We start from the raw sequence: 72,089 nt of genomic DNA, 5'->3' as shown, positions 1-72,089 counted from the left end.
TGGAGGGGAGCTATGGGTGTAAAAAGGAGAAACTTTTGTAATACTCTGAACAATAAATATTTATTTTAAAAAATAGGTTTGTTTGCCAAAGATTTGTTAAAATTATATAAAATTGAATTCTTAAAGCTTTTTGGTAGTTTTTATAAGAACAGTTTTTATTTGTTGGTACATGGAAAGCATTTAAAGGTTAATTTCTTTTAAATTATCTGGAAATGTTAGGAATATTCAACTTATATAATCACTTATTTATCGTGTTCTTCTCCCAGATGTAATCTGCTGAGCTTCTAGTGAATTTTTTTTTTATTTCAGTTGTACTTTTTAACTACAAAATTTCCATTTGGCTGTTCTTTATAAGTGCTGTCCCTTTATTGATTTTCTTTATTTGATGAGGCATTTTCATCATGTCTTCCTTTACTTTTATAATCATACTTTCCTTTAGTTCTTTGAACAAATTTGTAATGACTGCTTTGATAGCTTTGTCTCTTAAATCGAACATCCGATCTGTTATAGAACAGAGAGTCCCTCCACCCCGTACTAGCAAAACCAAGAATGGCAGTGGAGAAAGATTGGCCTTTTACTATGAATGGCACTACCCGAGAGAACTGGAAGCTAATGCTCAAAAGCCCAAACCCTCCAGCAGCCTGTAGGTTACAGATTACATAGGACAAAATCACAAGACACTTTGGGTTAGGGCTTTCGGGGTAGTGTTGGAGGTGATTGGTTGGAAATGAAATGAAAGTAATGAGTCACTTCTACAGGTCTTGAGGACAGCTCTGAGGTCAGAATATAGGGATTGGTAGCTAACATAAAATTATCAGATTTACCCTAGGATTGTTGCTAGATTAGTTAACATTTGAAAATTAAAGAACTCAATAAAATCTCACACGGTGGGTCACCTTCTATCTCCAGAATACTATTGTTATGTGTTGACAGGGGCTTTATGTTTATTAAGCTAAAGTGAGAGAAGCTGCTTTCTCTAGTAGAGTAAATGCCCCCTGAAACCAAGAAATTACCTCCGTGGCAGATTCAGTGGTCCATTGTAATTTATCTGAACTCACGTCTGGTTTCCTCCTTCCTACTTTTTCCCAAGGTGCAGCAATGGTACCAGGCCCAAGAATATCTGGGCAAAATCTAGGTATTGATGACAATAGCAGTCGATGTTTTTTATTTATATTTCTCTAGAGTTCAGAAGCCTTGAAATCTTGTGTCTCTGCCTGTCCTTTTCTCATAAGCACCAACTTTGAAGATGAACTGTAACATGGTTGATGAATCAGGATAATTATGAAAGCTCCTATAAGACATATCCATTGCCTGATTTTTCTTCTCATAGTATTTTTCATAGCTTCAATTGTAGGCTTACCATTTTATCTTCCCTTTTCCAAGTATATTTTGTTCATCAATACATGGCATGCCATTTATACATGGTAAAATGACTTGGTTCTCAAACATTCAATTTCTAATCATCAAGTTCACCTTCACTTGTCTTCAAAGCCATGAATAATATTGTAGATACCAATTTTGTTTGTGAATAACAGAATTCTTAAAACAATAGCAAAAGACCATCAGAAGGAGAACATATAAATGTATTGTTCAATATTAACACATAAGCTAATATTTAATCACTAGAGGCCCAGTCCACAAATTCGTGCACCAGTGGGGTCCCTTGGCCTGGCCTGCAGGATCGGGTCAAAACCAGCTCTCCAACATTCCCCCAAGAGGTCCCAGATTGCGAGAGGGCACAGGCCAGGCCGAGGGAACCCACCAACGCACTATTGGGGCTGGGAGGGACACGGGAGGTTGGCCAGCCGGGGAAGGATCATGGGAGGGCTCCAGGGCATGTCTGGCCCATCTCACTCAGCCCAGATCAGCCAGACCCCAGCAGCAAGCTAACCTACTGGTCAAAGGGTCTACCCCCTGGTGGTCAGTGCACATCATAGTGACTGGTCGACAGGTCAACTGTCTGCCCCCTGGTGGTCAGTGCACATCATAGCAGCGGTTAAGCACCTTCAGCATATCATTAGCATATTATGCTTTGATTGGTTGAAGGGACAACCAGACACTTAGCATATTAGCTTTTATTATATAGAATGAAAAAGATTCAATGACAGCTCAAACCTGAACTGGCAAATATCACAAATCTAAAATCTCAAATACAATGTTGAATGTAAAGACAAGTTGCAGAAAAATACACATAGTGTGATTCCATTTATATAAAGAAATGTCTATAATTTTGGTTTGAAAAAGAAAAGGTGTACATATAAGCAGAAAATCAGGATAAGAGGTATGTCTTAAGGGAAATGGAGAGTCTGAAATTAAAAAATGTGTACACAGGAATTACAAGTACGCACATTCATATTCATCTTAGTTGTAAACCACACATAAATATTACATGTGCTATTTTCTATATTTGATTTATTTTGTAATAATAGTAAAATAGTATATGGTATATGATACCTTTGGATAGAAATGTAATGGTTTGGTAATATCAAAAGCTAATGGGAATTTTGGTTAATTGTGAGCATTTATGTACTTTTGGTATGAAAGTAGATTTATTTTGGAGCATAATTTGAAATTTTAGTAAAGGTGAAAATGTTGTGACGTCTCTGAGTCTTTTTTCCTATGCTTATAGAACTATTCACATAAATTATTTCAGACACTATTGTGTTACTTCCTAAATAAGTTGTCAGGGAAACAGATATTCTCAATATATTGAAAGTCATAGTTAGGCCTTTATCAGTGATCTGACTTTGTCTATAACTGGGATAAATTACTGTTAAGTTGACTTTTAATCAAGAATCTGCATGTTCTTTTTTCTCCTCCTTTTCTTTGACCAAATTCTCTATTTCCTGCTTTAGTTTTATGCCCTATGTAAGCAAGATCTTGTTATTTATGTGACAAAACTAATCCTTCAATGAATGGTAACATTTTATTAGAGTAAAATACAATATCATCAAAGGTGCAAATAGCTTCCTGACAACCATTTGGAAAAACTTCATATATATGTATACACACACATAGATTCAGACATACACACACACACATGTGTATAAATTAGAGTAGAGGTATTCTATTTTCATCTTTGAACTTTTGTTTGGAAATTTTAGAAGCATATCAGTGTTTCATAGATGTTTCCCTTATTAAAGATCTTATTAAATGGTATATTATATGTCAAAGTCAATTGGTATTATAAGCAGACATGAATTTATAATAAAATATAAATCTCAAAGATAGTTGTTAGGCCAGAAGACACAACCATTTCCCAAGACAATGAACACCTACTTATTCCAGTGTTAGGGATTTTTGCTTCTGGAAATTAACATCACCCCTACTACCAAAATCATGTGATAAAAAAGGTGAAGATATTTCAACCAGTATGATTCTTATTTTAGCACATTGCTGAAATGTGAACTACTGAATAAAATGTAAAAAGACAAGCAAAGTAATTAGGTTTTGGAAAGAAATATAATATATTAAATTAATCAGTTGTTTTTCATAGAATGGAATAGAGTATACAAACATTGAATTACTATGAACAAAGTAGTGCCTAAGTAAACATTTGGAAAATCAAAATTTAGAGAAGAATGGAGACAGTTGTCCTGCTAATTAATGAAAAACAAATTGTTTCTCTTAAAGACCAAGAATTTATAAAGAATCTACCTACGTTAATTAAAGTCACTGGATAAATGCTCAACTGTCCAGTTCACTTTGCTTGTGTAGACAGAACCTACAAATAGGTCCTGTCATTTGGGTGAGGGGAATTGAATTTGACAGAGGACAGAGAATGGGTCACTATATAGTAAATTGCCTCTTCAAGTGCAATTATCTATTCATGACATAAATCAATGCAAGTCTACCAGTTCTATATGCCTCTTCTTTTCTTCATTGTCTTGTTGACAACCAGTATTTTCCTACTTGTACCAAAATCCCCTTATGTTTAATCCCAGCCAATGTTTTCATTGAAAACTAATGTATTTTCTCTAGTGAGAATGACTGAATAAATACACCATTTTCTTGTGCAGTATCAGCTTTATACCATGAAACTTCTTGGCAAAGTAAATAGTATAATGTAGTAAATTATGTCTACAACTGAGAATTTATATTGATATTTTTAATTACTTTAAAATTTATTGTTAATAGCCACTTGAAGAAACCTCTAGAAAAAAAAAAAAATACTTCTGCCCTAGCTGGTTTGGCTCAGTGGATAGAGTGTCGTCCTGCTGACCAAAGGGTTCCGAATTCAATTCCTGTCAAGGGCACGTACCTCGGTTGCAGGCTCCTCCCTGGCCTAGGCCCTGGTCAGGGTTCATGCAGGAGGCAACAAATCGATGTGTTTCTCTCCCATCAATATTGCTCTCTGTCTTTCCCTCTCTCTTCCACTCTCCCTAAAAATCAATAGAAAAATATCCTCAGGTGAGGATTAACAAAACAAACAAACAAAAAATACTTCTACTTCTTTAATTTCTTTCAGATTAAGATAGCTCCATTCCTCTAGCCCAAAACAAATACACAAAAATGAAGCAAGTGAATACAGCCATTTGGGTACTTGTAGGAAAGCTGTGTTTCAATATAACCATATAGGCTGAAGTAGAACTTCTTGTAGTAATTATTTTTTAATTGCAACCATTATTTCTATGTAACAAATTTTCCAAGTTTTAATCATCAGAAATAATACTTATTGTTAGGGTCTCTGAAAGAGGTACACAGGAGGTCAAAAGTGGTAAAGAATCAGAAATGTATTAGGTCATCTGGAAACCATATGGGCTAAGCCCCAAAATGGCTCAGGCACAGGGAGTCAGAGATTTTAAAGGACACTAGGCGGGCTTTTTTGGCGGGGAATTCTCAGGGCAGGTCCGGATCCTGGTCAAGTTCCTGGTCTTAGCAAATGGAATGTGGTCTACACAAAAGGGAATGTCGGTTGTCAAATAATCTAAAGGTCAGTTTCCCAGAGGAGGGGATATCGATCCGATTATTTGATCAGACCTAACACTTACATTATTTTGATTATAGATACACACATAGGACTTATTGAAAGGGTAATTTTTATATACCACCTCTTATCAGTTGGAGGGAAAATCGTATTTTAAATGATTTATCAAGGTTACTTAAACTGTACAACATTGACACAAGAATAGCATTAAGGCAAGTGGAATATAATATCAGACTATTTCAGGTTATATAGAATTGCAAGTACATAAGCTGTTCCTTGTGCTAGCTTTATAATAATAATTTATCTCAAAGCACTATGTGTTGGAGCCACCGGAAATATTATTTCCTATTGAAATTGTAGAAATTTCCAAAGAACTTTAAATATCATGATACCAGATGGTATCCATCAATGCTCTATCCACGATTACTTCTGATGCCTTTACCATTTTCATGTACTTGGACTTCAGGTGTGAATATTCTAGCTTTCTATTCCTGATTAGCACAATTTATGCAGGATCTACATTGTCTCCAAAATTCTAATATAGGATTGAGTCAAAGTTACCACCTGTAAAACTATGCTTGCTATTGAACCTTTGCTTGAGTTCCTTAGCTTTTAAGTCTCACGTTCCTGCTCTCATAGTGCCCCACACTGCTCCTGGATCACTTCCTATGCGTTGCCACATAGATTATTCTTTCAGCATTTGCTTCTGGGGGCCCCAAATTGAGACAGCTGGTTCCCAGGTAGCAGACTCTCAGAATGGAACTCTGGAGTTGGATCCCTCTCTGGCCAGATTACAATAGGGCCACATTGTCCACAGTAAGTATTGTTTACCCCTGCTGTGTTGTGGCGTTATACTATGTTACTAAGACTACTTATAGGTATATAGATGGGATTCATATTGAAGGGAATTGGCTGGCTTGTGAAAAATCACTAGCATTAGATAAATATGGGAAAATAGTAATTAAAGAGATGGAGTTTGTTGGTTTTTGACAAGTTCAATTGGTGCTCTGAATAAGGCAAACTAAGCAATCAAATCAGCTAATTACCAACTCAGGGCCATAATGAGCATGTAAAAATGCCTTCATGAAAGCATTAAGAACTTTATCTCCAGCAACAGACCTTTATCATAAAACTAGCAAACCAGAGAGAAAGCTAACTTGGAAGCTTTACCAAATCACTTCTGCCTAGTTCAGGGCTCTGTAGACCACATAAGATGCTGCTGTGTAGCTGGGCTCTCTGTCAGTGAAGGAGAGAATGCTGAAAGAGTGGAGGTCAAGAGGCAGTACTTAACCAATAGAGGCAGAACAGACATAATAACTGTAACAGACTCTGGGATCAGATGGAAATCAAGGGCTATGACCCATAAAAATCTATACCAGTGGCCAATTGATCATAACTACTCCTTGCGAAAATATGAATTGACAGCCCAAACTATCAACTGATACATTTGATTTTTTTAAAAGTGGATGATTAGAAGGTTAACAGCAGCTGTTCCAATGGAAAATCACAATCTTTCATACATTACTATGTCTGCAACATTTCTCATACCAGAGACAATCAATTGAAGAGGCTAATATCCCTGAAAGAATCATGACATGACACAGTGTTTGCAACAGTAATCTCTCTAGTTTTTCTCCAAAGGATATGTGGCCATTCATCTGGGTAATTGTACACTGGGGAGGAAGAAGCACCCAGATTTTACAAGAGATTTTTTCTTCTTTATTGATTAAGGTATTACATATGTGCCCTTTTCCCCCCATTCCCCACCCCCCCACTTCTGCTCTCACCCCCCTGGTGTCTGTGTCCATTGGTTAGGCTTTTAACATTGTGAACAGGAGGTTAACATTGATTCCAGGGACCAACATTTGCATGGAGGTATATGAAAGCCAAATAGTAAATAGAGGCATGGCAAAGCACACCTGTCAAAGGTTACAATACATCCAAGGCACTCACTTCTCAGTACCTGATTGTATATTTAAAATGGATAAACTTAGCATAGGAAAAACTTCAATTATGTCCTTGAACACCGGAGCAAAGCCTCTTGAAAGTTCCACCTGTGCCCAAGGTTGTAAATCAGAAGTAGTGCCATATAGAGTACAAAGCCAGAGATTACTGCCCTTTCAAAGCTGTAAAGGATAAAGAGTTGGATAACTCTGTCATGTCCCCATTTATTTCATAGTTTAGCTACTGAAAAAAAGTTTATGGCAGATGGTGGTTCATCATTACAAACTTAAACAACTGTTTAACTATGTCCTGTGCCAGAAGAGGACAATACAGCCTCTGCTCTGATACATCGTATGTTCTATGAATCTGTCTTTTAAAAATGCATTAGGCCCATATGGCGTGGCTCAGTGGTTGAGCATCGACCTCTAAACTAGGAGATACAGTTCGATTCCTGGTCAGGGCACATGCCCAGGTTGCAGGCTTGATTCCCCAGTGTGGGGTGTGCAGGAAGCAGCCGATCAATGATTCTCTCTCATCATTGATGCTTCTATCTCTTCCTCCCTCTCCCTTCCTCTCTGAAATCAATAAAAATATATTTTTTAAAATGCATTAGGACAAAAAATATTCACTCAGAATGGACAATACTACAAATACAAAGTCTTCCTCTATGGCTATACTTATTCTTCTCCCCTCTGCTACCATGTATTCCAAAGTCACCTAAAAATCTGGGCTGCCTACAAATGTTTTTTAGTGATATTATGTTCATTGAACCTGAGGAACAGAAAGTGGTAAGTATTGTGGATCCTTTTGTATGCTGTATAAAGTCCAAAGGGTGGAAAATAAACTCTACAAAGATTTAGGGGACTTCTACACTGAGTGGCCAGATTATTATGATCTCTGAACACATAATAATCTGGCCACTCAGTATATACATACATTATATATACATACATATATTTATATATATTAGAGGCCCGTTGCATGAATTTGTGCTTGGGTGGGGTCCAACGAGCCTGGCCAGGGAGCGGGGACATGGGCGGTTGGCTGGCCTGCCTGCTGGTCGAACTCCTGGTCGAGGGGACAATTTTCATATTAGCCTTTTATTATATAGGATATATACTGAGTGGCCAGATTATTATGCATTCAGAGATCATAATAATTTGGCCACTCAGTGTATATTGTAGAAACTTTTAGGATTCCAGTAGTGAGGAGCATGTTAGGGTATATTCTCCAAGTTGAAAGAAGAGTTTTTGTACATTGCAATTCCTACCACTACCAGTCTGTGTTTGGTAGGACAGTTTGGATTTTTACCTATTTGGGAATGGTGCTCTAAAAATTTATTAGGTAATTCTTAAGGCTGTCTGTTGTAAGTATGATCACACTTTCCCCTTTGCCATGAGACCTAACATATTCACTGTTGCCTCCAGAGATATTGTTTGTAGATAACATGCCACTTGGAAACTTCAAAAGTTTCAATAGGGAGTTGTGGTACCTAGGATTCAAGACCAAGGTCATGCTGTCTGCAACAAGTAACTATACATCATTTTTAGACTTTGAGTGGACACAGCAGTTATCCACCAGGCAATAGTAGTGTAAATCTGGAATAGAAACCATGAGGTACAGAGGAAAAAGAAAGTTATATAAATGGGTAGCCAATATTTTGGGTCATCTACATTTGTTAGATTAATAATGTTCCCTCATCTTACATCTTGTCCTAGTAGAGTTTTCTTAGGATTTCCTGATGGAGGTAAAATCAGGTCCTGGTTTGTGGACAGTTTGGCTAATATGTTTCTGTAAGCTTAAAAATGATTCCGGAAAATGAGAGTGCCGAGTGTGAAGGTCCCAGAAAGACAGGGGTAAATATAAGTCTCCCCAATGACAGACCTTTGGAGGTACGCCTGGCCATCCACTGTGGGTAAAGTGAAAAATGACTTGAGGTAAGAATATCTGGGAACTTCTAGACAGCGGCTAATGGCTTAACTGGTTGATTAAAGGTCTGGAAGGGGCAGTACTGGAAGAATGGGACAAGGCCTTGGGGAAAAGGCATGTGAATGAACCAATTGGAGTAGAACAGAGGTATGACCAAGGCTCTGGATAATGCATTACATGATCACCCACTAGAAAGCAGGCCCTAAATACCAGGGGACAGAAATATTCACCACGTAGATGTCAGACAACCTGTTTCTTCAGTTATTGAGCAGTGGGCCCATACATTGAATAGGCATAGAGCTGTGCATGGGCCCCAAAACATAATCTTCCTCTCATCAAGACTAATCTCGTCATTGCCATTGCTGAAAATCCAAATTGTGAGCTGTAACCTCCAACCCAGTATTTCAATATGAGCTTCAAAAAAATTTACCAGAAATTTCAACTTGATTACATTAGAATTCTGCAAACTTTGAAAGGGTAGCAATTCATTCTGAACAGGACAAACATGCAATTTGTGTAAGGATTTGCCTTTCCCAACTCAGTACCTTGCAATAGTACACCTATCCAAGGTAAGAGAGTATCATATTTACCCGGGATCCCATATAACATTGCCAATGTATTGTCCAAGCAATCTGCTTTTCAACAGAGGGTGACAGTGAGCATGATCATGGGATGCACTGGCCAGACCTTATAGTGAATCACTTAGCGATACCATTTTGATGAAACATAAGGCTACACTTTGACTGTCAACTTGGAGATGGAACTCAATAAGATTATAGATGTATTGGTGCCATGTGGTCATTTTTAGATACTTGTTAAAGTAAACAAGTAGGCAGGAAATGGAATAAATACTTGATCATAGGTAAAGGTGGGCATATTAGATACTTAATTTGAGTAGAAAGCAGTAAAACTAGGAACCCAGGCTATCCACTACATATCTGCATGCTGCCGGTTATAACTGAATTGTGAGCAGGCAATTCACAGACAAGTGAATGGTAACCAAGGGGCTCAGGGCTGTCAGCAGGGAGGATTACTCAGAAGAGCATCATAGACTACAATGGGTGGTAGAGGCAGTCCTTTCACCTTTGAAAGTGTAGTGATTTGCCCCGACCAGGATTGAAATATTTTATGGCAATTACAGACTTTGCAACAACTTAAGCAGAATGATGAACTGCAGTTTATCACAGTGAACGACCTTTGTAGTGTTTTTCTTTTTGGAATCGTGACTAGTAACTCTTCTGAAGAATCAGTATAGAGAATCCATTGTAAGGCATGAGTCTGCTCGAGGCTGCAGTGGATGCTAGTGTTGCTTGTCAATGCCTTCTCATACCCCTTCATCAATTTTCTGTATCCTACTCTCCAATGTGCTTTTATCTATCATCAACAACTAACCAACATTGAGTGCCTTTATGGCTGAGCTTACCGTAGTCTCCTGGAGTCTGCTTTGGGGAATCCAAATTATGAAAAATGCAAAATCAGCTGATTATAAAAACAATGTTACAAATTTTTATTAGGGGATTAAACACAAGTTAGAGTCAAATAACTTTAAGGATAGCAAGAAAGGGTAAGATAATAGCATGCCACACATGAATCAGTATTCTTCCATTACTATTTTTTCACCTTTTTATCTTCTGCACCCCTCTCTTCAACAGTGCTGACATAAATACTGATGAATTAAAAAAAGCTTCTAACTATATTGGTCAATAAAAAAAAAATTGGCTTTTCTTGATAGTTTTTTGATGTGATTAAAACAGAAATAGACAGAAAGTACCCACTTTACAAAACTGCAAATGTACCTGGTTAAATGTAATTGAAGTAAGTATTCAATTGACATATCTTCTATAAATCTTTTTTTAATCTTTATTGTTGAGAGTATTACAGATGTCCCCCACTTTCCTCCCATTGCCCCCCTCAACCCAGTTCCTGCTCTGCCCCAGGCCTTCACCACCCTATTGTCTGTGTTCGTAGGTAATGCATGTCCTATCTAATAAAAGAGTAATATGCAAATTAACCATCACTCCACTATACCCACAAGCCAATCAGAGAGAGTATGCAAATTAACCCAACCAAAACGGCTGCGGCCATGAAGAAAGCAGGAGGGAGACTTGGGTTTCCCAGGTGATGGAGGAAGCCAAGCTTTCCACACACCCTGGCCGGCCCAGGCTTAAGTCTACAAAGTTTCAATTATAGAAGGTAAATAATTCCCCTGCTGCCACGGAGCAAGCAGAAGGCTTGACTCCGCTCCAGGCTACAAAGTTTCAATTGTAGAAGATAAATAAACCCCAGATACCAGGGCCTCCGCTTGGGTCACTGGGGGGCATGGCCAGCCTGCAAACCACCACAGGCCCCTCGCCCAGGCTGCCCCATGCCCCAAGGGAACCCCCACCCTGATCTGGGACACCATTCAGGGCAAACCAGCTAGCCCCCACCCATGCACCAGGTCTCTATCCTATCTAATAAAAGAGTAATGTGCAGATTGACCATCACTCCAACACACAAGATGGCTGCCCCCATGTGGTCAAATATCCTGCCCCCATGTGGACACAAGATGGCCACCACAAGATGGCCAGCAGGGGAGGGCAGTTGGGAGGGACCAGGCCTGCAAGAGATGGCAGTTGTGGGTGATCAGGCCTGCAGGGGAGGGCAGTTGGGAGCAAACAGGCTGGCAGGGGAGCAGTTAGACATCCATCAGGATGGCATGGGAGTGGTTAGGGGGTGATCAGGGTGGTAGGCAGAAGCGGTTAGGGGCAATCAGGAAGGCAGGCAGGTGAGCAGTTGGGAGCCAGCAGTCCTGGATTGTGAGAGGGATGTCCGACTGCCCACCGAGATTGGGCCTAAGTGGGCAGTCGGACATCCCTCAAGGGGTCCCAGATTGGAGAGGGTGCAGGCTGGGCTGAGGGACACCACCACCCGCCATGCACAAATTTCGTGCACCGGGCCTCTAGTCTATATATATGCCTAAGCAAATGAACAACCGAACGACCAGTTGACCAGTCACTATGACACACACTGACCACTAGGGGGCAGACACTCAACACAGGAGCTGCCCCCTGGTGGTCAGTGTGCTCCCACTGCGGGAGCGCCACTCAGCTGACCAATGGGCACCAGATACAGGGCTCATGACTGGCAAGTGCCGCTGCAGGGGCGTGATCCTCTCCTGACTGGGACTGACTGGGCACGAACCTGTGGCAGTCACAGTGGGGCTGGGATGAACGGGAGCAGCAGGCAGGAGCAGCAGGAGGCATTGGACTGCTGGTTTTGGCCCAATCCCCACAGGTCACGCCAAGGGACCCCACTGGTGCATGAATCCATGCACCAGGCCTCTATTATGCATATAAGTTCTTTGGTTAATCTCTTCCCACCTCCCCCCCTCTCTTCTGAGATTCATCAGTCTGTTCCATGTTTCCATGCCTCTGGTTCTATTTTATTCATCAGTTTATTTTGTTCATTAGATTCCTTGTTCATTTATTTTGATTTTTAGATTCAATTGTTTATATGTATTTATTGCCATTTTACTCATATTTTTTGTCTTCATCTTCTTCCTTTTCTTAAAGACTACCCTTCAACATTTCATGTAATACTGGTTTGGTGTCATGAACTCCTTTAGCTTTTTCTTATCTGTGAAGCATTTTATCTTACCTTCAATTCTAAATGATAGCTTTGCTGGGTAAAGTAATCTTGGTTGTAGGTTCATAAGCCATGGACACAGGCAATAGTGCAGTGAAAACCTGGGGAGGGGGTGGGAGAGAGGATCAGTTAGGGAAAAAAGGGGGACATCTGTAATACTTTCGACAATATAGATAAATTAAAATAAGTAAATAGCCGAAACCGGTTTGGCTCAGTGGATAGAGCGTCGGCCTGCGGACTGAAAGGTCCCAGGTTCGATTCCGGTCAGGGGCATGTACCTTGGTTGCGGGCACATCCCCAGTGGGGGTTGTGCGAGAGGCAGCTGATCGATGTTTCTCTATCATCGATGTTTCTGACTCTCTATCCCTCTCTCTTCCTCTCTGTAAAAAATCAATAAAATATATTTAAAAAAAAATAAATAAATAAGTAAATAATACAGGAATAAACTCTGTATTTCATGTACTCACAACTGTAGACCTACTTTTGCCCCACCCTGTACATACTATTTGAATAATTCAAATTTGTACTTTACCTTTAGCATTTTTATAATCTACTTCTATTGCCAAATATTGTATTCTCTTTAGTTTTAGTTTCTCTAAATTTTATTGTTAATTACTAATCCAAGTTTTACTATATTTTTTCCAATATTTTCTAGCTTAAATACATTTTCCAAGTAAATGTAATTATGTTCTTCTTATTGGATTTTCTTTCCAATAAGAAAAATACAGTTATAGTGTTGCTGAGAGAGGCGAACTCATATGAGCCATTTCATATGACCACATGGGGCAGCCATCTTGTGTGTTGGAGTGACAGTCAATTTGCATATTACCTCTTTATTATATAGGATTAGCCACAATCTGTCTTCTTTCCCTATACACTTAGGTTGACTGTCTTAATCACAACTATACCCTGACTGAATTTCAGCAACCTTTCCTTTATTTTACTAATGATCATTATCACTATCAAATAATGTAGCCTTGAGATATCACAGAATTTATTTTTTAAATGTGTTAATAGGTTATTACCTTTAAATCTAAGAATTTTTAGCTACCCAGGAAGCAGTGAGTTTTATTACACGGAAAATATCAAATAGTTTATAATGTGGAAAAATAAGTTTAAATCTTAAAATTGGTGGCCTGGAAAAAGAAATGTAAGAACGGGAGAAGTACGGAAAAGTTGACCATATATTATATTCTTTCCAAAATGTTTATTGTAATTCTTATCCATAATTTTGGGGGCAGTTGAGGTTCATGAGAATTCAAAACAAAATTGAGACAGTTACTTTTTTAAAACCTGTAGCCTAAAACTAAATGTATGTGGAAAATTGTTCATAATTGAGTTATAGTGTTGCTGAGACAGGTGAACTCATATGAGCCATTTCAAGTAGAATTCTGTGCACATCATCATCTCAAAATTGCTCTGTTAAAAGTGTATAACAACTCCATGACTACTGCTGACAGAGGTTGTCTTTCATTACTAGTTTGTGAAGACCTTTTGACAGGATGTGATCTGTGGCTGTGACACCTCATTGATCCATTTACAGTCTACCCCTGGTTGCTCTGTAACAGCTATGAATTGGTTTCTTTCTCATGCCTTCTAATAATCAGTCTAGGGAATTTTCTGAGAAAGTTTTGGGTTTGATTTTTTTACAAATTTGGATAAACAGCTCCTGTTGTTAATTTCATTTTCATGTATTTTCCAAACAAAATTAGTAGAGGTTACAAAAATTTTGAAGAAAACATTTGCCTCAAATACAGTTTATTGCTGTTTACACATAACATTGACTTTTTCAAACCATGATTTTATGTCTCAGTTGTATCTTTGCAAAACACGAAAAGCAATATATTATTCTTAGGATGTGTTGCTTAAAAACAGTTATTAAATACTAGAGGTCCAGTGCACAAAATTCGTGCATGGAGGGTGGGGGATGGGTAGGGAGTGTCCCTCAGCCCAGCCTGCACCCTCTCCAATCTGGGACCCCTCGAGGGATGTCCCACTGCCCGGTTAGGCCCAATCCTAGTGGGCCTAAACAGGCAGTCGGACATCCTGCTCACAATCCAGGACTGCTGGATCCCAACCACTCGCCTGCCTGCCTGCCTGATTGGCCCTAACCGCTTCTGCCTGCCAGCCTGATAACCCCCTAACCACTCCCCTGCCAGCCTGATCGACGCCTAACTGCTTCCCTGCCTGCCCAATTGCCCTTAACTGCCCTCCCCTGCCAGCCTGCTCACCCCTAACTGCCCTCCCCTGCTGGCCTAGGTCTCCCACAACTGCCTTCCCCTGCAGGCCTGATCGCCCCCAACTGCCCTCCCTTGCATGCCTGGTCCCTCCCAACTGCCCTCCCCTGCTGGCCTGATCACCCACAACTGCCCTCCCCTGCTGGCCATCTTGTGGTGGCCATCTTTTTTCCACATGGGGGAGGCCATTTTTGATCACATGGGGGCAGCCATCTTGTGTGTTGGAGTGACAGTCAATTTGCATATTACCTTTTTATTATATAGGATTCGCCACAATCTGTCTTCTTTCCCTGTTCACTTAGGTTAACTGTCTTAATCACAGTCATAGCTTCAAGGATGCAAGTTCCAAAGTTTGTTTCATCCACATTGTTTTCCATGACCTTCAAATATACATATTTCAGATCCATTTCCTATGTCTCATTCCCATATTTCCAAATGCATCAAATACTATCCAAGCAAATGCCTATATATTTACTTTCCAACCACTCACAGGAAAGATGTGATGAAATCCCGATAAATATACATTTGTAATATGTTATTTTCCATGTTAGAATTATGTTTGAGCAGTTATCAAGAACATAGAACTGCAAACATTGCCTACCCCCTTAGAAAAAAGGATTTCGAGGGTAGGAAACCCTCAATCAGATTAAAGGAGGAACAGGAGGCAGCAAAAGTAGAAGAGAGCAATGAAGGCTAAAAAAAAACCTGAGTAAAGAGTGTTAGGTTTGATGGGATATGTCTCACTCGATGTAGTTCACAAAGTTTAGAATGCCTGAAGTGCTTTTTTATTTTTTTGGTTGTTACTGATATGAGAGAAAACATGTAGAATAGCACTGAATCATGGACTTCTTACAGACTTTCTAAGAAATTAAATTTTAGCCCTCAGGAAATGGGGAAAGAAGCAATTTAAGTAGGACAGTGACAGAATCAGATTTGTATTTAGTAAAAAGGCCTTGACAGAATTGTGGAGGATTGACAGGGCAGTGGACAGACTGGAGGGCGCAGACCAGCAGCCTGTCATCATAATTTGCACTAGAGATAGTATGACTATAAGACAGTCTCAGTGCAATTGGAGAGAGTCAGTTGGAGACAGGAAGACTTATGTTTGAGAAGGAGAGAGAAAAAAATAGAGAGTGATTCCTCAAAAAATTGCCTTGGGCAACTGGATGAGTGACAGTGTTATTAAATAAGATAGAAAATATATTAGGTTTAAGTGAAAAAAGTGATGATTTATAGTTTGGACAAAATGAATTCAAGATGCCTATGGGGTATCCAATGGATAATATCCAGTGGGCATAGGAAATATGGGAGTGAAGCCTAGGAAATGGGTCTGAAATATGTATATTTGAAGGTCATTAATATATTAGTGATTCTTGTAGAGACCACTAGAAATACAATGTGGGTGAAACAAACTTGGAATTTGCATCCTTGAAGCTATAACTTTAAGACTGTCATCCCAAGTGTATAGAGAAAGAAGAGAGATTGTGGACTGAAATTTAAGAAACTCAGATAGATAAAAGGAAAAGGATAAAGTAATAAAGCTCCTCCTGGATTCAGATTGTAGTCAGTATAAAACAATATACTACACTTAGAATTATTTGCTGTAAATATTATTTTATTGATTTTGAGAGGGGGGGGGGGAATAAGGATAGAGAGAAAGAAACATCAATGAAAGAGGAACATACCCCCTACTGCGGATCGAGCCTGCCACCCAAGCATATACCCTGACCAGGAATCAAAGCAGTGACCTCCTGGTTCATGGGTTGACGCTCAACCACTGAACCATACTGAACCATACTGGCTGGGCCAGAACTAATTTTTAAATATTTTATCCTACTGCATGTGCATTATCCAGGTACTTGACAAATATTTTTTATATATTTTTTTATTGATTTCAGAGAGGAAGGAAGAGGGAGAGATTGAAACATCAATGATGAGAATCATTGATCAGCTGCCTCCTGCATGCCCCTTACTGGGGAGTGAGCCTGCAACCCAGGCATGTGCCCTGGACCAGAAATGAACCCAGGACCCTTCAGTCCCCAGGCCTACACTCTATCCACTGAACCAAACCAGCTAGGACACTTGACAAGTATTTGATCAAAGCACTTAATATGCCACTGGCACTATGTACACTTTATGACTTACAGTATTTTTGTTGTTGTTAATCCTCACCCAAGGAAATTTTTCCATTGATTTTTAGGGAGAGTGGAAGAGAGAGGGAAAGACTGAGAGAAACACATCGATTGGTTGCCTCCTGCACGAACCCTGACCAGGGCCCAGACCAGGGAGGAGCCTGCAACCAAGATATGGGCCCTTCATCGGAATTGAACTCGGGACCCATTGGTCTGCAGGCCAATGCTCTATCCACTGAGCCAGACTGGCTAGGGCCATGACATAGAGTGTAAAATTAAAAGCATGCTAACCAATATGTAAAACCATGTAGGAAGAGGCAACTATGGCATCTCATCACAGTTTATTTTATAAATTATGCCCATACACTGCTGGTTGGGAAAACGCAAGAGGGCTTCAGAAGCTCAGACAAGAGGCAAGTTAGAAAGATCAGATTACTGGCTTAGTGCCTGGTTCGAAGACCTTATTTTATTATTTTTTAATTCTTTAAGAAAGCCTTAATCCAGAAGTTAAAGCAAAATACCTTTCTTGTTCAAAACATTTAGAGTTTACTGTATGTTTCTTCAAATACTATTAACTCATTCAATCCTCACAAAGATCCTTTGGGACAGGTACCATCATTATCTCTAATTTGCAGAAAGGAAAATGGAAACTGTCTTGGAAATGGAGATAACATCCCTGATGATGTAGAAATTAAGTTTCTATTACCTTTTTCCATGCATGAGACATAATCATGGTCTCGATGTTTGCTCGGCTTGGGCTTAGGACCAAATTCTCTATTAAAATACTAACATATCCAAGTCATGCTTTTTTCATCTTTGAATCCTTAGCACATAATTGCCTGATGCACAGTAAATGCTAATGGCTACCAAGGGAACATATAAACATAGGCATCCTGAGCAGGATCCAGGTATTCAGAATGCAGCAAGTAACCAGATGGCTCAGTCAGGGACAGATCTCATAAGTCAGGTTTGAATAGAGCATGCTGACTAGATATATGGATGAAAATCAACATTAATTGAGCAATTATCTTGTGCTACACATTCTGTTAAGTGGCTTAGAGAAAACTCTCACCTAAGATTTAGAAGGGAAAGTATAACCAATACTAATCCATGAGTGAAGAACTGATGGTTGAAACTGATTATGTAACTTATTCAATGTTAGCGATGTTCTCATGGATACAAAGCTCATTCTTTTTCCACTGCACTTTGACATACTGCCAAATAGAACACATTCTATTGGTAGCAGATGACTATTAGGAGTTCAAATCCATTGATAACAAATAGAAGATGCATTATTTGGCTTTCCTGATTAAAAAAGTGCTCTCTTAGTAATTATCACTGTACATGCTGTCAGCAGGACACCTCCGTTCTTTCTACATGAGAGATTAAGGCATGTGTCTACAGTTTATGTAAAACACTATTGGATGGTGATTGTGATTTAGGATGGGTGAATGGATGGATAGATGGATAGATAGGGAGGAAGGGAGATAAATAATCCTAAACAGTTATTCATAGAAAATAAAAATAATTTATCATCCATAATGCATGTATATACATACACTATATACATATAAATATAAAAGAATGTGTGCACACACACACGCACACTTCAAGATGAAGAGAGAAGCAGCAGCAGAGATCTGCTTACCTTGCCTATCACTGAAAGGCAAGTTGTGTCTATTTCTAATTTAGCAATAGTGCAAAAGAATAATTCAGTCATGTGCAAATACTGCAAACATATTGCTAGGATCAGTCAGCCCTGAGGTGATTTCTAAGAAAGTGCTGATCATGTAAGTTAATACTGCTTGGGGAAAGCTTTAACTTATGTATTCAATTTATTTTCAAGTTAAAAGTATCTTCCCAAATGATCTGGATGTCAAAACCCAGCATCTAGAGTAAATGCCATTTTAGTGGTGGTGAGGGTAGCATCAATTTTGACCTTCTTATGTGCACCATAGTATTCTAATATCTATGTCATCAGTTCAGGACTGAAAAAAAAAAGCAAGTTTCCAAATGAGTCAGGGCTAACTGTAATGTAAGCCAAGGATGTTGGAAGTCACAGTTCCTCGGCAACACTTCTGTAGGTTTCCATTCTGATTATCAAACACCAGAGATATCAATCAGGTTAGGAAAAGGAACTTCTCAGGTAGCTTCAATTAATACACCTTACCTTTCTCTAAATGAGACACATTACATGAAATTTTTAGAAACACATCACAACATGACACACAACGCATCCTGAGGGGCATAATGTCAGGCTTTAAAAGATAAACCAAAAAATGAACTACTGATTGACTATAAAGGAAGGTCATGAACACAGATCAGTCTCATTATTTATCTACTTTGAAGAATAAGGATAATTCTTGGGAGGAGAAAATCTCTGGGCAGAATTCTGAAAGGTTTGACTAGGTGAATTCATAGATATTTTATCTCTAACTTCTTAGATTTTATGGCAAATATATAATTAAAATTATGTGTAATTACATAATGTACAGTATAATTCAAATAATGTATAATTACAATTTCATGTGTATAATTACAATCATGTATAATTACCTAATTAAAATAACACTCATTTCTGAGACACACATCAATGCAACTATATCAAATGCTATTTTCTTTTATGGGAAAAGAGAAATGTATTTTAATTATTTTAAAATTACTTTCCAGTCATTATATTTGTTGAGTTAGCAATAGGAAGTGAAAATGTAGATGTATAGTTGGGGAATAGGGTGCATGTGTCCAAAAATTAAGCAAACTTCCTCCCTTTGTGAAATTAAAATGAAATATTAAAATTTTAATTTAAAATAAAATATTTTCCTTAATATATCCTAACCCTAATCCTAAATGTTTTCCTGAAAATGTTTCAATATTTTCATGGTATGTTTACAGAAAATATTGAAGACAAATACTCACCATATGTACTTTTTATTAAATTCCATAAATAGTAGAAACATCACTGCTTTACATATCTCACTTCCTATGTATAACTTGCCTACTTCCACAAATATGATTCAAATTATTGTTATGTTTTATGGCTCACGTCTATCTGATCCTACCAATATGTTTGAAAGAAAAAGAAAAATGTCTATTAATAATTTCTGCCTTTCAGGATTTTGGACAAAATAGGTGGCCTTATTGCCTGTACCTTGCTACCCAGGCCCACACAGCCAACACAACCCATCTTATTATGTGTGAGAATAATTCAATTTCAATATGTTACTGTGTAATCCCAGAAGGTAAGAATGTTAAAAAGCTTTCACCTGGCCCTAACCGGTTTGGCTCAGTGGATAGAGCGTCGGCCTGTGAACTGAAGGGTCCCAGGATCAATTCCCGTCAAAGGCATGTACCTTGGTTGCAGGCACATCCCCAGTAGGGAGTGTGCAGGAGGCAGCTGATCGATGTTTCTGACTCTCTATTCCTCTCCTCTCCTTCTCCCTTCCTCTCTGTAAAAAATCAATAAAATATATATTTTTTTAAAAACCTTTCACCTGGGTCTTAGTAAAGCTTTCACCCCTCAAAAATGTCTTTATATGTGCAACAAAAGATATGTATGTTTGTCATTGAATTGTCAAATAGGAAATAGTTTCAAATGTCCATGTAAAGAGGAGTACATAAATAAGTGCTTTAAAAAATGGAACACTATTAAGCATGGATAATAAATCAATTTCAATTAAAACATGGTGTAATTACAAAATAAATATTGAGTGGAAGACACTAGAAATAAGATATGTGGTATGACTCTATTTTCACAATGTTCAAATAGGCAAAACATATTTATGGTAATAAATCAGGATATTGGTTACCTTTGGAGAGAAGAGAACCAGGAAAAAATTGGGTGGTAGCATGGGATGACTTGGCTTTCTGGGGTGCTGATTATAAGACTTCTTTAAGACTTTTTTTTTTTTTTTTTACAGAGAGGAAGAGAGAGGGATAGAGAGTTAGAAACACCGATGATAGAGAAACATCAATCAGCTGCTTCTTGCACAACCCCTACTGGGGATGTGCCCGCAACCAAGGTACATGCCCTTGACTGGAATCGAACCTGTGACCTTTCAGTCCACAGGCCGACGCTCTATCCACTGAGCCAAACCGGTTTCGGCTTCTTTAAGACTTTTAATTTAAAACTCCTGGGTTGTTTTTAGAGGTGTGTTCACTTTGTGATAAAACCCTAAACAGTATACTATGATGTATCAGTTCCTTAGGAGTTGAATTATACTTCAATAAAGAGTTAAAAATGCCCAAAAAAATTAAAACCCACTAGGTAGAAACGAAGAATCAAAGTTAAATGTCTATGGTTAAACATTCATATCCAGAAAAAAGGTCAAATTCTTATTTTATGTTACAAGGAAGAAAAGGTATAATTTGGGTTTAAAAATTGCTGATTTTAAAAAATGGTAAAATGCATTTTCTTATGTACTTTATCAGTCTGGATGTAGAATGCTCTAAAAGAGTATTATGACCCCTGTACCCCCCACCAAGCCTTCACCACACTATTGTCTGTGTCCATGGGTTATGCGTATCCTATATAATAAAAGGCTAATATGCAAATAGACCAAACGGCAGAACGACCGGTCACTATGAAGTTCACTGGCCACCAGGAGGCAGACGCTCAATGCAGGAGCTGCCCCCTGGTGGTCAGTGCACTCCCACGGCTGGCGAGCGCAGTGGTGGTGGTGGGAGCCTCTCCCACCTCCACAGCAGCACTAAGGATGTCCTACTGCTGGCTTAGGCCCGCTCCCTAAGCCTTCAGTCAGACATCCCACGAGGGCTTCCAGACTGTGAGAGGGCTCAGGCTGGGCTAAGGAACGCCCTCCCACCCCCCCCCCCCCACAAGTGCACAAATTTCATGCACTGGGCCTCTAGTGTGCATATAAATTCTTTGGTTAATCTCTCCCACACATACCCACCCAATCCCCACTATTTTCTTACTGTTCATTAAAGACATTCCATTTTTCTCATATTATGACAATTGTGGAATCTAACTGGGATTGGTTCTCAAATTTAATATAAATGTAAGAATACAAGTGTTTAACATATTCTCTGCTTCAGCGGTGGGTTTCAGAGGGTCTGTGTCATATTTCCAGGAAGTTAATTATTTATTTTGCTGCCACTGAAGAAAGGGAGGGAGGGAGGAAGTAAGTCTGAAACCCAGCCTGAACTCACCAACCCTGTGCCTTCAGCCCTCAACCAGAGGGTTTACCATCTGCTGATTTGAACAGATAGCCTGAAGCTCAGCTTTGCCCTTGTCCATTTCTTCTCTTTGACTGGGCAGAGAAGTACTTAAAGCTCAGTGGTAGTTCCGCCATTTACGTGGTGAACTGTATTTTCCACCACTCTCTTTCTGCAATGATTTTATGTCTTTCTGACTTTTCTCAATGTGCTGCCAATCTTCAGAATCTGAACCGATTGCCTGGTAGCATGTAGGCTCTGATATTAGAATTACACCATCTTCTCATGGCCTCATTTAAAATTCTAGCTAAATTTGGGTAACTCTGTATCTTCCCTGTTGTTAAAACGAAAGATAGTGATTCTCCACTGAAATGTCAATATTTCTACATGTTTTAAATCTCATCCCTTTGACTTCTTTCATGGACCTCAATCTTTTGGTTAACTTCATTTGACTATATCTTGAGCTTCTTACAGGATTCTTACCCATTACATTCAAACATGCCTGAGAAATATATATATACTAGAGGCTTGGTGCACAAAATGTGTGCACTGAGGGGGGGGAGAGAGATGGTCCCTCAGCCCAGCCTGAGCCCTCTAGCAATTCGGGACCCCTCGGGGGATGTAGCAGTGCGCCAAGCAGCAGATGGCCAGGGAGGAGCCAGAACCGGGGCCAGGTGCCACGCCACTCGCGCTCATCCCGGCCCGCTGCGCCTGCTGCCACCTAGTAGGGAGAGGCTCCCGCCACCGCAGCGGCGTTCGCCAGCCATGAGCCTGGCTTCTGGCTGAGCGGCACTCCCACAGGGGGAGCACACTGACCACCAGGGGGAAGCTCCTGCCTTGAGCGTCTGTCCCCTGGTGGTCAGTGCGCATCATAGCAACTGGTCAACCGGTCGTTCCATCGTAATGGTCGCTTAGGCTTTTATAGATACAGCTGAAGCAGAGACAACAATCTTTCTCTGTCCTGTGCTTAAACTTTTTTTGCCCTTTTTACTTTTCTTCACAGTAAAGTTTCTTAAAACCTACATTACAATTTATTGAAATATGGCTTCACTCTCAAAATTTTACTCATAGATATTTGCTAAGTCAGTAATTGATTTCCATGTTGTCAAAACAAGCAAAACAACATTCTTTTAATCCCCATCTTATTAAAGATCCATTCACATCTACCCATGTGAGAAATGCCTGTTTTTCTCTCGGCTTTAATAGCACCAGGACCAGCCACATAATTTATGGAGCCCAATACAAAAGTACAATGTGGAGTGCCTTGTTCATAAATCATTAAAATTTTCAAAATGGTGATAGCAAAGCATTAAACCCAGTGTGAGGCCCTGTGTGACTGCACAGATCACATGCACATGAAGCCAGCCTTAGGTGACATCAGATCCTCATATTTCACCAAACACATGTCAGTCTAAAGTCACAGTAAGCCTTCTTCTAGGTGACTTTTAAATTACTGAGATATTAATGGCTAAAATCTAGACTTCCTCTCCATAGTAACGTCACCATTTCTTGTGTTTTATTTAACAACTTTGTGCTACTCCAAAATTTGTAACACCTATGTGGCTTTTCCTTTATTTTAGGCCCACATATCCTTTAATCTATTTGCTGAATCTTTTGTTTTATCACTGAATAATTTAAAAAACAAGATAAGAAGAAATAAATTACTATGTTGTGAACTGCTTGAGAAAAGTTCAAATGGCAGGTAACTGCACTAGGACTATAGGACCTGTAAGCGACCTGCATTTAGCAGACAGTAAGAAGCTGGACTCTGAGTCATACAGCCAAAAGGCAATGATTTCTGCAACGGTTGGAATGAGGTTTGAAGTGGATGCTTCCTCAAAGCTTCTCAAGAACTCAGCCCAGTCAATATCTTGATTTTAATACTCTAAGCAGAGGACCCAGCTTAGATATGCACAGCTTCCTGGTCAAGGAAATTATGAGACAACTAATGTGGGTTGATCTAAAACACTATACGCATTATACAGCAATAGAAATCTAACATATTTATGTATGCCTATAAACAAATTGTGTTCTCCTCGCATTATTTAGTATAAACTGTTAATACAGATTATCTGTGATGATTACTTCTGTGTGTCAACTTGACTAGGTCCTGGAATGCCCAGATATTTGATCAAACATTATCCTGTGTATTTATGTGAGATAAACATTTCAATTGGTAAAATTAGTAAAGCAGATTGCCCCTCAAGGTGGATGGGCCTCATTCAGTCAACTAAAGACCTGAATGGAATAAAAATACTGACCTTCCTCTGAGCAGGAAGGTTTCTGGATTTGGCTCTCTAACCCAAATAGATTAAAGGATGCTAATGATTCTCTTTCCACTAAAATATAGAGAACTGATAGTCCATGGGGCAATCTGGCAAAGAGATAGGCAAAATATCAGCATTGGATACGCTTAACTACTTATATGAAGCAAGGAGCTGGGAGACTGTGTATATACTACCTATGAATATTTTTTACAATTTCACAAATGGGATGAGATCGTCTAGTTGCTTCTAATGTAACTGAACAAAGTGCTAAAAGAAACAGTTGAGCTCAGGAATTTCAATTCCAGTTTATGTGCTGTGTCAAAGGCCTGAAGACTTCTATGTGTGCCCTGAAGGAAACCCTTATCTTCTGTAGCAGTGAGGCTGAGATTGCTAAAAATCAAACTCATAATCCCAACCTGCGTGTGGCTGATACAAAATGTTACTTGAACTCCCAGTTTGTCAGCATGTCTACTGTTTAACCGAGGATATTGATTGGTAAGGAAGGGGATCCTGAAAGCTCGGATGTGGACATGTGGGAAGACGCTGATGAAGCTGGGGACGTTGAGCCCCTGATTTTGATGAAATCTCTTTGACAGTGGAAACAGCTTCTGCACCCCCAGTGGAAGTGACCTCCCCACCCCTTCTGAGGGGTTGAACCCTGCATTGACCAAGGAAACTGGAATAGCCCCCCTTGAAGTAGCTGCCCTGCAAGATATGCTGGTTCTTTTCAGGAACCCCCACCCACCCCTCTTTGCCTCTAGACCGAAAACTAATGTCCCCACAAGCCCCTAAAGATGAGGTACAAATGTGACCCATGAGGAGGTGCTCTACATTCCAAAAGAACCACTCGAGTTTTCTAATTTATTCAGAAGGAAATTTGGGGAACATGCATGGGTATGGCTTTTAAATATGTGGAATAATGAAAGGAACACAAAATTGAGTCAGGCCAGATTTATGGGTGGGCTCAGCACTCAGAGATTGTGTGTTAATGTTGCAGCTCAGGGAGATGAAAAAAAACTCAGACTGGTTGGTTGCTTGGTTGGCTACCACAGGAATCAAAAGGTGGCCCACAGTTAGTGAGTTGGAAATTCCAGACCTGCCTTGGTTTAAAGTAGAAGAAGGGATTAAAAAATCTTCAGGCGATTAGAATGTTAGAGTGGATTTGTCATTTGAGATCATCTACTCACTCACAATTGAGGAGTCCAGAGACATACCTGTACGATGAGAAATGAATTTGTGAGGAGGGGTCTTATCATCCTTGAAGGGCTCAGCAATCTCTCTTCTCTGTAATCCAGGCCTGACAGTGGGAAATGGAGTCACTGAACTGGGAAAGTGAAATGTAATGGGAGTAATTGCATCCCAGGGGGCAGAGGCCAAGTGGCAGCACTCCACGGCCAAAGACAAAGTGGGCATAGTTACTCTAATGGGCAGAGTAAAAGCAAAGAGCACAACAGTCTGACTCACACAGACCTATTAATAGTTGATTGTGGTGTTCCTAGAAGTTAAATAGTTAGGAAACCTATTAAATTTTTGCTTGATCTGAATAAGCAGAAAAGTTCTAGGTCAAGTGAACAAAAGTCATGATCCCTCAATGACTAAATGTGAGCCAGTTTACAGTCAGTCCTAGGACCCCTTGAATGAAAGGGAGACCAGGTTCCCTTGACAGAAGGTTGCCAAAAATTTAGGCTGTTAATCTTTCTCCTAGCTTTCTTCAAAGGGACAGACATATGGTCTTCCACCAGAGTAACTGTGCGTTAGAGAAAAGGAAGTAATAAAAATTTTTGAGGACTTCTGGACACTGGCTTTGAACTAATACTAATTCCAGAAGACCCAAAATGTCACTAGGGTTCAGTCAGAATAGGGACTGTGGAGGTCAGATGACAAATAGAGTTTTAGCTCAGTTCTGTTTTACAGTGGGTCCAGTGGGTCTCAAAACCCATCTTGTGGTTATTACGCCATTATTGGATGCATACTTGGAATAGACATAGTAACTGGCAGAATCCCCACATAGACACCCTGATCTGTAAAGTGAGGGCTATTATCATGGCAAAGGCCAAATGGAAGCCAATACTAGTAGAGCTTCCTTTACCTAGGCAAATAGTAAACTAAGGCAATATCACAGTCCTGGAAAGATAGCTGATATTTGTGCCACTATCAAGAAATTGAAGGCTGTAGATGTGATTCCCACCACATCCCCATTCGGTTCATCTACTTGGCCTGTGCAGAAGACAGATGGTTCTTAGGAAATTAAAGTAGATTACTGTAGGTTTAACCAGGTGGTAACTCCAATTGCGGCTGCTGTACCAATGTGGTTTCATTACTTAAGCAAATGTGCACATCCGCTGGTGGCCAGATCATAGATATAAATAATAAAAATGGCTGTTGCTGCCCTGGCCTGGTGGCCCTCAGTTGGTTGTAGCATCATCCCATATCCAAAAGGTTTCAGGTTTTAATTCCCAGTCAGAGCACATGCCTAGATTGTGGGTTCGATCCTCAGTGGGGGCATGTAGAGGAGGCAACCAATAGGTTTCTCTATCACATAAATGCTTTTCTCTTCTCCCTCTCTCTCTAAAATCAATTTTAAAAATCCTCGGGTGAAAATTTTTAAAAAATGGCTGTTGCTTGGTAGACACAACTTTGTACACCATGCTACAGTTTTACCTAGGCTTCAGAATGGTGTATTATGATAAATGGCTTTTCTTTTTTTTCTTTTTTTTTTTTTGCAACTGCATTAGGGAGAAGAGGAGCCACTCTTATATTTTAGATAAAGCCTTCCACTCCCATATTATTGGAGTTTTTAAGTATATTTATTTCTTTGTGTTGATGATAAAATTATTTCCACCCTGTAAATATATATATATATATTGCTATATTTCTCCATCTAATGGCTTAAAGTAAAATAGTCTTTGCAGAAGACTTTGAAATATAGCTCTATGTATATGAGCCGTGTATGTGTGTCATATCGGCTACAGTTACGAACACTACACTATTTACGGTGTTCTATTTTGCTGATTTTGCCCTTAGACCCAGAATAGTTCCTGACTTTGCTGTTTATGCAATGTTCTATTTAAAGAACTACTTCACTCTGAGATTTTTAGAAATCATCTCTTTTTTTTTATCACCACTTCCATAAAATGACTGATTAAAATTAGTCATTGCTGTAAGTAGCATTAGTATTTGGAATAGTACAGTATACATCAAAATAAAAGTTTAGAGAATAATTACCAAACTCAGATTATTGGTTTCCTGTTGATTATTCATAAGACAAAGAAGAACAATTATAGCCAGAAGTGCTTCACTCGTCTTTCCATTTATATTTGCATACCTAAAACTGTCTCCTACTTCAGAGTGGGGAAATAATACTATATGTTCCTGCACATAGCACTCCTCACCCTCGATAAGCAAATACCAATATAAAATTACAGGTATTATGAAGTGGGTATTCCTTTTCTTGACTATTACTATACTCCTGCCTGTTATATAAATATTACTTCATTGTTTAAAATTTCTTCTATTTCGTAACTTAAGCAACTCACATGATTCATTTCATACCACATTTATTTCAAACAATTCTAATATTCTGCACATCTCCTACCAACTTTGTAATAATGTCCTACATTTCTGTTCAACTTAGATATTTTTACAATATAGCACTTGGGAAATACAAGCATGGAGTGGATGAGCATCGACCTATGAATCAGGAAGTCACAGATCGATTCCCAGTCAAAGCATATGCCTGGGTTGTGGGCTCGATCCCCAGTGTAGGGCATGCAGGAGGCAGCCCATCAATGATTCTCTATCATCATTGATGTTTCTCTCTCTCGCTCTTGGATATCAGTAAAAATATATATTTTTAAAAAGCATGGAGGTTTGATCTTAAGTGGGACATATAGTATTGATTATATGTTGAAAAAATTTTCTAACTGAAAATTATTTTGTTCCATTGCAATTAATTAATATATTAGTTACACTCTGGAATGATGTAAAATACTGTTGATTATGGCAGAGGGACATACCATATTCCTTACTTATCCTTCTAGCTGCAAAAGTGTTACTATATAAACATTAACATTCAAAAAGATGCATTATGTTCATTTGCAAACAAAATAAGTGTCCTTGACATCATATATCCTTCACTGTTGTTCAACTCACTTGCTAACTTATCAGATAATTAAATGGAAATGTAAGTACCAAATATTTAAAACAACTTTGTACAAGTTGCTTAGATCCACTGAGTATATATAAAATACCAAGCTCATGAAATAAAGAATAAACATGCACTTCAAAGAGATGAAGGAGAATATGTGAAACAAAAGGTGCTATCTGCCACGTAATCTATATTTTGTAGTCAGTTGTCAAATGTGATTAATTTGTGAGTTCAAGGGACAGCCAGTACACAGTAGCCTTTGTTAGATCCAGACATTTCCTATGCCCTTCACTAATAGCTAGGATGAACCTGCTTACATATTTGACTTCTCCTGCATTGCATATAGATTAAAAATCTCATGCACAGAGATTTAGTTATTTTTCTCCTGGGAAAGAAAAACAGTAAGACTAAGAGCAGAGGTTTGGAAACAACCATTCACATCTCCAATGACCTCAAACTTATTTTCCAAGAGAGATAATTCCAAATTGATTAAATAGTTTAAAAGAATATGCACCATGAAGTACTCTTTCTGGACAAAGAGTGCAATAAAGCAAGCTACTACAATGACATGGAGTACAAGTGCTCAAAGAATTAGAAAACTTTCACTGGAAGAAAACCTGAGTCACTAAAGCATAGTGCATGTTCTTTATAAGAACACTAGAGGCCTGGTGCACGAATTCATACACCAGTGGGGTCCCTCAGCCTGGCCTGCGCCCTCTCGCAATCTGCGACCCTTCGGGGGATGTAGTAGTGCACTAAGCGGCAGGCAGCCAGGGAGGAGCCTGAGCCCAGACCAGGCACCGCACCGCTACTGTGCTCACCAGCCATGAGCCCGGCATCTGGTACCCATCGGTCAACTGAGCGGCATTCCCACTGTGGGAGCACACTGACCACCAGGGGGCAGCTCCTGCATTGAGCATCTGCCCCCTGGTGGTCAGTGCACATCATAGGTATCGGTTGACCGGTCAAGTGGTCCACCGGTCACTTAGGCTTTTATATATATAGATGATTTCTCAGTTTCATTATAGTTCAATGTGTATTCCTGGGTATTCTCTAAGATTTTATGCACAGTTCATAAGTATCTGCTTTAACACTATCCTATGATATTTGAAAATTCTCATTCCTTATTAAAGTAATTTAAACATTATATCTGTGAAATACTGTTGGGCAGTCTATGGGTATACTTGTTCATATTTCATATTTTAATGGAATAGTAGAGAGATTGTATTTCTGTGCATAGAGGAAGACAGTGTTGCTAATGAGCACGTGTGCTGTTTTTCTAGCTATTCCATGTACTATTTAAGTAACTACAAGTTACTTAAATATTTGAATCCCTCTTGAAGAAATTATGATAGAACAGTGTCTAAATCATGGGTGGTTGGAGGTATAAATGCAGTTTGTGTACAGTGACTAGCCTAGTTACTAGGAGATCTAAGTTCAAAATAAATGCTACTTATATTTTTCAGTGGTAACTCTGTTGTTATTATTTTAGTTTCTTCATTCTATTTAGGAAAATTCCAGAGAACATTTCCTTAGATTCTCAATAGCTTTTTCCTTCTTTTCTAATAAAAGTAATGAAAGAGTTCAAGAACAAGGTCAAAAAATATGTTCTTATTGATACAGGCATGGGCATGTTAGAAGGAATAAATACTTACAGACCCATCAGTAATAACTCCATGATCGGCACATTCTGCACATTGGGAGCATGCAGAAATGCCAGAGGGAGAGATGCCAGGCATCTCTCCACGCTTCTCTGCCAGGCATTTAGCAGTCCATCCCAATCAGCAAGTTCCCCTGTCCTCTTGGTTCCAGTTAGAGTCACCCTACAGGAGATCAAATACAGAAGGAGAATGACATTGGTAGCTTATTTATTCTACTATCTCTCAACTTGCAAAGTCACCTTCATGTGCCTTCATCTCTCCAGAGAAGGTCACTACTTTTTTTTCAAGGTGGCTGACACTATGCAAACTCATTCCCTGTGGGTTCTGGTAATTTCTCTCTTCCCATGTCCTTCAGACTCTCATTACCTCCATAACTTTGGAGGCACGAGGTTTTTAGTGATGGGTCTATAGGTATTTTTATATAGATTCTGCATTCATTTCCTATTGCTGCTATAACAAATTACCATAAATTTAATGCTTTAAACAACACAAAATGTATTTTATATTTTAGAGGTCAGAAGTCCTAAAATCCTGGCATTGGCTTTCCTACTGGATGTTCTTGGGGAGAGTCTGTTTACTTACCTTTTCCAGCTTCTCTTGCTGCTTGCATTCCTTGGCCCATGGCCCCATATTATTCGGATATTTGCTTCTCTCATCACATCTGCTATTACTCTCTCACCTCCCTCTTTCAATTATAAAGACCTGCCTGATTACCTTTAACTCTATGGAAAATCCAAAATAATTTCCCTATTTCATAATTCTTGACTTAATCACATCTACAGAGGCCCTTTTGCCATATAAGGTAACATAGTCACTGGTTCTGTAGATTAAGACAGCCATCTTGGTGGGAAACATTATTTTGCCTACTACAAGCTCCTTTGTAGATCTGTTCTCAAATTTTCTTGGTGAGATTCTCAGTGATACCAGGAGACCAATTTCTCTGCTATTTTCTTAGATTCCTTTTTCAGTATTATGCTGTGTTAAGTAGGAGACCTTGGGAGGGACCAAATAATACCAGTGCTTTTTTTTAACCTGCTCTATCACCAACATGATTTAAGATCATATTATTTTATTTTTATTGTTATATCCTCATATCACTAGTCATACTGCATATGTCTAAAAAAATAATATTCTCAAAATAAATGTTTGCTAAAAATAAACCTAAAATCTGATGTCCTTGACTTGATATTCCAAGCCAACTCATTTTTGAGCAACTACTCCAAAAATATATATTAGTACTTTTAATATCAAATTCAGAAATTTGAATATTTTTGGTTTTTTTTGAATAAGTATAAGGCTTTCCTATCTCCACAATTTGACTTATTTTTGTTTAAAAAATGACATTGTTGCCTGGCTGGTATTGCTCAGTGGTTGAGTGTTAACCTATGAACCAGGAGATCATGGTTCGATTCCTGGTCAAGGCAAATGCCCGTGTTGCAAGCTTGATCCCCAGTGTGGGGCGTGCAGGAGGCAGTCGATCAATGAGTCACTCTCATCATTGATGTTTCTATCTCTCTCTCCCTCTTCCTTCCTCTCTGAAGTCAATAAAAATATATGTTTAAAAAAAAGACTAGCACCAATTTTTTTAAATGACATTTTTTCTAAGATTCATTTCAATATCTTTTCAGATCAATTCAGATAAACGTGGATCCTCCATCTTTTAACCTTCTATAGGATTTAGGCATTATTTGTGATATTTATCACAATTCATAATATATTGTTTTTCTTTTTATAATTACACCTAGATTTCAAATTAAAGAATCTTTGTATAGTTAAATCTGTTATATCCCTTACTACAGAACATAAAGAATACATATGCAGTACTTCATGGTTTTCTTTCTTTTTTTTCTTTCTTTTTTTTGCCACAGTAACTGATTAATTAAGAGTGCTAAAGTAGGGCCTCTGAGCATGGAGCTGCACATCATGGTGAATACAATGTTTTATTGTGTTGAATTTTTTTATATAATGAATTTTCAATATAAGCATTAAACTTGTAGTTATTTTTCTAATTCATTGCTTAAAGTTCATCAATTGAATCTTGGTTAGTGGGCCCAGCTGATAGCATAAGAATCATACATAAAGTATTAAGTTCTAAATTCAAAAAGGTAAAATTCATCTTACTCCTCTGTGTGGTGACTCTTAACCTTGAAAATGGAAGAAGCTTTTCTGAAAATTAGTGGAGTTTTTTTAGAGAAACACAATGTGTTGCATCAGCCAGGCTGGGGTGTCTATTGTGGTTTTGCATGTTACCTCAGCTATGTGGCTTAACATCTATGAGCTTCAGTATATTCCTTTATTTATTATTTACACATTGGATTTTTGAGGATTGAATTACACATAGGTAGTTTTGTTTTGAAAGCAATACATGTAATACATCTACTTCAGATTCACTAGATTTATGTTTTAAAATATCTTAAAAGCATGAGATGATTATACTGAATTGCAAATCTATATTCAGGACCATATACAAAATGTGACAGCACCCAGGAAACATAGGCTTGAGAATTTATGATTGAACTTAGAATGGGAGGAAATATGTTTTTGAGACGTTAGATGTGTAGCTGTTGTTGTTTTGGTTTTGTGTCTAAGTGAAGGACTGAGGTCAATTTTTGCCTACTTGGAATGAACAAGGAAAATCACATAGTCTTATTGGGGAGAGTTTTCCTTCCCCATTAAGTTTTCTTCCCCTGTTAATACATTAAAGTTCCCGCTTTAGCTTTAGGTCTGAACCACCGACTCTCCTTTATTTATCTCTTTCTTCAAGCATTGGAGGTCTAAAGGCAATCCCTTCCTGTATGTCTTCTACCTTTCTACATGATCCTGCAGGTTCTATTGCAAGTACATGAGGTAGATGGTAAAGAAATAAGGTTTCATCTGAAATTGGATAAATGATGTAGAAATTTGATTATTTTAAAAGAAAATTGGTTCCTCATAGTAAATGATGTCGGTAGGAAACTGAAAGGACCATATTGTACCAACCCACTTTTAATATATTAAAATATTATAGAACACAACAAATTATAATGTCTTCTATCACAATATATGGTAAATGTTTCATTTCATGCACATTGCAATTTGACTACTTCCTGAAGTAGTCAGTCAGTCATTGACAAAATAGCACCTGTTGAAAGGAAGCTTACCCTCTGGACCTATGCTGTGATAAAAACTATTGAACAAGGGAAGAATTAAAATTTGAACAGCGGTGCTCTGTCTGGGGGGAATTTTAGTATTGCTTGTGGAGGGTATTTGGGGAGACAGCAATAAAAACACAACAAGTTCACTGAAGTATATAAATTAATTTAGCACTTGCTATGACAAAACTAGAACTAGCTAATAAAATGTGTCAATCATATAACCTTTAAATAAAGGTGCAAGAGAACAGTTATTATAGACTTTAATGGTACTGCAATATTTAATCTTTCCTTCCAGGCATGACCTTGTATCATAAATCCCAGGTTGTTTTTCCAGTGAACAAGAACTTATTACAGCTGAAAAACTGTCATGTTATTTCCAATAACTTTTTTCTCTTTTACCTTTAAGTTAAGTATTTTCAAATTTTTTAATTAATCCTATATAATAAAAGCCTAATATGCAAATCAACCAAACAGCAAAATGACCAGTAACTATGACATGCACTGACCACCAGGGGGCAGACGCTCAATGCAGGAGCTGCCCCCTGGTGGTCAGTGCGCTCCCACACGGGGAGTGCCGCTCAGCCAGAAACTGGGCTCATGGTTGGTGAGTGCAGCAGCAGAGGCAGGATCCTCTCCACCTCCGCGGCAGCACTAAGGATGTCCAACTGCCAGACTGTGAGAGGGCACAGGCCCGGCTGAGGGACCCCCTCCCCGCCCCCGAGTGCACAAATTTCATGCACTGGGCCTCTAGTATGATAATAAAACCATTAGGGTTTTATAGATAGATGGAGGTACATATGTTGAGGCAGAAAATATCAACAAAATCTTAAAATTTCGACAGACTATATTGAATATGGTTTCCTCTGGATATAGATAAGAAACAGATATCTACTTAGAAATATGAATAACTCCCCCCAAAAAAAATCAATTAAATTCTGCAGAATATTGATTTAATAATTTAACAATACAAGTATTTGCTTTTTCACTTCAATAAAATCTATAGACATGAGAATTAATTTATGGCCTGATATTTTTAATCTAGATTAAGCTTTCATATTTCCTTTAATAAATGTTATAACACAGAAAATAAGATAAATGTGCTGCCACCTGCAAATCATTATACTTTAAAATAGAGCCCTATCAAGATAAAAATAAAATGTAATAGTTTTAACAATACCAAATAGTCATACACACATAAACAGATACATATCCACACATAAACATATCCTATATAATAAAAGCCTAATATGCTAAGTGTCCGGTTATCTGGTTGTCCGTTCAACCAGATAATATGCTAATGATATGCTAAGGCCACTCAACTGTTCGCTATGACGTGCACTGACCACCAGGGGGCAGTCGACTGGTTGACCAGTCGCTATGAGGTGCACTGAGCACCAGGGGGCAGACAGTCAACCAGCAGACCAGTTGCTATGAGGTGCACTGACCACAAGGGGGCAGACGCTCTGACCAGTCAGTTAGCTTGCTGCTGGGGTCCAGCAGATCAGGACTGAGCGAGACGGACATGCCCTGGAGCCCTCCCGTGATTCCTCCACACCAGGGAGCAGACACAGCGAGCCAAGCAGTAAGGAGCAGCAAGCAGGCGGGCGGCAAGAGAGAGGGATCCTGGACTGCGAGAGGGCACAGGCCAGGCTGAGGGATACCCCCCCCAGTGCACTAATTTTGTGCACCGGGCCTCTAGTGTACATATAAAAGAAACGTGTCTTAGGAACAATCTTGGAAATGTTTGACTAGTAGAGAGAAGTAATTGCCTAATGGAATTTTTTTAAATGCCACTAGGTCTGTCATATCCTTTAGAAACAGTTTTATTTTCAACTCTGAATGTCTGAATGTCAGGGTTTGAAAAGTAAGTGCCTTTAATGCCTTTTTAAGTTAAGGGTTAGATCAGTTATACACCTAGGGCAGTGGTCGGCAAACTGCGGCTCGGCTCGCGAGCCACATGCGGCTCGTGAGTCACGGTTTGCCGCTCTATTGACTAATGAGTTTGCCAACCACTGCTAAGGCATTACCCTTACCCAGAAATTTTGACTTCAGGTTAAAGACATTAGTACATTATTAAAATGTTTTTTAAGTGTTTTTCCCTAGCAGTGGTCGGCAAACTCATTAGTCAACAGAGTGGCAAACCGCAGCTCACGAGCCGCATGTGGCTCGCTATCCGCAGTTTGCCGACTACTGACCTAGGGCATGAGTTGTCTCTATCATACTGACATCAGAGATCAACCTGCTTTTCCTGATCCAGTGCATCCCAGGGCCACATGTTCCATGTTTGTACAGCTCTGAGTGTTGGGAATTTTCCATTGAAGTATGCCTCCTTCTCTAGGTTCTTTACTTATATTAAATAGATTATCATCTGGTTACAGCTGCTGCTGAATATCCATCCTCTTTTTAATAGACATTAAGCTAAAGAAAAGTGTAATAACATGCACATCTCTGGTTTGTTGTATTGCAATATATATATGATATATATCATATGTATGTGTATATACACATATATACATCACATATATTTGCATATATATCACATATGAGATATATATATCTCCACCCTACTCTCGCAACATTTACTTTTATTTAACTTAGTTTTAAGAATGTGTATGTAGTAAGAGAAAATGTAAATGATCATCAGAGGAAGATGTCTTTATCACCTAATGTTTAATGGCCTTAAAACTTTCATTAGTGCTGCTGTTTACACTGTATATTGCTGAAAACTACCAACTTAAGATATCATTCAAGTCCAGAAAGAAACTCACTACAGACTGATTCATTTGCCTGTCAGCATAACTATTATTGCTCATCTCACATTCAGTTCATATAAGCATATCTCTAGTGACACATGATCTCGCTCATCTAGGGGAAATGATGAACAACATAGACTGATGAACAAGAACAGAACCAGAAGCAAGGAGGCATCGATCGGACTATCGGGCCTCAGAGGGAGGGTAGGGGAGGGTGGGGGTAGGGGGGAGAGATCAACCGAAGGACTTGTGTGCATGCATATGAGCCTAACCAATGGTTAAGTTCAACAGGGGGTGGGGGCATCCGTGGGGAGGGGTGTGGGATGGGAATGGGGGAATGAGGACAAATGTGTGACACCTTAATCAATAAAGAAATTTAAAAAAAAAAGATATCATTCAATTTTAACAGAAAACATTCCCATCTTATTTGCCTGGTGAGGTTCATTGTCTTCTTCTCTGGTATGCCTTTTATTCTTATATTGCTCTTTCTGATGGAGTTGGGTAGTTCTGATAGTTTTCTCCTCTCCTCTCCTCTCCTCTCCTCCCCTCCCCTCCCCTCCCCTCCCCTCCCCTCCTCTCTCTCTCTCTCTCTCTCTCTCTCTCTCTCTCTCTCTCTCTCTTATGCTCAAGTGTCTCCTTCCCTATGCATCATTTCTAGATTTCTATCTTCGATACCACTAATCCTTTCCTCTTTCTGGTCCACTCTATTTCCTATACTCCCTAATACTAATTCTTGATATCTTATATGGAGTTCTTCATCTCCAGAATTTGTTTGGTTCTTTTTTAAAGTTTTGATCTCTTTGGTAAAGTACTCATTTTGTTCATTGATTTGTTTCTGAATCATTAAACTGCCTATCTGTATCTTCTTGCAACTCATTGAGTTTTTTCAGAACTACAATCTTGAATTGTCTATAAATTAAATCACATTTCCATGTCTTTAAGTTCATTTTCTGGAAATATATTATTTTCTTTCTGAGCTGCCTCGCTCTCTTGGTTATTCACGGTATTTGATGGATTCCTTCTCTATCTATGCATCTATGGATGAGTGGCATTTCTCTAGTAGATTTATATGAAGTCTTTCTATTATTTCCTGGTAGGTAGTGTTGAGTCACATTTTTTAGCTCCTTTGCACTTCTCTAGTTTCTCAGGTCTCCATGAGGAGGTGGGAAATGGGAAGATGGATGATTCACCTGTGATCCAGTTGCCCTCGTTTCAGGGGACCAACCAACCCCTCAGGGAAAGGTGTTGGGCGATGGGACTTTAAATCTGTGAAATTCCAGTCCTGTCCCCACATCAGAGACTGCCATCAGCGTAGTCATATGAGTGGGGATGGGCTGGACTGGGGTAACCAGGCAACTCCTAAGTTGTTTTGCCCTCCTGGTCATGGTGACCACGGACCTTTGCAGAGTTCCCCCTGAGCCTCCAATCCTAGGACCAGTCACAGAGTGAGCCCTTTGCTCAGGCAAAAAGTGATTCTGTAGTAAGAGTTCTCAGTTCTGCAGATAATGTGCTCTGCAACCTGATACCAAGGGCACAGGGAGACAAGCTCTGGGAGGTTAAGGGGCAGCCAGGCTCCACGCTTTGTTTCTCTGTCTGAAATTTCACCACCAGGCAACCACAGCCACACTTCGGTGCAGCCATAGCTCATCCTGACCACTCCTATAAGAATGCCCATCAAATCTCTTTGCTCCTCCCTGCTGAAGGAGTGCCAGCCGCACCTGATTCCTCCAGGCTGAGCACTGCCATGAGCTCCCAGCTGTAGGGCTGCATCTGTGGTTCATCTCCCCAGTTTGCTCCCACTTGCCCACCTTTAGATGTTTCGATTATTCTTAACCTCACTCTGCCTAGTTTTCTAGTGTATAAAAAAGTAATGCTGCCCTAATTGGTTTGGCTCAGTGGGTAGAGCGTCGGCCTGCGGACTAAAGAGTCCCTGATTCAATTCCAGTCAAGGGCACATGCCCTGGTTGTGGGCTCGATCCCCAGTAGGGGGTGTGCAGGAGGCAGCCAATCAATGATTCTCTCTCATCATTGATGTTTCTATCTCTCTCTCCCTCTTCCTTCCTCTCTGAAATCAATAAAAATATATTTTTAAAAAATACAGTAAAAAAAAAAAAAAAAGTAGCCGAAACCGGTTTGGCTCAGTGGATAGAGCGTCAGCCTGCGGACTGAAGGGTCCCAGGTTCGATTCCAGTCGGGGGCATGTGCCTTGGTTGCGGGCATATCCCCAGTGAGGGTTGTGCAGGAGGGAGGTGATCGATGTTTCTCTCTCATCGATGTTTCTAACTCTCTATCCCTCTCCCTTCCTCTCTGTAAAAAAATCAATAAAATATATTTTTAAAAAAGAAGTAATGCTACTGATACCTAACTCGGGGTTATTAACAGTAGACAATATGCTAATACATGAAAAAATGTCACTCAGAATAATATCGGCATGTGGCAATCCCTCAGTAAATATTAGGTTATATTCTCCTTTAATTTACCCTATATTGATATTTTCCTTTGTGGTTTTCAAAGCATTTCTTTAAGTGCCATCACTTGTGATATAGGCATTTAGGAGTCCGTTTCTCTGCTTAAAATATGATGAAATATCACTTTGTGAGTATGTGTTCCGTTTCTTCTTCAAAAAGGGAGAAAGTATCTAAATCACTGGAGTTAAAGGTAAAGAATGATTGAAGAAGACTGCATGAGGGAAAAGTATTTGCATTTCATATTCAAGGGGGGTGGGGGGGAGCGGGGGAGGAGTCAAGGATAAACCCAACTCACAATAAAGAAAGCATGTCTGCTTCCCAGAAGAAACGATACAGAAAATCTCCCAGAGACCCACTCCTAGCAAGTTGGACAAAAGCCTATGCATGCCATAGGTAGAGTCTCTAGTCATAAAACAGCCCAGTGCAAAGGGGAAAAAAGGGAAGGTCTCTGAAGCCACATTGCCAAGGTACCTACTGGTTAAGCTTGCTCTCTTTGGGCAGGTTACTTATGGTTGTTTATTTTCTTTCTTCTGTATTCTACTTCCTTTATCTACATAGTGAGAGAATACATTTCTCTGAGAATTAAGTAAACATTTGTAAAGTGTGTAGAATAGCAGCTGGCATGTCATAAGCACTACTTCTGTTTTTGTTAAAGTGAAGAGGAAACTGGTAAAATAAAAGTGTTGGGATTCCTTTTCAGTTTATTTTACCATTTGGGCCAGGGAATGTGGACCTGTAGGCAACTGAGAGATCTTTGGACACACACACAAAAAAAGTCACAATAACTAGTGTGACTGAACATACTTTTGTAGCATGTATTAGACAATACAGATTCCCACACTTGACTCCTCAGATGTTCTAATTTAGAAAAATTAGAAATTCAGGAATCTGCATACTAGCAAACACTAAATAGTTTTCACCCAGGAAGTAGATCTGACGATATGTTGAGAAAACTTGCAGTGAAATAGTGTGAACCGAGTTGGACAAGTTTAAGACCCTGTTGTTATTGTCTCCTCTCCTTCACGGCACCTGGGGTTTACTTTTCCCACAGGAAAGTTGAGAACTGAAACATTCTGGCTCCTATGGAAAACACCTCCCCTTTCCCTCTTAATGTAATCAAGAGGCTTTCAACTCTGGATTTTTGCCAGCTGTGTTTAGCAGAGGGGAAATCTGACCATGAGTAAAATCGAGAAATACTTAGGAAGGAGGTATCCCTCTTCCGCTCAGACTGAGAAATACAGGTGATGTGGAAAGCGGCTTTAAAGCTTCACCACCGATAGAGAGCAAAAGGAGGGACCACTGGGTGTGCTGTGCGGAGATGGCAGCCCCTAAGTGAGCCACGCAGGCTGCCCACGCCCGGCCGAACCACACACAGCAGGCACTTCTTTGAAAGAGCTGCCGATTCCGAGTTTGGAAAATCTGCTTCTGTCTCTGTGGCACCTCCAGCCAACGAATTTTCGTAAAATCTCATAGCAAATATATTTGCTTCTTGAACAAAACTTCTGGAATTACTTGAAACATAGGCCAAACTTGTGGCATAAATTTATGTGAAGGGTCTTTGATGCCCATAGATATTATAAAACACCGGCAACATTAAAGTTTAACTGCCCATAGTATTTGGACACTTGTGTCCCAAAAATGTATCCACCTTCTCCATATGCTGAATCTGGAATTCAGTGCTTTTTTTTCATGATTCACTTCACATAGATTTCTTGTTGTGAGACCCCCATTAAAGGGGCTCATTTTTCTTTCCTCCAGGAAACTGTCATTTCCTACAATGACCAGTGTCCTAAGGACTTGTGTGGTGATCTGACGGATTTATCATCAACACAATGTGTCACGTGCAAATTATCAAGTCTCTGTGTGTTTGCATATAAATCATGATTCTTCCTAAACAAGCCCTTCCTCATTCCAAATGGACTTGAGATTTAATTCATTTCCTAGAGCCCCCCCCTCTCTCTCTTTCACTTTCTCTGCTCTTTCTCTTTTTATTCAGAATCTTTTGTTGATTTCACCACAAATGTATCACACCATTATTGCCATGAGCCACGTCCTATTGTAGAGAATGGAACTTACATTTACAAGTTCATATTCCAAAGTCACTTCTTCCTAGGATAATTAGATCATTCATTGGTGCGTTAGCTTCTTGAGACCCCCAGCCCTTCTTCCCCTGTCAATTTCCTGTCTGATTAGTGTTGTTATAGTGTCAAAACCAAAACTGGTTCCTGTTCATTTCTGCCTGTCAAAATCCTACCCATCCTATAATGCTATCTCAATTGCCATATTTTTTATTCTTTAACTTGGATCACTAGCAAATTGTGCTCTTTCTCACTGCACTCAAACAATTAAACTATTGTTACTTCATTATTGTCTACTAAAAATATGTAATCATCCATATTCTTTTGTTAACTCTTCTGTATTGAATTATTTTCTATGTATGAAATTATTTATTATTCTATTTTTCCCCAGTTTTGTCTATGTGCATGGATAAACAGTAAGTATATGCTTATCGACATAGTTTCTACTTATACTCATAAGTCCTATTATTTTATTTGTAGTAACTTTAGTTGTGCCCTCTAAAAGAGAAAGATATTTTGTACTTGAAATAATACATATGTAAAATATGAAATATATAAAGTATGAAATAAATAACTAATAATATAGAAAGTTAATTTTAAAATACCCTTTATTATTAAGAGTAGCTATCCAATCATCCTGAACCTCCATTAACAAAATGTATTCCACTTCTGTGAATAAATTAAAACAATCTCTCAGTTTACAGTAGTATTAGCATGTGATTTCACAGTTTCATACTTTCTACTGTTAACAGTGAAATGTGAATTGTGGAAGGAAAAGATTCCCAGTGTTGTTACATACTAATGACACTTGATTTCAGTCCCCATTTAGCCATGTACCTGGTATGCAACCTTGGGCAAGTCACTTAACCTCTTTGTGCCTAAATGTCTTTTTGGTACAAAGAGGATAAATAAATTCTGGCTCATGAGAATAGGTTTACTGTTAAGCGTTTTAATTTATGTAAAACACTTAAACACTGCATGGTGTTCTTAGAGACTGATGTTAGCTCGTTACCAAAGGCTTACTCAATGCCAGTCATTGGCCCAAATACAAACATGAATGTTCCAACAGTTCTGAAAGAGGTATTGGTTATGTGATAGGAGCTCAAATGCCCCTTCGGCTACCGGGGAGACTGTGAGACTTCAGTTCTTGTCTTCTTGCAGGAAAGATTTCAATCAAGACATAAAATGCAGCAAAGCAAGCAAGAATTTATTGGCTGCAGCAAAACACACTTGGGATATGGTATTTGGACACTTATGTCACAAAAAATGTGTTCCTAAGAAAGGCATAGAAGAAGCAACAGGAGACCCTCGGCTGGGCTTCTTTGGCTCACTGGGAAGTCGGAGAGAAGGGGGCCTTGGAGACAGGTTCAGGGGGTTAGACTGGGACAAGCTGCTACCACCCATTGCTCCTCTGGCTGCAAGTCTCCCGGGGGTCCCATAGAGGGGATAAGGGGAAAGGGAATGGGGAGGGTGTGCTCCCCTGGGGGAGAGTGCACTGGGTCCTTCATCCCGAGTGTATTTAATCTCTCTCTCTTGCAGGTGGAAATCTTAGGGGAGGACCCACGGGAGTGTCTCAATAGAATATTCATCAGCTTTCCAGGGGTGCTCCTTCAGGGTCCTGGTCTCCACTGATTGGTCAGCACCAGGGCAGGGGGTCATTAGTCAATGCAGCTGTTCCTGAGGCAGCCACACTGTCACTTGTCTGGTTTTGCTGCATTTCTGGGCCTGGAACTGAAATACAACCGCAGCCTAGATGTTATCTCTAGGGAGAAAAAGGTCAGGGGGGTCTAAACCACAAGACTAGGGATATGAAAAATCAGGGGGTCCAAACCGCATGACCAGTGATATGCTAGGGGAGGCAAGGTTCTTATCTTCCCAGTTTTGCCCCTTGCTAGGTATCCAGGGCTTTCTGCTCTAGTTTCTTCGGTACCTGGCCCATCGTCCTTGATCTGCTCATGCCTGTCTAACTGCCTATAACAATTCTTTTTCTCACTCATTTATTCAACAGGTATTTTTGAGCTGCTACTATGTGCCTGGTGGTGTCATAAGGTATAAAGTTGTCAGGTGAATCTCCTGTCATTATGCAACTTACATTCTAGAGGTGGGGGCAGAGATAAATGACTGTATCGATAAGGTAGTCCCCTGATGTTGGGTAAAGAAACACTGAACACAACCAAAGGAATAAAAGGTGACCACCGGCATCCTGTAGACTGGGGAAGCCCCTAATTTGAAATTTTGATAATGACAAGGAGACAGTCGTGAGGAGATTTAGGTTTACGTTTTTCTAGGGAGGAGAAACAACAAATGCAAAAATCACAAAAAGGAAATAAAAACCTTGCTGTGTTTGAGAATCAGAGAGATCCATGGGCTGCAGTTCGGTGTGTGAGCGGCAGGAGGAGGAGGAGGAGTCAGGGGCCGTCTCTGTACTGCCTTCAGGCTGTAGAAAAAAAGTTTGGATTTTATTTTAAGGCAATGGAATGCCGCTGAAGGGTTTTTAAAATAGAAAAACATAATCTGATTTTTGTGGTAAAATTTCACACTGCCTGCTGTGTGGAAAATGGATTATAGGAGTGGAAATGAAAAGGCAAAGACAAGCGTTAAGAAGCAGTTTCAATATCTACATATAACAGAATGGCAGCTTGGTTAGAAAGTCAGAGGATATATTTGGGAACATCGATTTACTTAGAAATTTCACTCCACAGGAAAATCTCGTCCTTAGTAATTTAATTAGTGCATGATGCTAATTAATGCATTACAACATGGTCCTACTGCACAGAATGAAAGTTTAGAAGGATGAGCAGGGTATAAAATAACATTTGACAACTGGTATTCATATGTCAGACGATAGCTGTATGGCACCCTGTCAAATATCTGAGATTTGAATGGTATAACATACAGTTATTTTATATGCGTTTTTTTCTCACATAGATTGACTTATTTTAGTACATGAGTGGCAGCTGAAGCCAGCTTGAAAGCTGCCACAATCCTGGAAGAATGGAAAAGCAGAACTTTTGGAAAATAAACTGAAATGTTTTGACTACTCTCACAGTTGTTAGAAAGTTGCAGGGGAAGAAAACAGCCCACTTCTGATAGGAAAAATGGTTTAGTTACTGTTGTTTAAATTACAAATCTCCAAGTGATATGCATTAAAATCCTGATGGTTATATTTATTTGGATATAGCATTACTAACAGCAATTGTCATTATTGTAGGTGGGAAAAAATACTCACCCATATGGTACCTAAGAAAAAACAGAATTGCTAGTTCTGACTGTTTTCATAGACATTTATTAAATACCAGTGTTAGGTAGAACCTTAGACCTGAGCGGCTGGGGCGGGCCTGCCCGGGTCCGAGGGGTGGGACCAGCGTTGCGCTCAGACCGCCTCTCCAGGGGCGGCCCAGCAGGCAGGTGGGGAGGCAGCCGGCTCTCGCGCAGGCTCAGAGGAAAACCTGACCTCAGTGCGACCTGACTAGGGCCCTGGACTAATTATAATAAAATTTGCATTTTGGTTGTGACCCCGCCCCCCATGGGTTTTTCTGCATACATTCTGGGTCAGGGCATGCCCAGAAGGAAGGTAGTTTCTGCCAATCATCCCTGAATGCAAATGAGGCTCCACCCAGAAAATCCCTCTTTTAAGCCCAGGAGGTGGGGGCCATGCTCTTCCCCGCAGGCTCTCCCTCCAAGTAGCATGTTCCCTTCCCCCTTCCCTTCCCCACCGAGATGTATCCCTCAACCTCTAGGGGACCCCAGGAGACTTGCAACCAGGGCAGATGAGCAGCTGCAGCTGGTCCCGGGCTAACCCCCTGAACCTGTCCCCAAGGCCCCTTTTCTCTGGCTTCCCCCTGAGCTAAAGCAGCCCGGTCTCTCTCGGGGTCTCTCTCTCTCTCTCTCTCTCTTAACTGGCCTGCTCTTCGTTTGGAATATATCTTCAATAAACTGCATTTTGCTTTACTTTTATTTTCGTTGAGCTTAAAATCTTTTCTGTGTTAATGAAAAGGTTGAGGTCCCAGCTGGTAACCTCAATCAGTAACACAAGCACTTGACTGTGCTCTCAAGGATTTTACAATTGTCTGAGAGGACCAGGCATTAACAGAATTATTTGAATATAATATGGAAAGTAGTTTAAAAAAAATAGGGCACAAAGAGTACTCCATAATCCAGCGATAATACAAATGTTCCAACCACCACATTCAGAGGGGACTTGGTAGAAGAGATGGTGGCTATGGTGACTCTTAAAGAAATGAGCAAGAGTGTAGGAGGTAAAGAAAAGTATAAGGGCTTTCCAGGCAAGGAAGTAGCATGAGTAATACAATGGTGACCTAGAAAATATGATGAATGAAACAAAATGGCAACTAATTCTATATTATGAGAGCATGGTGGGGTGCTGTGAGATTTGATTCTATGAAAGTATTTAAGGAAGAACTTGTATTCAGTAACTTTAATCTATATGTGATAGGGAGTCTCTGAAGAGTTATAAGCAGGTGAGGTCTCAAGGATACTTTAATATCTACCAAAAATGAAAAATGAAAAATTCAGATTATCACTCAGCAGTTATTAACGATTAAGTGATTGATTTAACATTAATAATGGCTGTATCTACACAAAACTTGGAATATATATATTAAACAATAATGACTGAAATATATGTGCTAGCATATATAAAACTACATATATGTATACATATATACAGATACATACAAAACATTTATTAAGATTATAAATTGATTCTAAACTGCCCCAAATTCCTTACATATCGCATTATGTCCCAATATAACATTGTAGTTGATGGTCTTTTTTTTATTATTTATAGCTGCCAAAGCTGTTTCTTAACTATGTATAAACTATAGCTAAGTGTTATTAGCTACAAAATTCTAGAGATAGGACTTCTGCTCTAAATCCACTCTTTCTCAATCTAGCATTTGGAGCTCTATACCTTATTAATTTACCAGACATTTAATAGACGATACTTAGTGTGTTAGTTTGCTAGGGTTTCTGTAACAAAGTACCATCAACTGGCTGGGTCTGTCAATGAAAAATTGCATCAGACAGAGTTAAATAGGCAAGTAAGTCTTTATTCATGACTATTACAAGGGTGAGAGATTGAACTCAATTGTGTTGAAACAAAAGGCTGGAGAGTTTTTCAGCACTAGGGTGCGCTAGAGGGGAAAAAATGGAGGTAAAAAGAGGGTAGGTGGGTCAGTGTGAGGACATCACTGTTTGCCAGTGGATGCTTATTGAATGATGTCAGGCTCTGTTCTCCTGGGGATATGGGATCCTGCCTTTCTTGATGCTTGCATTTCAAAGAGAGGACTGCCAGGTTCACCCACAGAAGCAATTTCAAATATCATTGCAAAACAAACTCTTTAATTTACCATGGGAAACCTGAGATTTAGTGAGGTCAAAATGACTTGTCCCCTTGCTGGTTGGTTCTGCCCTTTTTTCCTTAAGCTGTAGAGTATAAAAAAGGCACAGTGAAACAAATAACTACTGTGCTTGATTCCCTTTCAAACTTTAACAGTAGAGATATTTTTGAGAGAGAAGAACATTGGATTTCTAAAATGCAGAACTGAATTCAGGTTAAAAATTGCTGTAACTTGGCACATCACAATAAGACAAAACTCATGAACTGTAATAACTAAATACTTTTAACAAGCAAATGGCATAGTTTTGAAAACCTCACCAAGGTGCCACTCATCAATTATGTACTTACTCACAGCATTTATTCCCAGACATCACTTGTTGAGACAGCATCTCGAGACATGGGACCTTTACTTAAGAGTGTCACACTTCTCACTGGGCATTCTGATTTTCCATAACATACAAGAACTACAACCTTGCCCCAGCCAGTTTGGCTCAGTGGATAGAGATTCCGCCCACGGACAGAAGGGTCCTGGGTTCCATCCCAGTCAAGGGCACATACCTCAGATCTGAGATCAAAAATGTGGGTGTTTTGAGTCCGAGTTCTTGTCTTGCGAAAATCGAAGGATGAAGTCCGAGGACAAAAATGATTAATGGAACCAAAGTTCATTGGGAGAAGCCAGTCCTGGAAAAGGAGCAGCTGGGGTCCCAGGAGCAGGCCAGTGTCCGGAGCCTCCTTCCCATGTTCCAGTGGGGAGTAGTTCAGCTTCCAGGCGAATTAAAGTCCATGGGTCCAAGTGTGGAGGCCCACATGGCCTTGCCCACGTGGTTGCGGGGACGTGCTCCTCCCGCAGGACCACCGGTGTCCAGGGGCGCTGAGCCAGGGGAGAAGGAGGGGGAGCGCGCGCGCTTTTTTGTGTGGATGCTGCCTCACTGCCTTGTGATTGGTTAGCTGCAGGCTGTCTGTCTTAGCAATATCCATACATCTTAAAGTTCACGCCTCTGCCGCTCACCCTTCCTTCCCACCCAGGTTGGGGTGCCTTAGTAACGCCGCCCCGCTGGGTTCCTGGTTTCACTTCCTCCTCCCAAGGTCCCGCCCCTATTTACCTAACTTTTTTTCTTACTTTCCTGCCCTGGTCTGGGTATTGGTCTAGACTAGAGGCAACCAATCCATGTGTCTCTCTCACTTGGATTTCTTTCTCTTTCTCTCTTTCTCTCTCTCTCTCTCTCTCTCTCTCTCTCTCTCTCTCTCTCTCTCTCCCTCCCTCCCTCCCTCCCTCCCCCTCTCCCTTAAACTCTCTCTAAAAAAAATAATAAATGGAGACATATCCTCAGGTGAGGATTAATAACAACAACAATAAAGGACTTTGTCTTGAGAATTGAGTCAGTTCCCCCTCAAATCTTAAAAAACAACTACAACCTTGTTGAATTAGAATGGGGCTGCAGGGAATTTGTTGACTGGATTACATGAGAAAGTTAGTATATCAACTAGGCAACTTGTTCTTATTACACTAACAAGAAGGGTAAGACAATTTCACGGAGAATTTTCCTTTTATGAATATCTTGTAGTCTGACCTTAATCACATCTCTTGCTTTATCACCTTGTAATTGTTTACAACATTATGTGATTGAATCAGATAACAAACCATCGAGATGCCTTGTTAAGGACAGGAATCTCTGGTGTTGTGTATTTTTATGATTGAGCTGGTCGTAGGCTTTGCTACCGTGTAAATGTTGATGTCTACATATGGGAACACATCATCCTATTATGATAGCCAAATATACCTTTTGGTTTCCTGATTCTCTTCCTTTGCTCCAGTTATTCTTTCTGCTTTGATAGGACTGTTATCCTTCTCAATCATGCTTCACTAGATGAACTAATTATTTAGCCCATTAATATTTCCCTAAGGAGCATATCATTTGTTGAATAAACAGATGAAAAATAGAATTGTTTTCTTTCTCTCATATATCATAAACCAGTAAGAATTGATGCTGTAACTGATGGAACTATATATTTCTGTTCAAAATTGATATTATATGATGGGAGGTAGATACTCTTCATTTTTAACTACGTTCATTTTTACTTTCCACTATTTAGTACACACATAAAGAGGTACCTTCTGTCAATTCAGACTCAAGTCCTCTCTGATTTTATCATTTGATTTAAGTCTTCTAATTATTAAATTGAATGTTTTTAAAAATATACTTTGAGTGTTTATATGTGTATACGAGAGAAAGCAGGTATATGTTCTCCAAAAAGTATTAATTTATATGCTATAGTACAGAGCTAAATTCACACAAATTTGCTATAGGTCAACATAACATTCTCATGTGAAAGGAATAGCTAGCTTCAGTAACAACTAAATTAACCTTTTTCTCCTTACAAAGACTATATCTATATCTATTTGTGTAAGTATAGCTATAGATATAGTTATGTAAATAAAATTAAATTATGTAATTGAGTATTTCTTTAACCTATGAAATATATTACTACTAAAAGCAAAACAAAGAACTTCATATCTGTACTGCTAGAGTTTGAGGTGTCAGATAGATTATAACTGAATGTGCTTCCTTTTTAGTTATTTACAACAAAATAAACAAGCAAATATTAAAAATGGATTCACTGAATGTAAATTTAATATTATACATTTTATCTTTATGGATCTGCTACCACTAATCATATCATCAATGATATGGTGTAGCATGAGTTCGGTGTCTAGATTTCATTACCTACAACACTATTTCATATTGATATATTACATTGTCTATGCCTGAGGCACTTTTTATTTTCATAACACTTCTACTTAAGCCATTCTGTTTTTAAAAAAACAGATACTACCTCTGCATTTTACAGTACAATGTAATTTCTTTTACTTTTGCATATTCTTTAGGAAATTCAATTAGCAGTTTGCTGTTTATATTATCATAGTGTTATCAAAATCTTTATTAAATGTGAATATATTAACTTTTTCAATGACAAAAATATTTTGTCTTACATTGGGTATAATAGAATGCATTTCCCAGAAGGCTTGAAATAAAAACTTTTATTTTGCCACATTTCAACTTGACATTGTGGACAAAAGGGACCAGATGCTAACCTGACAAGCTCAGGGGAGGCCTGCATGGCAGTCTTGCAAACTCAGAGACTTAAAGTAACCACAAAGGATGGTCTGAAATTAAACTTTAAAAGCAGTTATGGTGGGCAGTTATGTCCTAGGCTGGTATCTTCACTGACAAGGTCAGTCTTTACCTTAACTGAGCCTATCTGTCTTTTTGCATCTATGATAACATACCCTTGAAATGTCTGGGTAACTTGTAACTTCCCTTTTTCTGGAGCCCCTGGGACACAACCAAATGTGCTGGGTGCCAGGACAGATACCACAGATTCCTTCATTATCATGTTAATTGTTCCTGCACCCCCCCTAAGTATGTGTCTATCATTTTACTTTTTATCCAATCCCAGGGGTTTCCCCACTTTGCTTTCTCCCACCTCTCTAGTCTGTCACCAATGGATTTCATGTAACCCACCTACGTCCCTTCCTTTGATTTCAATGTATAAATACAGATGTAACCCTCCATTCTCAGGAGCATTATCTCAATTTGTTGAGGTTCTGCTTCCTGGCATATGTCGACAGTTTGGCTCAAATAAATTCACAAAAATTCTTTACAGGTTTCAATGGTTTTTACATTAACAACATCATGTTAGCTGTTGATTAATTATATTTGAGTCAAATATTGTGGTTTGTCAATTTTTATGATGGTCAGCCTACTTTTAGATTATTTCTTCCATGTTTCTAACTACAAGTAGAGGGTCTCCTTACATTTTCTATTATGAAAACACTAGTGGCCCGGTGCCTGAAATTCATGTGGGGTGGTGGGGGTCCCTCAGCCCAGCCTGGGACCCCTCAGGAGATGTCTGGGACCCCTCAGGGGATGTTGGACATCCTTCTCGAAATCCAGGACTGCTGGCTCCCAACCGCTCACCTGCCTGCCTGCCTGATCGCCCCTAACCACTCTGCCTGCTGACCTTCTTGCCCGCAACTGCCCCCCCTTGCTGGCCTGATTGCCCCCAACTGCTGCCCCTGCCAGCCTGCTTGCCCCCAACTGTCCCCCCCTGCCAGCCTGCTCACCCCCAACTGCCTCCCCTCCTGGCCTGATCGCCCCTAACCGCCTCTGCCTTGGCCCCCCCACCATGGCTTTGTCTGGAAGGACGTCCGGAAGGTCTCCCGGAAGGTCTCCTGGTCTAATTAGCATATTACCCTTTTATTAGTGTAGATGTAAATATGTTTAATCAATCCATGATCAATTAAATGACTTTTTTGCCTGGGTTTGGTACTTGTCATATATACTTTATCCACAGTTAATATTTAGTTATCTACTCTGGTTAATAGACTGTATACTTATTAGTAGTGACTGCCTTATTCAACTTTGTATCTTCAGCAAAATTAGTTCAGTTCTTTTCATTTAGTAGATGCAAGTAATGTTTACAGAATTAAATTTAGTGAATGATCACAGCATCAAACAAATTTAAACTATAACTGTATCAAAATGTATATAGCATGTGTAAAACACTATAAAAAAGGTGGAGTATCAAAGTATACATTTCAAATTATTTTAGACAGGCCTTAAGAGAAGCAAGAAACTAAGAATGTCTGGAAGTATCACATCAGTGATGAGCAGCATGAAAGGTGGGTTATTAAATCACCCAATTTCCAGAAGTATACAAAAATAGTATTCCAAAGAATGAGTTGCTAAACAAAGAAGAGCAAAGACTAGAATGTAAATGCCATATGTCTTAAGAAAATCTTCACATAGAGTATTAACTTCCTTATGATTTGTTAGATATTAATCTTTAAAGAATAATCATATCTCAGGATTTTATATTCACTCAACAAAGGGTGGTAGATATCCTAAAACTTCTGACAAAAAAGGGGGAGGGGGGGTGACAAGAAGAAGAACATCAACAGAGTATGCAATAAAGTTCTTTTGGTTAAAAATAATTTTTACTTATAAGTTCAATATCTAAATAAAAGTTTGTTACTTCAAAAATGCTTTCATGCACCTTAATATATTAAGGTAGGAATTTTAATAAGAATATAAAGTCCAAACACAAAAAGTACTTTTCCTTGGGTATAGAAAATCTATTCCATGTATATTATTCTGTGTAGATAAACCTTCATAATTTATGTATTTGTACACCAATGACTAGGAAACTATATTTTTAGTGTGCTCCAGTGGTTTCAGGGTTCCAAGCAAGATTTAAAGCCTTATTGTTCCCAAATTAATCTTAATCTTTATAGGAACTCTCTTTAATGTGTAGTTCATAGTACCTTGAGAGGTAACTTTGCACTACTGTGTGAAATAATGGTCTACTGGGAAACTTTGTATAGCTACACCATATATATATGGTGGGTTATTAAATCACCCAATTTATGATTATACATGAATGAGCAATACAGTTTGAAGGTTTTTTTAAACTTTAAATGGTTTCATTCTTTATTGTTGTTGTTGTCATAGATAATGTTGTTTGTCACTAATGAGGCACAGAAAGCTAGGATGTCATCATAAAAAGCTTATATGGTTTTTCTGAACCCCCAAATAAGTCCCATAATAATATATCTATATAATAAAAGCCTAAGCGACCATTACAGTGGAAAGACCAGAACAACCAGTCGCTATGGTGTGCACTGACCACCAGGGGACAGACACTCAATGCAGGAGCTTCCCCCTGGTGGTCAGTGTGCTCCCACAGGGGCAGCGCCGCTCAGCCAGAAGCCGGGCTCACAGCCGGCAAGCGCAGCAGCGGTGGCGGGAGCCTCTCCCGCCTCTGCGGCAGCGCTAAGGAGCAGCAAGCCGACTCGTAAGGAGAAGCAAGTAGGCAGGCAGTAAGGAGTAAGGGGTCCCGGACTGCAAGAGGGCGCAGGCCAGGCTGAGGAACCCCCACCCCAGTGCATGAATTTCATGCACCGGGCCTCTAGTATATAGATTAGAAAGATAGATAGATAGATAGATAGATAGATAGATAGATAGATAGATAGATACATAGATAGATACATAGATACATAGATACATAGATAGATACATAGATACATAGATACATATAGATGTATATAGATAGATATCCAATACTTTTGTCTTAACATGTAGCAAATATTTAACTATAAAATTAATTTTATTTATAAAAATATTTTAAAATCCATATTTTGAATACTATAAATGAATAAGCAAAAAGGCAGAAAAACCTATAGAAAATTGAACAAAAAATTCAGATGGTATATCACAAGAGAATAAATGAAATACATTATAGAGATGGGCAGAAGTGATAAATAGGAATAGATGGGAAATATAAAATGACTAAATGCTATACATAAAAATTGTATCATTACTAATACATTGATAAATGTGAGTTAAAACAAGATGGTGCCTCAAAGCTATCAGTTCATAAAACTTTCTATGTTGGATAATACACATGTTGGTGATGGTATTGGAGGAATGGTACTAGTATCCTCTGCTGGTAAGCATTGGAACTGGTGCATATATTAAGGGAAGTAATCTGGTATTATTCAGTTGAACCAAAATGTGTTTATTATAAGGCTCCAGTTCCATCATTTGATTTATACTACAAGCATTTTTCACAAGTTCCATAATGAATAAGTTTCATAAACAACAAAAATTTTATAATAATGTTTGTATTGTAATCTAAATGTCCATTACTAATAAAATGGATACATAGCTAAATGTTTTAAAGAAAGGAAAAAAGAAAAGAGCATGCATGGTGAAAAGGTAGAAAATAGATGGTAGTTTATAACATGATATTATTATGAAAATTAAAAACAGACACATCAAATAATATTACATACTAGGTGGGCAAAAGGAGGTTTACAGTGTTTGAAACATCCAAATATGTAAGAATTTTTATGAGTTTATTTGAGCCAACTGACAACTATTGCTGGGAAGCAAAATCTCATTGGACTGAGAATATGCTCTAGAGTATTGCAGGTCTGACCTTTTTCTATACATTACAGTCAAAGGAGGAAGCCCAAAGGGGCTGCATGAAACCCACTGATGATAGATTAGGAAGGTGGGAGGAAGCAAAGGAGGAAATCTCTGGGACTGGATAAAAAGTAAAAAGAATAGACATGCATTTCTTTTACATAAGTAAGTCTAGGATAGTTAACATTTAACTTTATAACAATAGCAATGAAGGGCTCTGTGGTCTCCTGCTCTGGTGGGAAATTGTGCCCTGAGGGGGTCTGGAAAAAGAAAATTACCCTGATATCCCAAAGGTATGTTATCATAGATGCAAAAAGACAATAAACAGGTCCAGTTAAGGAAAAGATTGACCTTTGTCAGGGAAGATACTGTCCTAGGACATAACTACCCAACATGACTCTTATCTTTGGGAAGTTTTCATTTCAGACCATCCTATGTGGTCTGAAATGAAAACTTAGTTCTCCGAGATTGTAAGGACCACCATGCAGGCCTCCCCTGAGCATGTGAGGTTTAGTCTGTGGCCCCATTTTCATCCACAACAGCTGTAATACAAATAAATAACATAAAATTTAATAAATAATAACACAAGAATAAACTCTGTGTTTCTCATACTCAAAACTATAAACCTACTTTTGCCCATCCCGTATTTAAGGCCACTTATATTTTATATTTTAATGAGCACATTAAAATATAGAATGAACTAAGGAGATCTGAAGAAAAGATTACTTTTTATTTATTAGTTTTATCATTTTTTAATTTTTAATTAGAGTTGACATACATTATTATATTAGTTTCAAGTATACACCCCATGATTAGAATTTCATGATTATCCCAATAAATCACCACCAATCTGACACCATATATAATTATTAGAATATTATTGACTATATTCCCTATGCTGTACTTTACATCTCTATGACTATTCTGTAACAACCAATTTTTCTTCTTAATCCCCTCACTTTTTTCACACATTTCCCCAACTCCCCCCTCATCTGGCAACTGTCCAAATGTTCTCTGTATCTATGAGCCTGTTTCTGTTCTGCTTGTCTGTTTATTTTGTTTTTTAGATTCAATTATTGATAGATATGTATTTATTGGCATTTTATTGTTCATATTTTTTATCTTTTCTTTTTCTTCTTCTGAAAGAAGACCCTTTAGAATTTCATGTAGTACTGGTTTGGTGGTGATGAACTCCATTAGCTTTTTCTTGTCTAGGAAGCTCTTCATCTGTCCTTGGATTCTCAATGATAACATTGCTGGATAGAGTAATCTTGGCCTTGGGCCTTGCTTTTCATCACTTTGAATATTTCTTGCCACTGCTTCTGGCCTGCAAAGTTCCTGTTGAGAAATCAGCTGACAGTCTTATGGGAGCTCCCTTGTAGGTAAGATTGCTTTTAAGATTCTCTCTGTCTTTAACCTTTTGCATTGTAATTATGATGTATCTTGGTGTGGGCCTTTTTGTGTTCATCTTGCTTGGGACTTTCTGCACTTCCTGGATTTGTATGTCTATCACCTTCACCAAGTTAGGGAAATTTACTGTCATTATTTTTCAAATAGGTTTTTAATTTCTTGGTCTCTTTCTAATGTGAATGTTGGTATGCTTAAAGTTGTCCCAAAGGCTCCTTACACTATCTTCATTTTTGTGGATTCTATTTTTTAAATTTTTTTTATTGTTTAAAGTATTACATATAGTAGTACATATATCTCCTTCCCCCCCCCATTAATCTTCCCCCAGCCTCCCCTACCCCCTGTCGCATGCCCTCATCCCACCCTCTCCCACCGCCCAGTGTCTTGTGTCCATTGGTTGTGCTTATATGCATGTATACAAGTCCTTTGGTTGATCTCTTTCCCCCGCCTCCCCAACACTCCCCAGCCTTCCCACTGTAATTTGACAGTCTGTTCGATGCTTTACTGCCTCTGTATCTATCTTTTTGTTCATCATGTTATAATGTTCTTTATTTTCCATAAATGAGTGAGATCATGTGGTATTTTTCTTTCATTAACTGGCTTATTTCATTTAACATAATGTTCTCCAGATCCATCAATGCTGCTGCAAATGGTAAGAATTCCTTCTTTTTTATAGCAGCGTAGTAATCCATTGTGTAGATGTACCACAGTTTTCTAATACACTCATCTACTGATGGGTATTTAGGCTGTTTCCAAATCTTAGCTATTGTGAATTGTGCTGCTATGAACATAGGGGTGCATATATCCTTTCTGATTGGTGTTTCTAGTTTCTTGGGATATATTCCTAGAAGTGGGATTACTGGGTCAAATGGGAGTTCCATTTTTAATTTTTTGAGGAAACTCCATACTGTTCTCCACAGTGGCTGCACCAGTCTGCATTCCCACCAGCAGTGCACGAGGGTTCCTTTTTCTCTGCATCCTCGCCAGCACTTGTTGTTTGTTGATGATAGCCATTCTGATAGGTGTGAGATGGTACAGCATTGTCGTTTTGATTTGCATCTCTTGGATAATTAGTGACTTTGAGCATGTTTTCATATGTCTCTTGACATATGTCTTCTGTCTGTCTTCCTTCGGTCTTCTTTCAAAAAGTTTCTATTTAGGTCCGTTGCCCATTTTTTTTGGATCATTTATCTTCCTTTTATTAAGTTGTATGAGTTCCTTGTAAATGTTGGAGATTAAACCTTTATCAGTGATAATATTTGCAAATATGTTCTCCCATACAGTGGGCTTTCTTGTTGTTTTGTTGATGGTTTCTTTTGCTGTGCACATTTATTCACTGTTCTGATTAGGTGTTTTTGCTTCCTTTTATTCCAAATAGCTGATTTGATTCTCAGCTTCATCTACTCTACTGTTGAAACCCTTGTAAATTATTCTTCATTTCATTTAGTGTATCCTTTATTTCTGACTGGTCCTTTTTTATGCCATTGAGTTTCTCACTAGGATCATTAAATATCCTTATAACCAGTGTTTTGAATTCTGCAACTCTGCATCTAGTAGATTGCTTGTCTCCATTTGTTTGTTTGTTTTTCACTGTATGCAGGGTATGGCCGCACAATGACCTCTTTTTTTATTATTTTTTGACATATTTTATTGATTTCAGAGAGATACGGAGAGATAGAAACATCAATGATGAGAGACAATCATTGATCGGCTGCCTTCTGCACACCCCCTATTGGAAATGGAGCCCACAACCCAGGCATGTGCCCTTGACCAGAATTGAACCTGGATTCCTTCAGTCCGCAGGCTGACGCTCTCTCCACTGAGCCAAGCCAACTAGGTTGCTTGTCTCCATTTTTGTTTAGTCCTTTCTCTGGGATTTTGTTCTATTCTTTCATTTGGGACACGTTTCTTTGTCTGCTCATTTTAGCAGCTTCCCTGTGTTTGTTTCTAGATAGAATTGCTATGTCTCCCAGGCTTGGTATAGTGGCCTTATGTAGTAGGTGTCCTGTAGGGTTCAGTGGCACAGCCTCCCCAGTCACCAAAGATGGGCACTTGAGGTACACCCCCTGGGTAGGCTGTGTACACCCTCCTCTTGTAGTTGAACTTGATTGTTGTTGGCACATCCATGGGAGAAATTCCCCCCAGACTATGACCACTTACCTTGACCACCATGGAGGATCAGTTATGCAGGGGCCCACAACAGGGCTCTAGTGCCCACTGATCTACCCCTTGAGTGTGTTGCATATGGAGGTGGTTGGGTCATGGTACTTTGCCGAACTGAAGCTGTCCACTGGGTACGATGGCTCGGGGGCCTCCCAGGAGGTACGGACCAAGGTCAACCACCACTTGTATTCTGCCTGAGGCCATCTCACATGAGCTACAAATCACTATATAGATGCCTGCTACTTTTTCTGGGCTTAGAGGTGCCCAGGCAAAGCCAAGCTGTGAACTAGGGCTGGCTGCTGCCAGTGCCAGGCCTGGGGCCACTTAGTGAGAGGTACAGGGTTCCTGAGGCCAGGTGCTGCTTGTTTGAGAAGGTTTAGGAAAATCTGAAGCATGAGCCAAGACAGACCATATGAAAAAGTGACTGGAAGCAGCTTGAGTGGGCCCATAAGTTGTGGGAATCAACAGGGCTGGGCAAACAGTGTGAGCCAGGTTGATGGAGTCTCAGAAATGCTGCCTACCTGCCGTCTCTGTGGGGAGAGGGCTCATCAAAGGAGCAATGGCCTCTGCCAACACTCTGTCTGGAAGAAAGTTGTCTCTCCCCCCCCCCAATCCCCCCCCCCCCTCCCAGCTATTGCCCTGATGCTGGACAATTCAGCTCCTCCCCTCATGTCTCTGGTGCCTTTCAAGCTGCTGTCGCCCCCCCCCCCCGTTGGAGCTCATAAGAGTGTAGTCCAAGATAGTCCATGCATGGTCCCTGCCTCAAACTCGAGCTGACTTCCTTCTCCCTCAGCCTTAATCACTGCTGCTCTCTTCCTGGCACTGGAACCCTGGGCTGTGGGGCCTGGTGTTGGGTGAGGACCCCTCATTCGTCAGGGAGGACCTCCGCTGCTGAGATATCTCTCCTGATTTTTATCCACCCATTCCACATGTCTGTGTCTTCTACCAGTCTCAATATAGCTTTTTTTTTTCAATTCCCTCATTGCAAGACTTCCATTCAGTTTGATAAGAGGTGGTTTGATAAGATGGCTGTTCTGTAGTTTAGTTGTAATTTTAATGTGGTTGTGGGGGGAGGTGAGTACCATGCTTACTTATACCGCCATCTTGACAGAAGTGAGAAGTGTTACACTTAAATGAAAATTGTTGCAAACACATCAGGTAACAATAATCTATTATGTGAGGAATCTGTTTTGTGTTTGTTTTTCTTTTTCTTTGTGGATCTAAAATAAAAGTGGGATGAAAAATAAGAATTATTATTATAAGCACTATGAGTGAAAATATTGAAAATGCTCATTACACATAATAATATATAGAATTTACCCAAAGGAAAAATGAAAATGAGTTGAGTTTGAGAAATCTGCACAGAATACAGAGGATCAGTAAAAAATATAAATGTGCAATAAAATAATGAAGGTTATGAAAAAGGACAATCAATAGAAATCAAACATATGGGTAGCTGACATCCTCAACTTAGAGAGCAAAACAAGTGGCACAGAAAACCATTCAAAATTATAAGGAATGAAGGTTAAATCCGTAGAGTCACATGTATCACCATGTTTCAGGAAAATTTAATAAAGTCAAATCAAATCAAAATATATTGTGGTAATATACTAAATCTCAGAGAGGAAGAAAAAATATTAGGAATATCAGGGCAGGAAAAGAAAATTACCTAGAAGGAATAAAATTCAAAATATCCTCACAGCTCTTTACAGACATTTTCAATATCACACAATAAAAAATCATTCTGGAAAATATTTCCAAGGGAATAAGGAAAACCACCAAAAGACTACTTAAAGTAATGTAATTAAAAATTTATGCCTTTTATTAAAAGGTCACAACAAACACAGAAATGTAAATCATAAAAAGATATCACCAGGGTTCACAAATTACAGAACTAAGTATAATTATTATAATTCAATGAGTACTTATGTGTTGCAGATCATTACAGTACATGTATCAACAACAAATTTGCAATGTAAAAGTTAAATTTACAAAAGAATTGATACAATTTTAAATTATTTTGTGTTCTCACTTCTTATGCTCCTTGAATGTTTTGCTATTAAACTCTACCACGAGTTTAATTTGAACTGTGGATAAGTCAAGTTATGCTTACTAGGTTCTGCTGTGAATTCTGCCAGTTTGGTTACAAGAAGCACATTTCTGATAAATTTATTTGATACCACAATGTAGTTGGGAAGTATGATAGAGAAGGAGTCAAACTACTTATTGATCAAATATCAAAAGTGATATCAAATTTTTGTCCATCAGTGTGGAGCTTCATAACTTGAGAGATCAAGTATGTTTACCAACTGTCTTTTTATTCATTCACCATTATTATTATTATTATTATTATTATTATTTTAAATACTAGAGGCCCGGTGCATGACATTCATGCACTGGGGGGCAGGAGGAGCGGGGGAACCTCAGCCCAGCCTGCACCCTCTCGCAGTCCAGGACCCCTCGGGAGATGTCCTTAGTGCTGCCTCGGAGGCAGGAGAGGCGCTTGCCAGTTGTGAGCCTGGCTTCTGGCTGAGCAGTGCTCCCCCTGTGAGGCAGCTCCTTCATTGAGCGTCTTCCCCCTGGTGGTCAGTATGTGTCACAGCGACCGGTCATTCTGCTGTTCAGTCGATTTGCATATTAGCTTTTTATTATATAGGATATTTTTATTGATTTCATAGAGGAAGGGAGATAGAAACATCAATGATGAGAGAGAATCATTGATCGGCTGCCTCCTGCACGCTCCCTACTGGGGATCAAGCCCACAATCCGGGCATGTGCCCTTGACCGGAATTGAACCTGGGACCCTTTATTCCACAGGCCAATACTCTATCCACTGAGCCAAGCCAGCTAGGGATCACTATTACTTTTTGTTTTATTTTTAAATTACAGTTGACTTTCCATATTATTTTATATTAGTTTCAGGTGTACAGTAGAGGTTAGAAAATTATATAACTTACAAAGTGATCCCCCAATAATTCTTGTACCCACCTGGCACCATACATAGTGATTACAATATTATTGATTATATTCCCAATGCTGTACTTTGCATACACGTGACTATTTTGTGACTACCAATTTGTACTTCTTAATCTCTTTACTTTTTCACCCCATCCCCTAACCCCCCTCCTATCAGTCAAACCTCAGTCTCTTCTCTGTATCTATAAACCTGCTTTTATTTTGTTTGTTAGATTCCACATATAAAATCATATGCCATTTGTCTTTCTCTAGCTGACTTATTTCATTTAGCATAATATCCTCTAGATCCAGCTATATTGTCACACCATTTGTCCTTTCAATAAATGTGCTCAGGTCATTATTTTGTTCAGAAGAGTCCTAGACGAGGCTATTTAGTTATATTTATTAGACAATGTTGGTATATCAGGAACATAGGGATATAGATTGAGGGAGATAAATATGGAAAAACTTATGTCAGCTAAAGAGATTGATTTCAATTTTTTTAAATGAAGCTTTTGTTTGGGGTTTATGTTAACCACATTGCTATCTTTCTTTATAAGACACTTCGTTTGGAAATAATCTCAAATCTACAGGAGAGTTAAAAATTTAAAAATAAGATATCCCCTAAATTTTTACCAAAATTTATTTATTGATAAAATTTTATTATTTTCTGATTATTTGAGCACCTTTCCAACATTTGTCACTATTTGATAGCACAGTTTTATTTCATCCAATATGATTTATTGAAATAAAAATATAGAATGATTTCCTAGTACCAAACTGCTAAAAATACACTTTATCTGGTTTTGATTTGTGTTTAAAGTAAGTTACTAGTGTTTTCTCATATGTATGTCAAGTACATATGAGATTAGATTAAAACAGGAGGGTAATATTCCTGGTTTGTGAGGCAGAGCCACTTAACTATTCCCAGTAAGATAGTGATCTGTGAAAATGAGATAGTGTCTGTGTTACGTGAGTGATATTAAATCATGATAACAAAGAATTCGAGTCATGTAAAAGTTTAGCTTTAGAGAGTGATCTAAGCGAAAGGTGGATCGGGGAACTTGAGGGCCTCCTTCTGTCACAGAGGCCTCAAGTTAGCAACAACAGAATGACTAGATTACCTTTGCAAGAACTCTAGTGGAGAGGTGAGAAGCTGCATTACCCAGACCAGTGGTGGGCAAACTGCGGCTCGCGAGCCACATGCGGCTCTCTGGCCCCTTGAGTGTGGCTCTTCCACAAAATACCACGTGCGGGCACGCACGTAAAGTGCGATTGAAACTTCGTGGCCCATGCGCAGAAGTCGGTTTTCGGCTCTCAAAAGAAATTTCAATCGTTGTCCTGTTGATATTTGGCTCTGTTGACTAGTGAGTTTGCCGACCACTGACCCAGACCAATGTAAAACCAAAAGAGGATTCCATCCAAAGGGGTAGGACATTTTATGGCATTTTGTCTATTTAACTCTGTCCCTCCCAATGTGTGGTAAAACCAGAAGGAAACCTCCCACACTGCGTATCCTTTCTTAGAACTGAAAAAGAAAAAAAAAGAAAAAGAGTGGCCCATGAGTCCAATGTCCTGCCTAGTCCTGGGGCTTCCTGAAGAGCCGTTGTCCACCTCCTGAGACTGCGAGCACTGGCAGGACTAGAGGCAGGGTGTGAAGTCCTGGTAAACAAACCCCGTCATTGTAGTGCTAGGACTGCAGTTCCACAGGCAGACAGCAGGTGGAGCAAGACATGATGGACTTCTGAGAAGCATTGACAAATTGTTTAGGTAGTTTGAGCCAACTAAAAGCACATGTATATGCTCAGAGAAGATACAGAGTCCGAAAAAAAGATTTGAGAGGTCCTAGACCTGTAGCTAGGCTGATCAGTGGAGGTCTTCCCCTGCACTAAGACAATCCATAAATACCTAAAAGGTAGTGTTTTTTCAAATGCTGAAGTCTCAACAAAAACAAAACAAAGCATAAAAAAAGAGCCCTAACTGGTTTGGCTCAGTGAATGGAGCATCCACCCGTGGACTTAAGGGTTCCGGGTTGGATTCCAGTCAAGGGCATGTACCTTGGTTGCGGGCTCCATCCCCAGCAGGGGGAGTGCAGGAAGCAGCCAATTGATGATAATCTCTCATCAATGTTTCTAACTCTCATCTCTCTCCCTTCCTCTCTGTAAAATGTATTTAAAAAACAAAAAACAAATGTAGAAACATGACCAAATCAAAGGAACAAAATGAAAATCCAACCCTAGAAAAGAAATGCAAATCAATGGCCTACCTTACAAATAATTTAAAAGAACTATCATAATGATGCTTAATGAGCTAAAAGAGAACCCAGATAAACACACAAACAAAATTAGGAAAATGATGCATGAACAAAATGAAAATCTCATCAACATCATCATGAACAAAATGAAAATCTCATCAAAACATCATCTCATCATCATCTCATTGCCTAATGACTAACTACAATAGCTGATGTCTTTGGACGCCCAGGCCTGCACAAAGCTGCATTCCTCACCCCAGCCCCTTCCCCTATACTAGTATAATCCTGTCCCCTGCACCTAGCTGGGAGGCAGGATTTGATGCTTATAAGCGCCCTGTCTTCTTGGTTGGCTAGCCTTCTCAATAAACACCTAATGTGATTCAAACCTGCCTTCATTATTGGACACAGCGACAGGCAGCCAGCTTAACTAGGGGTTTCCCAGTAACGCTACAAAAAAAATTACCAAAAGAAATTCTGGTACTGAAAAACATTACTAGAAAAATGAAGTAGATGGTTTTTAATAGCAAACTTGCTCGGTCAGAAGAAAAAATAAATCGATGGATTGAATCAGTGAATCAAAATCAAATCAGTAAACTTGAAAATAGTTTTTTCCAAATTAGTCAGAGGAACAAAAGAAAAAAATGAAGAAGAGAGTCAAAGGAATTTATGGTAATTATAAAGTTGAGCAATATATGCTTTATTGTAATCCCACAAGAAGAGGCAGAGTTTATTTGAAGAAATAATGGCTGAAAACTTCCCAAATCTGAGGAAAGAAATGGGCATACAAATCAAGAAGCTCAATAAATCCCAACTACAATAAATCCAAAGAGACTCACATTAAAATATATTATAACCAAAGTATAGAAAGACAAAAGAGACAGCCTTGAAAGCAACAAGAGAAATGTGACTTGTCATCTACAAAGGAGCTTGCACATGATTGGCAGCAGATTTCTCAGCCAACATCTTTCAGGGCAGAGTGGAGTGGGATGGTATATTCAGAGTGCTTTAAGAAAAATCTATCAAGAATACTGTATCTTGCAAAAGTGTCCTTAAAAAAACTAAGGAGAAATTAACCTTTTGCACTCGGATGTCGAGTGTGACTCAACATGGTTAGCATCGGTAGCAGCTCTTTTTATACTCTTTGAATGTATCAATAATTTGAAATATAAAAAAATCCAAATAAATAAGTTTGTATGAAAAGAAACTCCAGTTTTTTATTCTACTGCCACGCTTTGTAAAATCTGGGGTATTTAAAAAATTAAATCCCGAGTAGAATAAAGGAATCGAGAAAAAAGCAAGCGAGTGCAAAGGGTTAAGACTTTACAAGAAGAACAAAAGATGATGGCGTTCAATATCACTAGACCTGCTCTGTAACAAATGTAAAAGGGAGTCCTTCAAGGTGAGAGAGCAAAGGATGCTAGACAGCAACATGAAACTACACTAAAAATTAAGGTTATCTGGTAAAAGTGAACTTATGGGCAAATACAGTAACCTAAATTAATGCAATTTTACTGCAAAAACTTACTTTTAATTCTTGTATAAAAGTTAAATGACTAAAACAAAAAAAACAATCTCTGTTGATGTAAGATATATAATTTATGACATCAGTAACAAAGTGGGAGCTTGAGCTCTATAGGAGTATAGGACTCAGGTTTATCTGTTATCAGTTTAAAATAGAATCTAAATATGTTTTTAAATAGAAAACTTTATTTTTATGTAACTGCAACAGTAACCACAAAGAAAATATCTATGGAACATACATAAAAGGAAATGAGAAGGCAGTTACAGCAGGTCACTACCTGCACACACACACACACACACACACACAATGAAGTCAGTAACAGAGGAAAGGAAGAACAAAAACCACAGTGCAGACCTAACCGGTTTGGCTCAGTGGATAGAGCGTAGGCCTGCAGATTGAAAGGTCCCAGGTTCGATTCCGGTCAAGGGCATGTACTTTGGTTGCAGGCACATCCCCAGTAGGGGGCGTGCAGGAGGCAGGTGATCGATGTTTCTCTCTCATTGATGTTTCTAACTATCCCTCCCCCTTCCTCTCTGTATAAAATCAATAAAATAGGGACCATTATCTCAACTCTTTGAGGTTCTGCTTCCTGGCATATGTCGACAGTTTGGCTCAAATAAAGTCACAAAAATTATTTTTTTAAATCAATAAAACATGTGTGTGTGTGTTTTTTAAAAAAAAAACACAGTGCATACAAAAGACAATGAATAAAATAGAAACAGTAAGCCCTTCTATACCAGTCATTACTTTAAATGTAAATGAATTAAAACTTCCCAATCAAAACACACAGTAACTGGTAACCCCGTGAGAGCAGAGGTGGCCAGTATACTAATACCAGACCACAGACTTTTCAATAAAACACTGTTACCAGAGGTAAGAAAGGCACTTCATAAAGACCCAGGATCAATTCACCAGGAAAAGGTAACAATTGCAAACAGCTCCACACCAAACACCAAGCTCCTACATACATGGAGGAGGTCAGTTTCGACAGAACTGACGCCTTAAAACAGAAAGCCATCAATCACAGCAGGGGTTTCAACAGTGGATCTAACCAGCAGGCAGGATATGAGGAAGGAGACAGGACTTGAACAATACTCTAGGAAAAAGCAGCAGGTACTCTCCACTTAACCGAATTAGTATTGAAACCAAAACGTGGGGTTCGAGTCCGGGTTCGCCGTCTCCCAACACCGAAGGACGGGTTCTCGGACAGACTCGGCGAGCGGACGCCCAGTGTCCGGAGAGAAGCCCGCCCTGGAGCAGGGGCGGCCGGGGTCCCGAGAGCAGGCCAGCGCCCAGGCGTCCCTCCCCGGGGGCAGGCCGGTGCAGCCCGGCGTCCAGGCGGACTAAAGTCTGTTCGTCCGTGTGCGGGGCCCACACGGCCCTCAGCCACGGGGCGCAGGGGAGCACCCCCCGCCAGGGAACCAGGGACCTAATCCGCAGGGCAGAGGGCCGGCGGAGGGGCGCGCGCTTTTTCGTACACATGCTTGCTAGTTTCTGGTTGGTCCTTTCAAAGAATTCCGTCTCCGTAACACCCTTGGGACTGGCTAACCCGCCTCACTGCCTTGTGGTTGGTTACCTGCAAGCTGCCTGTCTTAGCAACATGCATACATTTTAAAGTTCAAGTCTCCCGAGCGCGCCCTGCTCTTCCCACCCAGTTGGGAAACTCCGCCTCGTTGGGTTTCTGGGTTCTCCCCCCACCCCTCTCCCCTGCATGGTCCCGCCCCTATCTACCTAGCTTCCTTCTGCCTTCTCGGTCAGGCAAAGGATGGAGAGTAAATCCAACAGAAGTCCAGGAGTCGTCTAGCTCAGTGAAATATCTAGGGGTCCACTGGTGTGAAGCATAGGGAGACATCCCTTCTAAGGAGAAGGAAAACTGGTTGCATGTGGCCTCTTCGAAAAACCAAGAAAGAGGCACAATGCCTAGTGATCCTTTAGGGACGTTAAGAGATGTGGACGAAAAGGGGCCACATGCTAACCTGACTAGTTCAGGGAAGGCCTGCACGGTGGCCTTGCAAACTCAGAGACCTAAGGTAACTAAAAACGATGGTCTGAAATGAAAACTTTTTTTTTTTTTTAACTAAAAGCAGTTTATGGTGAGTAGGCATGTCCTAAGGCAGTGTTTTTCTCCAACAAAGGTTCATCTTCACCTTAAGTAAGTGTTGGTCATTTTGCATCTAGGATAACATGCCTAATTCACATGCCTTTGCAAAAACAAAGTAATTTCCTTTTTCGGGGGGAGCCTCAAAGTAAGGGTGCTACTCCTTGGAGACCACAAATCCCCTAATTGTGTTCATTGTTGACTGTTAACTATCCTGGACCCACCTAAATAAAAGAACTGTGTGTCTATCCTTTTACTCTTTCTCCAACCCCAGAAGTCCGCCCCACCCCCACCCCGACCCCCTTATACCCTCTCCCTTTGCTTTCTTTTTGTGAGTTTATTTGTTGGGAAGCAGAATCTCAAGGGGCTGAGATAATGCTCCTAAGAATGGCAGTTTTGCACCTTGTTTTATAGATTGCAATCAAAAGAGAAGAGGTAAGTGGGTTACATGAAATCCATTGGTGAGAGATTAGGGAGGCAGGAGAAAGCAAAGTGGGATGGGGGAGAGGAACCTCTGGGATTGGGTAAAAAGTAAAATGATAGACACATACTTCTTTTCCTTAGGTAGGTGCAGGATAGCTAACAGTCAACAATGAATAACTATAAGGAGATTTGCGATCTTCCTGGTGCTTTGAGGGGTCCGGAAAAAGGGAAATTACTTAGGCATTCCAATAGGTTATCATAGATGCAAAAAGACAATAGGCTCAGTTAAGGTAAAGATTGAACTTTGATAGGTGAAGATACTGGCCTAAGACATGACTACCCACCATAAACTGCTTTTTCATTTTAAAAGTTTTCATTTCAGACCATCGTTTGTGGTTACTGTAGGTCTCTGAGTTTGCAAAGCCGCCACACAGGCCTTCCCTGAGCTAGTCAGGATAGCATGTGGTCCCCTTTTCATCCGCATGTCACATGCTACAACATTGATAAAGCTTGACGACATTATGCTAAACAAAATAAGCCAGAAACAAAATGACAAATACTGCGTGATTCCTCTAAAATGCGGTATCTAAAGAAGTCAGAACATAGAAAATAGAAAAGATGAAATACTGCCATTTGCAACATGGATAGACCTTGAGAATATTGTGCTAAGTGAAATAAGTCAATCAGAAAAAGCTGAAAACCATATGATTACACTCATATGTGGGTTATAAAACTGAAACTCTTGGACACAAACAATAGTATGTGGGTTGAAGGGAGCCTAATATATGGTGATGGAAGATGATTTGACTTTGGGTGGTGGGCACACAGTGCAATATATAGATCTTGTACATATATATAGAAATGTACACTTGAAACCTATATGATCCTATTAACCAATGCCACCCCAATAAATTTAATAAAAAAAAAACAAAAAACCAGAAAGTAGAATAGTGGTTACTAGGGTCTGTGGAAGAGGAAAAAAAGAGTTGTTGCTTCATGGATTTAGAGTTTCATTTTCTTTTCAAGATTAAAAAGTTCTGGAGGTATGATTTCACAATGAAAATAATATTAACACCACTGAACTGTGCACTAAAAAAAATGGTAAACTTTATGATGTGTTTTCAGTACAATAAAAAATAATAAAATAAACTTTTTAAAAGTTCGGCTTTAGAAGATTAAGAATATGCTAATTCCCATTGATCATTTTACACAAGATGATTTTCAAGTTCTTACTAGGAAACCTTCCCTTTATTCATGCTAGTGATATATTAAATATAAAACAAGAAAAATTAAGAGAAAAACATTTTTTGAAATGATGGAAGTGTAACCAAGATCAAGGTGGTTAGTATAACTAATGCTGCATTTTTTCTGGATTCCAGATGTGAGAGCAGTGAAAAACTACCCGGAATTTAGCTTTGCAGTGTAAGAGAATTTAAAGTATCCTATATGAAGAAGTGGTTGTACCCAATTGGTGTGGCTCAGTGGTTGAACGGTGGGTGACCTATGAACCAGGAGGTCATGGGGTGTGCAGGAGGCAGCTGATTAATGATTCTCTCTCATTATTGATGTTTCTATCTTCCTCTCCCTCTTCCTCTCTGAAATATATATATATATATACATATATATATGTGTGTGTGTGTATATATATATATATAAAAGTGGTTGCAACTATATTCATCTCTCTATTTTTGGTGAACAAATGGACATGGCAGTGTCCCAATAACACTTATATTTTCTTTTTAAAATTTTAGTTTTCAACTACAGTTTATATTCAGTATTATTTTGTATTAGTTTCAGGTGTAAAGCACAGTGTGTATATGTTCACTTCTTAAGTCAGGGCCTGGGATGTAGTGTTCCCAGCTGAAAAATTAGCTGAAAATATGTAAGCCTTCTAGCTCCATGAGGACATGTGAAATATATTTTCTATAATTCCTTTTCCTGTAGATTCTATGTTGGGTTAGAAAAGAACTACATGCAATTTTGAAAGCAGAAGCCATTAGTTGTGGGATGCCATGACAATCAGATATATAGCTTTACAGGTGTCATTACTTCATCAAATGGAACACCTTTAAAAGATGAATTGTCTTTGCCGAGCTGTCCCCAAGCTCCCACTTCACAGTTCCACATGGTGGAACCGATGCAGGCTGCTTTTCAAATTTCCCAATAAGTTTTAGCTTCTCCACTGGGATCCTGTGTGTCAGGTTGAAGAGTTAGTGACTGATTCTCCCATCCTCTTCTTAGTCCTCTGCTAAATCTCCACTTAACTCATATTCTTCCATAGTCCATTACATTAATCCCTAATTTATTTTTTTAAAACCCATCATGCCTGTAATACTTACAGTGGCTTAAGTTTCCTGACCAAATCTAGTCTGATAAAATGTGTGTGTGTGTTTTCAAATATATGTACAGTTTTTCAAATATGTACTTTTGTAACCAGAACCTAGGTTCAACGGCCTGCCACCACAAAAAATAAAAAAATAAATAAAAATGGGTGAGACAGATGCTAGTGAAAAGGGAAAGAGGTTTATTTCAGTGCTGGCATCTCGAGAAGATGGGAGATTCTTGTCCAAAGCCCATCTCAGCATCTCAGTGCAGGCAGGGGCTTTTATAGGGAGGGAGAAGAAAAGCAGAACAAAGAGTAAGGGGGAGGGGCTGTGGGCTGCCAGGCAGTATCCTTGCTGGTCCCAATATGGGTTTTTAACGTCAGCATCCTGGAACTGGTCAGTGCCAGCCAATTCTTACAGGTGGTGATCCGTGTGAGACAAAGTCGTGGTCAAGGCTGTTTCTGTACAAGCAGGAACTGGGACTGCTGATGCCTACAAGGTGCTTATAAGGAAACTGTCAGCATGTGCCTTCCTTTTATCAGTTTGTTAGTACATTTTACTCTAATTCCACTTCACAGTTAGTCAGAGTAGTATGAAGTTTTTATTCCCTGTTACAATTACAACAATCCAATTATACATATGTAATTGACTTAAATTTATAAAGCAAACCTTAAAATTAGAAAAAATGTGAGAATATAGTTTAGAATTTAAAGCAGGTAATATACTTCAAACTGACACAGAAGCCACAACCTAGGAATGTACCCTGACTAGGAATCAACCCACCACCTTTTGGTGTATGGGATGACACTCCAACCAACGGAGCCACACCAAACTGGGCAGAATACATGTAGTTTTATATGAGAAAACTTTGCTATAAAATTATATTTCAGAGGCATCACCTCATACCTATCAGAATGGCTACCATCAACAAATGACAAGTGCTGGCAAGGATGTGGAGAAAAGGGACCCCTAGTACACTGCTGGTGGGAATGCAGACTGGTGCAACAACTACAGAAAACAGTATGGTATTTTCTCAAAAAATTAAACATGGACCTGCCATTTGACCCAGTGATCCCATTTCTAGGAATATATCCTAAGAAACCTGAGGCACCAATCAGAAAAAAATGTATCCACCCCTATGTTCATAGCATCGCAATTTACAATAGCTAAGATCTGGAAACAGCCCAAATGCCCATAGGTAGATAAGTGGATAAAAAAGCTTTGGTACAGCCCTGACCGGTTTGGCTCAGTGGATAGAGCATTGGACTGAAGGGTCCCAGGTTTGGTTCCGGTCAGGGGCATGTGTCTTGGTTGTGGGCACATCCCTGGTGGGAGGTGTGCAGGAGGCAGCTGATTGATGTTTCTCTCTCGTCGATGTTTCTAACTCTCTGTCCCTCTCCCTTCCTTTCTGTAAAAAATCAATAAAATATATATTTTTTAAAATAATAATAAAAAAATAAAAAAGCTGTGGTACATTTACACTATGGAATACTATGCAGCAGTAAAAAAGAAGAATCTTTCACCTTTTGAGACAGCATGAGGGGAGCTGGAGAGTATTATGCTAAGCAAAATAAGCCAGTCAGAGAAAGACAAGTATCATATGATCTCACGTATATGTGGAATCTAATGAACAAAATAAACTGATGAACAAAAAAGATCCAGCCCTGGCTGATTTGGCTCAGTGGCTAGAGCGTCGGCCTGCGGACTTAAGGGTCCCAGGTTCGATTCCGGTCAAGGGCATGTACCTTGGTTGCGGCACATCCCCAGTAGGGGGTATGCAGGAGGCAGCTGATCGATTCTAACTCTCTCTCCCTTTCTCTCTGTGAAAAAAATCAATAAAAAATATATATATAAAAAATAAAAATAAAAAAAAAGATCCAGAGACATAGAAGCATGGAACAGACTGTCAAATCTCAGAGAGAAGGTGGGGGAGGGTGGGTGGGTGGGAAGAGATCAACCAAAGAACTTATATGCATACATGCATAACCCATGGACACAGACAATAAGGTGGTGAAGGCCTGGGGTTGGGGATGGGAGCAAGCTAAAAGAGGTTAATGGGGGAAAATAGGAGCTTATGTAATACTTTCAACAATAAAATTTTTTTAAAATTATATTTCAATATCTATTGTGATATGCCATGCTTAAAAGATTTACAAAGGGTTTTGTGTGTGTGTGTGTATGTGTGTAAGACTAGAATCTATCTTAACTGTCTGGAGGTACAGATTTAGGAAAATAAAAAAAATATTTGTTTTAGAAAAACTTGTTTTTAGTTAGAAATTCCCAGCCCTGGCTGGTGTGGCTCAGTTGGTTGGAACGTCATCCCATACACCAAAAGGCTGCAGGTTCAATCTCGGTCAGGGCACATACCCAGGGTGCGATTTCAATCCCCGGTAAGGGTGTGTATGGGAGGAAACCAATCAATGATCTCTCTCACATAGATGTTTCTCTCTTCCTCTCCCTTCCTCTCTCTTTAAAATCAATAAAAACATATTCTCAAGTGAGGATTTAAAATATATATTTCCAGATCGGCAGTTAGGAAGGGAGTATATATCATTGAAAATAGATTCTGAGATTGTGAAAGGTTAACAACAGCAACAACAAAATTTAGTGCCCTGACCAATGTTGCTTAGTTGGTTGGAATGTTGTTCCATGCACTGAAGGGGTGTGGGTTCAATTCTAGTCAGGGCACATAACCAAGTTGTTGGTTATAACCTCAGTTGGGGTGCATACCGAATGATGTTTCTTCTCACATCCTTTCACATCAATGTTTTTTCTCTCTCTCTCCCTCTCACTTCCTCTCTTAAAAAAAAAATGTTTTTTAAGTAGTATTATAAAAATTGTGTAACTGTGTGCTGCTAATCTGTGGATTATTGGTGTAGTCTGAATCATAATGAGAAATTGCAGAGTCAAGAATTGACTGGTTTTGATCAGTGGATAGAGCATTGGCCTGTGGACTGAAAGATCCCAGGTTTGATTCCAGTCAGGGGCACATGCCCAGGTTTCGGGCTCAATCACCAGTAGGGGGTGTGCAGGAAGCAGCTGATCAATGATTCTCTCTCATCCTTGATATTTCTATCTCTCTCTCCCTCTCCCTTCCTCTCTGAAATCAATAAAAATTTAAAAATATATGTATTTTTAAAAAAGAAGAAAAGAGATAGCTGCTAGACCTGAGATCTTATGTTCATAAAGCACAGTTGTTATTTACATTCTGATAAGACAATCACATATAAAAGCAGCTTCAGGATTATTTTAAAAATAGAAACCTATATTAAACTAGATACTGAAGAGTCAACATGAATTGATATTATACTACTAGAGGCCTAGTGCAGGAATTCGTGCACCCGTGGGATCCCTTGACCTGGCCTGTGGGATCAGGCCAAAACCAGCTCTCCAATATCCCCTGAGGGGTCCCAGATTGTGAGAAGGTGCAGGCCAGGCCGAGAAACCCCACCAGTGCACAATCAGGGTTGGGGAGGGACACGGGAGGTTGGCCAGCCAGGGAGGGATGAAGGGAGAGCTCCAGGGCATGTCTGGCCCATCTCGCTCAGTCACTATTGGCCAGACCCCAGCAGCAAGCTAACCTACTGGTCAGAGCATCTGCCCTCTGGTGTTCAGTGCACATCATAGCAAGCAGTTGAGTGGCCTTAGCATATCATGCACATATTATGCTTTGATTGGTTGAACAGATGACCAGATGACCAGACACTTAACATATTAGGCTTTTATTATATAGGATTCCCAAACTTTAAAAGACATATTTACTTGTGAGCACAACTCAAATATCCTCTAGCAGATTCCAAGCTTAATTCAAGCTATAAAAATTCAGCTGGCTGAAAAACTAGACACCTTTGTTGAGGTAGAGCTCCAGATTCCTAGGAGATTGGAGATTTATTATAGTAGAAGCACTGGTAGGTCATGCCCAGTGAACTGCTGTCTGCCAGGAAGACAGAGGATTCTCTCCAGGAGCTGTGGGCTCCAGGATCTCAGTGAAGGATTTTCACCCAAGTTTAGGTCTGAGTTGTAATAAAAAGGGAAGATATTTGGTAGAAAATGTAGAATCCATTATGTTACCTATTGAGGTTACTGGCTGGGACCTCGATTTTTTGATCCACGCAG

At 39.4% G+C, this 72,089-nt stretch overlaps 1 long non-coding RNA gene across 3 annotated transcripts; it reads right to left on the bottom strand.

The window, feature by feature from the left end:
* Window positions 1-12,465: 12,465 nt before the first annotated feature.
* On the bottom strand, window positions 12,466-46,874 carry LOC307104405. 3 transcript variants are annotated; one of them, XR_013813891.1, is made up of 4 exons: window positions 46,397-46,874; window positions 42,811-42,913; window positions 30,038-30,205; window positions 12,466-12,528 (listed from the first exon to the last, which is right to left on the bottom strand). It is a non-coding gene; the product is annotated as an uncharacterized lncRNA (long non-coding RNA). The 3 variants fall into 3 exon arrangements; XR_013813892.1 differs by lacking the exon at window positions 12,466-12,528 and adding an exon at window positions 25,458-25,532; XR_013813893.1 differs by lacking the exons at window positions 12,466-12,528; window positions 30,038-30,205 and adding an exon at window positions 41,574-42,207.
* Between the last annotated feature and the right edge of the window lie 25,215 nt (window positions 46,875-72,089).

The sequence above is a fragment of the Cnephaeus nilssonii genome (assembly GCF_951640355.1).
Source record: "Cnephaeus nilssonii genome assembly, chromosome: 8".
In the NCBI taxonomy this organism is placed as follows: Eukaryota; Metazoa; Chordata; class Mammalia; order Chiroptera; family Vespertilionidae; genus Cnephaeus; species Cnephaeus nilssonii.
This window is presented reverse-complemented; position numbering and strand designations above follow the sequence as displayed.